This window comes from Aegilops tauschii, chromosome 6 (assembly GCF_002575655.3).
Source record: "Aegilops tauschii subsp. strangulata cultivar AL8/78 chromosome 6, Aet v6.0, whole genome shotgun sequence".
NCBI classification, from domain to species: Eukaryota; Viridiplantae; Streptophyta; class Magnoliopsida; order Poales; family Poaceae; genus Aegilops; species Aegilops tauschii.
Window position 1 is genome coordinate 452,812,281 of NC_053040.3, and position 72,089 is coordinate 452,884,369.

The window sequence follows — 72,089 nt, forward strand, 5'->3', positions numbered from 1 at the left end:
GAAAATAAGCTTTATACGATCTTGTGATATGGAAGCCATAAAAGCGACGGACTGCATAATGAAGGTCCCTATCACAAGTGGCAATATAAAGTGACGTTCTTTCGCATTAAGATTTTGTGCATCCAACTATAAAAACGCATGACAACCTCTGCTTCCCTCTGCGAAGGGCCTATCTTTTATTCTTGTCTTATACCTTATACAAGAGTCATGGTGATCTTCACCTTTCCTTTTTACATTTTATCCTTTGGCAAGCACATTGTGTTGGAAATATCCTGATATATATATAACCAATTGGATGTAAGTTATCATGAACTATTATTGTTGACATTACCCTTGAGGTAAAAGGTTGGGAGGCAAAACTATAAGCCCCTATCTTTCTCTGTGTCCGATTAAAGCTTTGAACCCAGAAATATCACATGAGTGTTAGCAATTGTGAAAGATTAAATGATAGTTGAGTCTATGGAGTTTGCTGAAGCAAAGCTCTTACATAGACCCTTCCCAAAAATAAGATGAATTGCAGTTGTTCGATGACTAAGAGCACGGTTTGTTAGTTTTCAAGAAAGTTTATGATATATACTTTAACATGTGAATATCTTGTTAGTTGATCATGAGAAGTTTTATGAGTTGAGCTACTGTTATGATATATAATGATGCTATAAAAAGTGTTTGAAACTATCATTGATCAAACTTACGAACTTGCTAGCATTCACACTTCATAAATTATGTCTTTTATCATTTACCTACTCGAGGACGAGCAGGAATTAAGCTTGGGGATGCTAATACGTCTCCAACGTATCGATAATTTATGAAGTATTCATGCCATGTTTACTATTGTTTTATATGATTTTGGTATGATTTGATTAGAACTAACTCGGACTGACGATGTTTTCAGCAGAACTACCGTGGTGCTGTTTTTGTGCAGAAATAAAAGTTCTCGGAATGCGCTGAAAATCAACGGAGATTTTTTCTGGAAAATATAAAAAATACTGGAACAAAAATCTACCGGAGGGGAGTCCCGTGGGCCCCACGAGGGTGAGTGGCGCCCTCCCCCCTGGGCGCGCCCCTGTGCCTCGTGGACTACCTGTGGGGCCCCCTGACTTGTTCTTGACGCCAACATCTCCTATAAATACCCAAACCTCCAGAAATTAACCTAGATCGAAAGTTCCGCCGCCGCAAGCCTCTGTAGCCACGAGAAATCAATCTAGGCCCTCTCCGGCACCCTGCCGGAGGGGGCCATCATCACCGGAGGCCATGGAGGAGGATCTCGGAGGGGCCATCATTGCCATGAAGGCCAAGGACCAGAGAAAGAACCTCTCCCCATCTAGGGGGGAGGCCATGGAGGAGGAAGCACAAGGGGAGAACCTGTCCTCCTCTCTCTCGGTGGCGCCGGAGTGCCATCGGGAGGGGAATCATCGCCTCGGTGATCGTCTCCATCAACATCACCATCATCATCACCATCCTCATCTCTTTTACGTGGTCCACTCTCCCGCACCCCGTTGTAATCCCTACTTGAACATGGTGCTTTATGCCACATATTATGATCCAATGATGTGTTGCCATCCTATGATGTTTTGAGTAGATATCCTTTGTCTTTGGGGTGATTGATGATCTAGATTGGTATGAGTTGTATGTTTTATTTTGGTGCTATTCTATTGTGCCCTCCGTGTCGCGCAAGCGTGAGGGATTCCCGTTGTAGGTTGTTGCAATAAGTTCATGATTCGCTTATAGTGGGTTGCTTGAGTGACAGAAGTATAAACCCGAGTAAGGGGGTTGTTGCGTATGGGATAAAGGGGACTTGATGCTTTAATGCTATGGTTGGGTTTTACCTTAATGATGTTTAGTAGTTGCGGATGCTTGCTAGAGTTCCAATCATAAGTGCATATGATCCAAGAAGAGAAAGTATGTTAGCTTATGCCTCTCCCTCATATGAAATTGCAATGACGACTACCGGTCTTGTTAACAATTGCCTAGGACAATTCCGCACACCGATCCATCATTATTCCACACTCGCTATTTATAATATTTAGTAATATATTCTAACTTTATGATAACAGCACCTACTTTTATGTTTTAGCTCTCCGATATCATGCAAAGTTATCCTCTTCATACCCACAACGTAGTTTTATTTCTCATTTCTAGTTGGAAGCAAACGTTCAGTGTACGTAGAGTCGTATCAGTGGCAGATAGGACTTGAGAGAATATTGATCTTACCTTTAGCTCCTTGTGGGTTCGACACTCCATACTTATCACTTCCACCTTTGGGAATTGCTATGATGATTCCCTGCACTTGGGGATTATCAACAATGTATGGGATAAAGGGTTACTCTCATTAAATGGTGGGAACGGGTGATCAATCGGCTCTTCCTCCTTTTGTTCTTCGCTCCCCTCCTCATCTTTTTCATCCAATGAGCTCACAGTTTCATCAATTTCTTCTTCCATAGACTCCTGCAAAATATTAGTCTCTTCTTGGACAGTGGAGACTCTCTCAATAAAATCATCAATATCGGAATTGAATTCATAATTCTCATAGCAATATTTAAGTATAGCAAAAATTTCAGGTCTGTAAACAGCATCATCAAGATTTTCACACTCTTTAAACAAAGATTCAATTTCATAAGCACCCATAAAAGCAACGATTTCTTCTATTTGTTCCACATCCTAGTAATCATATATACCATTAGCATAACAAGCCAAGGTTTTATCATCATTAAATTTGCATGAAAAGGGAAGGTATGGAGCCTTCATCCTAGAGCAACAAGTATAATCATATCTCAAGCATAGTTCCCGAGCATACCACTTCAATATATGAATTTGTTCCCATAATAGTTTCCCTTTTTGAGTCAAGCGATAATCCCTAAAGTATTCACGTTGATCGAACGTACTCCCATTATAAAGTTGAATGGGGTTTTCTCAGGATTATCAAAGTAGTACATAATATCTTTCACATAATGAGCATCAAGGGTTTTCGGAGGTTCCCCATCTCCATGAGTAGCAAGTAAACCTTTTTTTTGGTATTTCGTGTTCCATATCCATAACTAAAGATAGATAACAACTTAGAACAGCAAATAAAAATGACTTAGTGGTAAAGCAAACAAGCACACATGAGAATATTCACCCCACGCTATAACTCCCCGGCAACGGCGCCAGAAAAAGGTCTTGATAACCCACAAGTATAGGGGATCAATTGTAGCCTCTTTAGATAAGTAAGAGTGTCTAACCCAACGAGGAGCTAAAAGTAGAACAAATATTCCCTCAAGTTCTATCGACCACCGATACAACTCTACGCACGCTTAACGTTCGCTTTACGTAAAACAAGTATGAAACTAGAAGTACTTTGTTGGTGTTGTTGGATAGGTTTGCAAGAATATAAAGAGCATGTAAATAAAAACTAGGGGCTGTTTAGGTAAAGAAGCAATAAAGTTAGTATAGCGAGTGTGGAAAAGTGGTGGTAGGAGTTGCGAAATTGTCCCTAAGCAATTGACTACTTTACTAGACCGATAGCAAGTTTTATGTGGGAGAGGCCACTGCTAGCATGCCATCCCTGACTTGGAATTCTATGCACTTATGATTGGAACTATTAGCAAGCATCCGCAACTACTAACGTTCATTAAGGTAAAACCCAACCATAGCATTAAGATATATTGGTCCCCCTTCAATCCCGTATGCATAAATTTCTATGCTAGGTTGAAGCTTCTGTCACTCTTGCCCTCTAATACATAGTCCTATCAACATACAACTAACCCTATGGTGTGATCCACGCGCGCGCTCATATGATGGGCACCAAGGACAACAACATAACCACAAGAAAATTAAACCAAGCATAGCAATTCACCAATTACCGATAGGACAACGAAAATCTACTCAGACGTCATAGGATGGCAACACATCATTGGATAATAATATGAAGCATAAAGCACCATGTTCAAGTAGAGGGTACAGCGGGTTGCGGGAGAGTGGACCGCTGTAGATAGATGGGGGGAGGTGATGGAGATGTTGGTGAAGATGACGGAGGTGTTGGTGTAGATTGCGGTGACGATGATGGCCCCGGCGGCGTTCCGGCGCCACCGGAAGAGAGGGGGAGAGGGCCCCCCTTCTTATTCTTCTTCATTGACCTTCTTCCTAGATGGGAGAAGGGTTTCCCCTCTGTTCCTTGGCTTCCATGGCATGGGAGGGGCGAGAGCCCCTCCGAGATTGGATCTGTCTCTCGGTCTCTCTCTGTTTCTGCCTCCCTTATTCTGCCCTTTCACCATTTCTTAAATTCCCGGAGATCCGTAACTCCGATTGGGCTGAAATTTGGACAGGATTTTTATCCGAATATTGGCTTTCTTGCGGCGAAAGAAGGGCACCAACTGCTTTACGGGGTGGCCACGAGGGTCAGGGGTGTGCCTACCCCCTGGGGCGCGCCCTCCTGCCTCGTGGTCCCCTCGGGCATCGTCTCGCGTTGATTCTTCTTCCAAGAAATCACATATATTCCATGGAAGCCGTGAGGCACGTTGTGTTGACAAAGAACTATGCTGAACTAATAGATGAAGCGTGCAAGAGTGATGAGACAGCGAGGGTGGCAGAAAAACACAGGAAGGCCCTGAAAAGAGAGCTTGATGAGATCAAAAAGAGGAAAGCTGAAGAAGCCTTACACAGGTTCCCCCGCACCTCAAGTGTGCCTTTGTCCATGGGGCCATCATCTGAAAACTCGGAGGTAGGGTCTGGAACAGCAAGCACACAAACCCAGGTCAGGAACCCGCCCCGTTCCATCACAAAAGGGCGTCCAAAAGAGGTGAGATACAAATCGGGGTTGGAGATTCAAGAAAAACACAAGAAAACAAAGAAAGGGACGGGCAATCCGTAAGCAACATTGGAGCACTATAACTTGGTTATTGGTGACATTTTTTGTAAGGTAGATGTTCTAAATTTTAAAAAATGGGAGAATGACTTTTGATGGGCATCAGAATTTGAAAGAAAATGCCATGAATGAATGACTATAGTTGCCCCGTGTGTGGTACTGAATTTGCCATGTTATTTCCACTGAATCTGCCATGTTATTTCCACTGAATCTGCCATGCCTTTTCTACTGAATCTGCCATGTTATTTCTACTGAATCTGCCATGTTATTTGTACTGAATCTGCCATGTTATTTGTACTGAATATGCCATGTTATTTCTACTGAATCTGCCATAGCGTAGATTTCTGTTATCAGTCAACGCATTTTATTCCACACATATTGTATTGTGTGCATACTATGAAAAACAATTTGAAACGATCGCGTGCAAAAAACGCAAGGTTACGGCTGCTTATGAACTACCATGCTCACCGATACAGTTAGCAATACAAAAAACCCAAAAGCCAAACGAAAAGAACGATAACTTTCACTAACCGTGTCTGATCAACTACATTTGCCATGTTTTCAGGCATCATAGACGCATTCAAAACACCCAACTGGTACTACCAAACACGAACACATAATAATACTGAAAAACATAAACGTAGCTGCTGTCACACCTAAGTAGGTTCACATCCACAAATATATTACAAATATTCAATGTCACTCACACGCCACCACTATATACTAGGCTACGGGGAGATGCAGTCATAACATAGTACACGGACATAGTTTTGAAAGAACAAGGTAATACCTTACATTCCTCGGCAACAGAATGTAAGGTAGGCGTGCGGTATGGAGCACCACGTGATCACTTGTACTTCTTGTTGGCTTTCTTGACAGCTTCCTCTATGAACTCTCGCGCGTTGGCCCGCGTGTTGAAGTCTTCATTCATCAACCAGTTCCATGTGTATATTTTGCGGAGCTCGACGACCATTGCAGCTGTGACGACAGGGACCCGTCGACCTTCCCACTTTGCAAGGTATTCCAACGTGTGAAAGCCATAGGCGTGCCTATAAAAGAAAAGAATCAGGTGAACTCAAGAGAACAGTAAAGATCGTAAACTTCAATGCAGAGGTGTCAAAAGGTTTACGATTGGTGTAGAGGACACATGAAAAAAAGATACTAATTACCGGTTTCCTTGCTTCGTAGACGCGACGTACTTGATTGGAAAATGTCTGATCTGGACCTTTGAGTTTTCGTAGTGACGGTTCCATGTCTCTTTGAGGTGGATGATGAAGTATTCAGCATGCGTAGTAAGGTCTTCATTAGCTTCTGAGCGCATTGAATCAAGCACCTCAAATATTTGGTTCTTCAGGTCAAGGCAAATCGTGTAGTGGTGACCACACTTGTCATCTGGGTTGTCTGGTGCAAGCTCCTGGAACATGGGGAACAGGACCTACAAGTAAAATAAAGGAAAGAAAAAGAAGAGTTCACATCAAAAACAGAAATGGTGTAGTTGGAAAAATGATGTGTAAAGATATCGCCGGTTGCACTAAGAGGTACATGAATGACAAAAGGCAGCAAGTGTCCAAAAGTACACCCACATAGAATGTTTAGTTGCCATGTGTAATTAAAATAAGTTGCCATCCATGTATGAACAAAGTTGTCCAGTATTTTAGTTCAAGTTGCCACATAAGTTGCATTAAGAAGCAATCAAACTCATTTTACATGACAGATGTTGCCACATGAAACAGCTGTCACAAAATAGTGTGTAGCCCACATGTGAAGCATAGCTACTGGCAAAACATAGCATGGGAGGAAAATGTGCAAAAAAGAAGGAATACTCACACATTTCTTCATTGTGAGCTTGAATTCACCATGCCCAGCAAAATGCTTCCTCAGGATTTTATGGTGGAACTCACCATCCCATATTTTGCACGTCACACTGTACTGCATGATTGTTTTGTCGGGACAAATATCCATATGCCTGTTGATGAAGTCAATCCCACATGCAACTACATTCTTTGACATTTTACCGAGTGGCCTCACAGACTCAGCAAGATCACCCAGGTCAACGTACGTCGCATCACATTGTATGATCTTGGTTCTGTCCAAACATGAGTTGTATGAAAATGATATAACATGAAAGAATCATGTCTACTAAGTAAAAAATAGAAATAAAACGTAAACAGAGCATCTCTAGAATAGCAAAAGGAAAAAAAATAAAGTGGAAAGCAAGTGAGGGGTTATGTGGTGTGGTCATTACGCTTTCAGCTCCTTCATGTGCTTGTTGTTGGACCTCGCATTTCCAAAACGCTTGACAATATCGTACAGCTGGTTCTGGTCCTTTGTAGCCTTCACTTCGGGCTCATAGTCATCTGTGGGTGGTGTGTGAACTACCCTATGCTGCCTCACAGAACCAGGGGTGGAACTTCTAACGGTATCCTCAGATACCGACTCAACAGGCACGTTAGAACTTGATTGCCCCTGACCTCGTGAGGACCTCCTCTGCAATGCTGCCTCCTCAATCCTGCGGTAAGCTTCATCAAGTGACGGCGTAATCTCCTCAGGGGTGGCTGCAAGGATCTGTAGGAGATATGCCCTAGAGGCAATAATAAATGTTACTGATTATCTCCCTGTTCATAATTATGTTTATGTTCCATGCTATAACTGTTGTGGTTCCCGAGCCCGTATATCCATAAAGGCTCTAGGGAGAACCCATGTGCACGTGTGGAATAATAAACGGTAAAATGTATTCCTAGTCGTGCCTCTAAGACTAGCTCAAGTGTTGCATGATGATTATGTTTTCCCAATCATGGGCATGTCTATGCCAAGCAACTTTGAGGGCACAATGTCAGGAAGGACATTTGTGTTGAATCGACCCGAATTGATGTTATGCTATGAGATACATTCGTCACAAGTTAATGGTTTATAACACAGAGATAGTTAATGTTTGCATAATTCCTTAGACCATGAGAGTATCGAGTTTCTTCATGCTTGCTTCATGAACTTTGGGGTTTGTTAAACGTCATCCGTAACTGGATGGCTATTACGGCGGCTTACGGGTTCATGGGAAAGTATGTTAAGTAACTTGATAGCTCGAGATTGGGATTTGCTCCTCCGATGATGGAGAGATATACTCGGGCCCTCTCGGTGTTACGGTGTCCATCATCATCTGGCCAGACACTTTGTGATTTGATCACGGGGATGCCGGAACACGAAACGAGAAAAGAGAACAAAACCGGTAACGAGGTAACTAGCATAGTGGACAAGTTGTTGATCCACGGGAATGCCAACATGTCTCACCTCGGGTATTTGTAACATATCGCGAAGCAACAGGAATAGCACACGGCAACTGGAGGTTCACTCGAATATTCATTCGTGTGGGTATAGGGGTCAATATGGGTGTCCACGGCTCCGATGTTGATCATTGATCGGAAGGGCTTCCGGGTCATGTCTATACTTCACCGAACCTATAGGGTCACACGCTTAAGGGTCATCTATCTGCTGAATACTAGATAGGGAGTCTGAGAGAAAATCACCGAAAAAGTTTCGGACACCGAAAAGTTTCGGACAGCGGAAAAGTTCCGCAGAGAGAGGTCACCGGATGAGTTTCGGTGAAACCGAAAAAGTTGTTTCGGGGTATGCCATTAAGTCAAAATGGTTTCGGCACATGCCTGATAATTCTTGGAGGGTGCCAGAATCATTCTGGAAACTTTTTGAAATTTTCAGAAATAAAAACCGAAAATGTTTCGGAGCTGCCGGTACCGCTTTGGCTGTTTTTCGCAGATGAAATTCACTAATCTGAAATTGTTTCAGAATGAATCCAAAATCATTTTAGTGGGTACTGGAATTATTCTAAGACCCACAGAAATATTTTCGGATTTAGTGGACGCGAAAAATTGTCTTCATGAATAGTGAAAACGCATTCTTGTCTGCTTTTCGCAGATGAAAATCACTAAACCGAAATTGTTTCGGAACGCGTTGAAAATTATTTTAGTGGGTACTGGAAATGTTCTGAGCCCACATAAATATTTTCAGTTCGAACGGACGCTGAAAAATGTCGTCATGAATAGTGAAAGTGCTTTTTGCTTGGCTTCTTGGAGAAGCCACCTTGAGGGCCTTTTTGGTATTTCCCCCCTTGGCTTCTTGGAGAAGCCACCCTTGGGCTTGGCCTATAAATAGGGGTGGAGGGGGCTGCCTAAAGATCATCCCTTCTCACATACAAGTGGCATGCATGATCTGGCTTCTCTCTCCCTCCCAGCGAAATAGTTTCGTAGAGCCGAAAGGCTGTCTGGGTTCCGGTGGGAACTAGTTCTGGATGGCGAAGACCTGCCGGATAGATGACACCGTATGTGTGCAACTCTGTAGAGAGATCGTAGTTTCGGTCTTAGTTCGTGAGTGCCTCCCGAAGGGCTGTCCGTGTGACCGTCCGAGTTTCGAAGGTCCTCCCGAAGGGCTGTCCGAGTGACCGTTCGATTTTCGAAGGTCCTCCAGAAGGGCTGTCCGCGACACCGTCCGGGGGGCTGTTCGACCGCCTCCCGGAGGGCTGTCTGAGGAGCAGATGAGGGTATACATCCTCGCGGTTGGGAGGTTGTAAATCCTAGCTGCGGGGATCTGCACCGCCGATCGTCATCGACTCTACTTCCCGCTGCGCTACGAGTCGGTAACGAAAAAGATCAAACCATGTATGCAGTCTCCATAGTGGTCCTGGGCTGGTGCGTAGGTCGGAAAATTTTTGTTTTCTGCTGCGTTACCCTACAAAACAGTGGGTTAGGGTACCTAGAAAACAAAACAAGTTTAGTGTGAAAGAAAGGGTGCAGAATATGAAATGTAGGTGCAAAAAATAGGGAGTTGCCATGTGAAGGTAACTCCAGTTGCCAGGTGTAGTGCAATGTAGTTGCCGTGTGGCAACAACTACAGTTGCCAAGGTCATTGAACTGAAGTTGCCATGTTGCATCGACTCCAGTTACCATGTGCTTGGCGAGTGGAATTGTAACATGGCAACAAACTGTAGGTGACATTGTGCAGCAACTCCAGTTGCCATGTGCATCAGATAAGATTTGCCATCACCAGTGATAAACCAAAAAAAGCTTGGGACAAAAGTCAGACTAAAAAATGTATACAACAAAATGATAAACACAGAACAAATGTACCTTGCACTATCGGCTTTGCAAACTTCACAGCCTTCCTGCCATCAGCCATTGGCTGCGCCATCATTGGGGTCATGCCTGCCGGGAAAGCAAAGGCAACTGGCATAGGATCTTGCACCACTGGTTCATCTTGACTGTGATCGATGCCAAGGCTAAAGCTCGGTGGGGTGAAAGCCATTGGGTGCCTCTCCTGCCTACTAGCCGGACCGCGAACAACTTGCTTGGTAGAATCCAGGGGTGACAGATCAACAAACAATTATGCCTCGTCTGCTGCAGAATCATCAGGCTTATTAGTAGGGCGGGGCGTGTTGTCAGCGGTATCAATCGCAACTTTCTTGCCAATCTTCTTGTTTGGGCTGTAGGGGACACCAATGTTGACTGGGAGCTTAGAAGTGCGCAGATTTAAGCTGGGGTTCTCCACGGCGGGTAAAGACACAGTCTGCTCCGGACGTTCACCTCCGTCAGTCATGCCCGGCTTGCCACCTGGGTCAGTTGTACTCTGGACTTCCGTTTTCTCCATAACATTGCTTTTGGCAGGTGGTGGGAACAGTGTGGATGCAGGCACATAACCAGAGTCATCTCTGCTGCTCCTAACTACAGCTGGTGCGTTGGGTATGTCTGTAGATTGCTTGCAGGGACTACGACGCCTAGGTGGAAGACCAGCTCGCGAAACGGTCGCCGTAGCAACCTCTGGACCACCAGAAGCTGGGGTTGTTGTGCCAAGAGTCTCACCTGTGGATGGCATCTCATTCTGAATTGTCGCCGCAGCCCCTTCTTTTGTGGACGCAGAAGTGCCACCACCCACGCGCTTGGAATCCGTATCAGATGAGCGGGAATCTTCCTTGCTTAGGTTGATATCGGGAGCGTCCACTTCAACACTTGCTGATCGGGTGGCATGGGTCACAACAGCATCCTTCATTGCCAGCAGAGTGGGCAATATCTCAGTAGTCCTGGCAGGTACTCACTCATCACTCCCAAATGTATGGATGCCTGTTGTTGTAGCCTGCACATCTGCAACCTGTGGAGATGGTTGGCCGCTTGCATCAGAGCTAGTGGGAACAGTGGATGGTGCAGCAGCAGTTTTGTCGACTGGCGCCTCATGAACATCTGAGTTGCCACCTGTCGACAGCTTTGAATGAATGCGTTCGAGTGGGTCTCTAGTGTTCGGCTTGGTCACGCGTGTAGTAGTCTTCTTCACCTTGCAAGAAAAGCACATGAAAAGGTATAAAAAATTGAAAAAAAATTGTTCCCATGGTAGCCATCTTAAAAATGAAAAAATGTGTGATGTGCCAGAGCTGCCATTTGAGAACTAGGTATGGATGAGCACACAAGACAATGTAGGGGGTTGGTAGCCAGTGGAAAGCTGGTAGTTGCCATATAAGTGGAATAAGAATTGCCATGTGGCCTAGTTAGCAGTTGCCATGCAGAACAAGGAGTTGCCATGCAGCAAAAAAATAGATCATGAGAAAATAGCAGTTGCCATGTGGGACTGATGGCAGTAGCCCATGTGGAAAGCTGGACAGCTGCATTGAAGAAGCAAACGGGTAGTTGCCGCATAAATGTATAAACTAGAAAGGTTGTGTATGATCTACAATGCATCAAGCAAAAATGTAGCACTATGACAAATGAAAAATCAGGGATAACCTACTTCTTGACTGTCTTCCTCAAGTCTACCAACACGACAGGATCCTCGGTGTTGGACATCGACGTACGAGGAGACGACCTAGTGGAAGGGGTGTCACCAGCAATGGGGGCACCCTTGTTCAATCGGGCAGAAACACGGGTTGGCGTTGGTGCTTGTTTCTTCATAACTGCTCGTCCACCAGCTGTCGCCTCACTACACGTAAAAAAATGGCAAAAAAAAGGTACCAAGCGTGAGACACAAAAATCATGCCACGCTTAGCAAACAATGAAAAAAAGGGTCGGTCTGTTAAAAAGGAGAGACAAACAAAACACTAAATAGATGTCGAACCTCCTCCTTGCAGCTAAGGGATCGGTCCTAGACCTCTTGCCAACAGAGCCCTGCCCAACATCCTCTGGAGCCCTGCCCCTCTTTAAGGGCAACACCCCCTTGTCTCTCGCAACTGTCTGTTCAATGACTTTCTCCGGTGGGGGGACATCTGGTGCAGCCTTGTCCTTCTTACCACCTGCACGAACTTCAACATGTTCATCATCGTCGGTTTCATGTTGCACATTCTCCATGTCATCATCATCCTTGTCGAGACCACCATCTCCATCTAGTTCATCTTGCGTGTCAGGAAGCTCCTGGGAGCTGTTGTAGTCGTACCGGCCACGGCAACCAGTTGGCCGATGTGTCCGTTCTGCAACAAATGGTGTGAACTGCCTCGCAACCGCATCGCTGTCTGAGCCATTAAGTGCCGTCCAACCCTCAACCAACTTCCCGAGCAAGCTGGTCATGCCAGAAGCAAACTGCCCAACTAGATGCTCAATAGGTGCCCCCGCCTGTGCACGAAACAAAAGGCAACAGTAACCAACCATATTATAGTCACGTGCGCAAGAACAAAAAAACCAAAACAACCATAGATATATATCAAAAAAAGAGAAAAACAATTTCAAAAAACAAAATAAACATCCTTCATTACCTCGGCAGGACAAGACGGAGCTGAGTGCACGCCCAACCACTTGCCAAAGTTTTGAGGCCCGCCAAACACGCTATAGTCTATGGCATGCTTGGCCATCAGCTGGAAATCATCAAAAACAACTAGGATGTAAGAGACAAAATAAGGAACAGTGACTAACAATTCATCTATTGTAAAAAAAAGGAGAAAAATAGAAGTTTCAACACGGATGGCGGAGTTGCCGTGTGGCATCAGACATGGGTGCCATGCGCAAACAACCATGGCTGACAAGGTATTCATCTCTTGTTAGCCACAGATGGTTGCCATATGGGGATTTTTCATATGTTATACAACATCGAAATTGAAGATTGCCGTGCAAGAAAGGAGGCAAAACTAACCTGCAGTTTCCCATATTTCGTATCAGTTACCCGGTCTGCGGCAAGCACAGCCTTGACAGCATCGTACGTCCACGCAGAGACAGCAAACTTATGTGGAGGCGGCGGGCCTCCTATCCCAGTAAAGTCGATGGTGGACAGATCAAGACGATCAACGTACATGAGCTGGTATACACAATTTAAAAGAAAATATGTCAGTTGCCATCATGCTATGTTGAAAAAAGAAGCTAATGTAGAGTCCTTCAGTCATCAAGTTGAAGGGGAATGAAAGGGAAAAGATTTGCCATCTATCTGTGTTAGTTGCCATCATGCTGTGCTGGCAGTTGCCATCTTGTTATGATGATAGTTGCCACAAGCTCAACATCATGGTTGCCATGCATATTGTATAAACAGAGAGTGGATGTATGAAATCAACATTTTTTTGTGTTGTTGAAAAATGCTATTGCCTTGTAGGTAGCAACCACAGATGCCATGGATCAAATAGAAGTCACTTTCACATGTAAACAAATTCACATAAACAATGAAAACAAAAGGGTTGCCATGCATGATCTTGAACGGTTCACACTTATCAACAGCTGACATGTTGATTTGGGAAAACATTCAACCGTGGTAAGAGTTTTTGCAAAAGAGTAGGGAAAAAATACCATTAAGTGCAGTCGACAGCCCTTCTGGTACTTCTTGTTTGCGAATGCATCATGCAGGAAGTCCGCGATGAATTTACACCAATTCATGTTCTTCACATCTTTCAACTTCGCATGCACGACACAAATTTCAAGACAAAAAGTTGCCGCATCAGCACTCAAATGAAAGCATCAAAATAACTGGCAGTGACTAGCTTACAGATGACATCAGAATCAAAAGATTGAAGGAAGAAAGGAGTAGAGATAGAGCATTCACCAGGATGGGGAAGCACTTGTTTCTTGGGCGAAGAGATGTGGTAGGCGCAAAAACAGCTGAGATCGGGTACATGAGGAGCTTCATCTTAAAAACTCGCCATGGGTTTTCATGCCCTCCAGCGAAGTTGCCAGCACAGTCGTATTCGGCATGGATGTCGTCCCAGGAAACAAACGGGCGAAAAAGGCTTCCTCAATCTTATTATTCACCTCGTACGGGACTTTGATTTCTCCACGAGGCACACCCAAAGTGCAGAACACGGATTCCTCGTCCAAAGGCAGTCTTCCACGTCCCGAAATCACAAATTCCCTGGAGGCAGGATCATAAATCTCACCGAGCCAGTCGCATGCAGGGTTCACTAGGTTCTTGCACCGAACATCCATCAGAGCCTGCATCCCCATCTCATCAGCAGCTCCCTTCTGCTCGTCAGTAAATCCCTCAGTCAATATAGTCAGGCGTTCTTGTGAAGCCCTATTGCGATAACGTTTCTTCTTCTGCATAACAGACAAATGATCATTTGTTGCCATGTTTGAGTGTCGTGAAAATTTGGTTTCTAACAGAAGATTACAAATTCAATGTGATATTAAAACATATGGGGGTGGAAAGTGACCTCATCGCCATCTTTTGTACGACCAGTTGCGCGATTCTGTTGCGGTAACTCCATGAAGTCATCATCATCGTCTTGATGGTCGCCGCGAGCCATTGTGCTGAGGTAAGAACAAAACACATGTCAGGGTGAAATGAAAACACAGCCGACAGATACAAAAAGAACTGCATAAAGTAAGTATTCACTTGATATCATCGATGAACGGAAAAAATAAAACTCTAATGATTGCCCCAAAGTTTAAGCATCTGAAAGAGGACAGTAATTGCCATGTGCTGAACATGCACAAAAATGTAGAAAAAATAAATCAAAAATGGAAAAGCAAATTGCAGAAGCATGGCAAACTGGACGTGTATGAGCTTATGAAGGAAGCAGTTGCCAGCTAGCAGAATCTACTTGCCATATAGGCTCATTTGAAAGTGGCAAAATGAGGCAATATCATAGGAACACCCCCCCCCCCCTAGGATTGTCAACAAGAAATGTGGCAACTACACACATTGGCTTCATAAAGAATATGTGTCAGATCGTAAGGCACTTTAAAAATGTTCAAGTTGCCATGTTAGGACAAGGCACTACAAAATAAGGCACACATCTTCCACTGCACAAAACATATAATGTGGCAACTCACACCCTGGCCTCATATGAAAATGAGTTGTCATGTGTTCACAAGCAAATGTACTAGGTTCAAGTTGTCATGTTAAATGCAAGGCACTTCAAAAAAGGGCAGACAACTTCCACTACACAGCATGTAATGTGGCAATTCACACCCTGGCCTCATATAAAAAATGAGTTGCCATGTAATACAGCCAAATATGTTCAGAAATCACAAGTTAGCATGGCAAAACGCAAACTGAATCTATAGTATAGTGAAATTGCCCATTATCCTGCCTACAGAATGGCAACAGCCATAGTGTGTTCACAAATTTAGTTGCCACATGGAAAGCATATTTGTGGCAACTGACACGGTTGATCAGGAAATTAGTTGCCATCCAGTGAAGATAGTTGCTGAAAATGCCATGGCTGCCATTATACTACACTTTGAAATGCACATACCTAGATCTAGGGTTCATTCGCAACTATCATATCCTCAAAATTAACAACAAAAAAAACCCTACACTGATGGCCTTAGCATTCTGAAGCAATACATAACTAACATCTAGAAAAATCGCCGGCTCAATCGCAAGGCAGAACCCGGATGTGGCTGTGGACAGGCCGATCCACATCGGCATGGCTGCCACCGCGGCGGCGACGAAACTGCGCAATGCCGCCCTAAACGGCAAGCACCAGACTCCACCGCCGACGGGGACGCCGGAGCACCGTGAAACCACCGGAATCTCGAGGAATCTAGAGCGGAAATTAACCACATATGGGAGGGGGGAATGCAGGCAGGAATGTGAGTGTGGGATGGAGCATTACCTTCAATCTGCGGCACTCCGGCGAAGACGCTCCGGTCCGGCGAGCCCCACCAACGGTCGCGAATGTCGTCGACTCTTCCGCCTCACTACAAGAAACTTGTTAATACATGACAATGCGTGCCCACCCATGACGTATCCGAAATCCGCATGTATATCGCGTCATAATTTGATATCATACTTCCCATGACGGTTCTTGGCCGTCATGGATCTGCCCCAGGCCCGCCAAGCCCAAACTAGGCTGTGACGGAACAGACCGTCACCGATTTACATGACGTGGCTGCAACATGGCATCTACCTGGATCTGACGTGGAGGATAACATGGCCCATGTTGTAACCAGCCCAGTTAGAGATTTGGCCCAATTTAGTGGACAGTCCAACCAAATAATGTTTATCTTTCACCTGCCATTAGCGTGCCTATTTTTTAGTCCTACTTAATAGCCCTTTTTTGTCCTGCCTGTTTTCTCAATGCAACAGAATTTACAATAGGACAACCAAATTATATTCATTCAAAAATATCAATTGTTCACATGACAATACAGTGTTCAAACATGACTTCAAAACATCACAAGCATATCTAGAAAGCGCTTTAAGCATTTTTGTTAAAGAAAAGAGTAACATGGCTTCAAAGAAAATGCACTACTAGCAGATTTTTAGTCTCCAACACTTCAGCACCGCTTCAGGGCAGCTTCCGAACCCAAATAATTCTCGCTGAAAAAGTTCAATCTCCAGGAACACAGATTAACTGCCAAACCTGCATAAAATCAAAACACTCAAAGGCAAGACCATTTTAAGCAAAATGATGATCCACAATTCAATATGAGATGTGATACAAAATTGAGACAGAGTAGATGTTGAATAATACCAAGAATTAGAGAATATGCTAGTAATAACACTAGCAATTTGAGACTGAACAAATGCACTATGTAGCCGATCTAACACTCCTAAATCTGAAGCAAAAACAATATACCATTTACTATTAGTAATCTTAAATAAAAGCGCGCAATCTTCACTTCCATCGCTCCTTCAGATTGTAATTCTGTGTACACGCATTTCCAGAAATACAGTTGTACAAAATCCATCACCTCTGCTGTAATAAGCGAAGAAACTCAACATCAATTAAACTGTTAGCTTGCAAACCAGAAGAAGGGAAAACAGAAGGATTATTTATACAACCATATTAAGAAGTCAGGTAATCATTGAATTAGACATCAAGGCAGTAATGAAAGTCAAATGACAAAGTAACAAAACACAAAAAAATGTGTCAAATAAAATTCAAATGATAAAATAACAAAACACACATCACATAACTAAGTACTATAGCAGCAGTAGTTGAGGCCATACAAACCTGTCAACTAAACTTTGTAGAATCATTTCGTACCATAAGTGCAAACCTAACCACTACTAATGATGTCTCAACTACTGCTGCTACGGAGAAGACCATATACCTGGTATAGTTAAGAGTTAGCTTTGGTCAGGTTTATAAGATTACCAAATGTTGGGCACCATCTGTAATTAAGAGGACAAATCTTCAAGCTCTACACATATCTAACTCTGCACCAATTTCTAATATAAATAAATAAAACAGAGTAAAGGGCAGGAAAAAAATATTTTTACAACTTGTTTAGATGGAGGTATTTAGTACATAACATCCTGAACATGGTGGCATGTACTAAGAACAAGAAATTCATCATCAAATTGTGATATATATTAAATTGAGCAAAGATCATGTGGCATAAATTCATCAACTTATTGTGTGGAAATCGATATGATGGCAATTTTCACCACATAACACAGAGGTAGTTTGCACATAATATATAACAGAGAAGCAGTGTAATAGCAGGCCTAGTTAACAAACAATCTACTCTTGGTAGATGGATTCAGTGAGATTAATGAATTACTTTCTCTCCATAAAGAAGAAAAATCGAAGGTACCAACAGGAGCATCTCATGGGCATTTACTTATTAAACTAGTAGTTGCTTAACTAACTAGCAGATCTCACAAATTCTACACTGCTAGTGCTCGCACAGTGAGAAAAGAAAAATAGCCAGCAGTAAGAAGTGTTGTGCTCATGAAGTAACTAAACCAAAAAAAGTAAAAGAGCTGGATTCCAAATTATCTTCTTCAGTGACACAGGGACATAAGCATGGACTGAATTTTTTGTTAGAAGAACAAGCATGAATTACGTGTATTTTCAGTCAAGTTTACTTCCAGCAATCATAATTCACAAATGTAAATTGAGCGAGTGCCATAGCAGAACATAAGGGCAAATAGATGTTTGAGTAAAGTGTATGCATAACATAAAGAGCATGTGCAGGAAAAGGCAGTGTAGATATAATCACCAAGTAAAAAATGTTCCTGGTCCATGTGAGATGTGCAAATTATGTAGGCAAGGGCAGTGCAGATATCACTAAGTAAAAAATGTTTTTAGTTGTACAAAGACCATTAGATGCCCTGACTCATATGGGATCCATCACCATTATGTGCATGCAGAAGATTGGACACTATGCAGTAAAATGAACCTGGCACTGAAAAACCTGAATATTCAGTGCACTATCCAAACTTCATAGATATTCAAGAATGGCGTTCTTGGCAAGCTCGCCAGGGATGATGAGGCGGACGGAGGACGTGGGACGTGGCAGGCATGGCACTTTTTCTCAACAAAATACATGCAATAAAACTGCAGATAAGAAATAGCATGTACCTACAGAATCTGCAGATGTCAGTTTTTCTTCATTTAGGTATAAAATGGTACGAGTTTCTCAATTGTAAAAGCTGGCAAATAAATGCTGTGGGCAATTACTCTTCAAAAAATCAGACAACATACATCAGACTTCTGAATTAGCAGTGTACAACTACAAAGCAATGCCTGAACTGCAACAAGAACATAAATTTACCTAATACTTTTTGTTTCCAGTACAAAAGATGAATGTGCGGCACAATGTAATTAGGAAGGAAGCAGAACAGCCTACATCTACAAAGCACAAATAATCAGTAATTAACAAGCAGCCCAGGAAGTGGTGCTCGTGCCTTCTGCTATTCGTTTTAATGACGGACATGGCAGATGCCCAGATTTTTTGCCTGTACCGATTCAGCCTGGCCAACGAAGCCTGCAGCCGTCCTCTACCAAGAACGGCTACATCCATCCATGGAGATGAACAGAGGGGGGCGGGAGGGTAAGGGACGATGCGGATGTACATACTTGGTCTTTCCGGCCGGAGAAAGTGAATAGCGGCGAGTGGAGGCTACTCACCACGGATGGAGAAGACATCCGCAACGACGAGGGGACCGACGGCGGCGTGGCTGACGGATAACTGGACCCAGCCACAAGGGCTGTACTTTGGATCTGTGGCGGTGTCGCCACATCATGTACCTCACCTCGGCACGCCACCACCATGGATCTCGCATCTTCGCGGACGCCGCCGTGATGACGGATCTCGCATCTTCGCGGACGCCGCCGTCGTTGCCGTCTGGTCGACACTACCACGGATCTCAGGAGCCCCACCCACGCGCGCCTCCGCGTCGTAGGAGGTGACCTTCGGAGCTCGCCGTGCTTGTTCACCGGACACGGAGAAGGAAGAGGACAGATGATGGATGGAGGCGGGCACGGAGTGGTGGATCGGGAGAGGTAAGGGTGGTTCTGTGCTGTCTCCGGTGCTGGTGTGGAGCGGCAGAGAAGGATAGGAGTGGCGGCGGCCGAGGGAATGGGAGAGAATGGGAATTAGGGTTAGGTGGGAGTGGACCATGGAGTTAAATGGGCTGGCTCAAAAATATTGCCACCCGCGCGTCGGCGACTTAAAATTTTGCACCTCCGCGCGCTCTTGGACTTTGCCTTTTTTTTTGGCTGGCTGGTCAACTTCATCTCCCCGCGCGCGCCCTTCTCTTTTTTATTTTCTCGACAGCATTTGACTGACATGTGGGCCAAACAAGGGGGCACGCATTAACACATCAACAGGAGCTGTCCGTGATGGTCCGGATGGTGCATAAAGAAAAAAAAGCTAGGCCCTGCTAGGCCTATCTGGTCGATCCATGACGGTTTACGTGACGGTCCCTCGATGTCCGTCATAAAGGGGCTACCCTTTTGAGGCCCATTTGCATCTTGTTAATCAGTGACGGTTTCCGTGACGGATCAGAGAGCCGTCACCAGAAATCCGTCATGGATTAATAGGTTTCTTGTAGTGCCTCCACCGCCGCCTTCTCCTCTCGGCTTCTCCTCCAATCGACTGAACTAGTATGGATGGTGGGTTGGGGGAGTAATGAAGTGGAGGGGAGTAATGGAACTGCGAGGGGAGGGGGGCGAAGTGGCGAGACGTGGTAGACGGCAACCACAGTCGGGCGTGGCGTGCGGGCGTCACGGCAGTTCCACCGCACGCCCCGACTGGCAACCGTTGACCGCGGAGAGGAAACCGACGTGCGGGCGAACTCCCTCACACGCCACACACACGAGTTGTCCTACGTGGCATACAAAATCAGCCATTTCGTGCTAAGATTCGTGCAAACTAGACGGCGATCGAGGCGTGTGGGTGAGTTGGCTAACGCCCACACATGTGGGCGTTAGTGTTTTCGTAAAAGTATGAAAGCAACCATGGTGCTTGAGAAATTCGAAAGCTAGGGCGTACAATCTGCTTGAGGCGGCAGAGACTCACCTTTGTTTGCACTGCAGCTCTGTATAGTTCTAGCCCTCTCAAGATCCCATGGCAGCGGCCTTGTCATTCCTCGGTGTCACAACAACGATGGTAGAGCATGAATCATGGTCCTTAGAGTGGATTGGGAAGGGAGAGGGCTCACCGGAGGATTTAAGATGAGGGAGCCAAAGGGGAGGAAGAGCAACAGATGTACGGGGAGTGGAGAAGCCAATCTTTGTTTAGTGGATTTTCTTATACGAGGTGGCAGATTTGCTGAGGTGGATGATGCATGTTGAATGATGATGTGGATAGGCTGCATATCAAGATAAATAGGTTAGTGGGGATCGAATATCCATTACTGAGCTCGGGCTCACCCGGTGAACAGTAAATTAAAAAATACTACATTTTTTATAAAAAACTAAATTTTATATCTTTTGCATGGAAGATGCTTTGGCGTGTGAGATCCCGTCCAAATTTCAACTCATTTTGACATCTGTGTAGCTCCCAGCAAGAAAGACAAATTGGGTCAGGACCATACATGAACAGTAAATTGTTTGATAGACCCCAAATTTTTCTGCTGGGAGCTAGTCAGATGTTCAAATGAGCTAAAATTTGGAACGGTCCTCACGCACCAAAGCATCTTTCGTGCAAAATAAATTTGCATTTTTTGAATTTCTTTAGTTTTTTATTTACTGTTCATGGCGGCAGCAGATGAGCTCAGGAGCCAAATAGCCGCACGTTATAAATTAATCGACCCCTTCCCCATTTCATCATCTCTCCATCATCTGCATGCACGTTATAAATTCAAATCTTGGTTGTATGGAAGGCACAGGAGGAAGAAGAAGTAAGGAGGGAAGATATCGTGTCAATTAGCCAGCAATGGCGTCGTTGCCATTTTCCTCTTGTTGGTACTGCTGCTGGCCATAATGCTGCTGGTGGTCATGGATCAGGTGGCCATGGCGTACCTGTACGTTTTGCTTTGTTTTTCTTCTTTTAGTTCCTATTGAGGTTACATAATTTACATAATCATTTTAAAAAAACACATGATTTTTTTAAAAACACCTGACCATTTTTTAAATCACGCCAGCATTAAAAAAAGTACCTGAACTTAGTTTAAAGGCTTGAAGATTTAAAAATACCTGAATATTTTTTTTCATGCCTTTGTTTTAATGTTCGTGTAATTTTAAAAATAATCGCACAGTTTTAAAAATCTTCATATAATTTCAACATGTGTCCACGTATTTTTATAAAAAAAGATTAATGTGACTTTAAAAAATGTTCATGCGATTTCTAAAAGTGGTCACACATTCCTTAAAATTATGTTGACTATTTTTCAAAAATATTTATATTTTTTAGAAAAGAATAAAAATAGAGCAAAATTGAGAAAATTGACTTGGAAATACCCCAGAAGAAACCACCGAAAAATCGTCTTGCGTTGTGCCCATAACTAGGATGGCCCGCAGCTAGGGCGCCGATAGGCAAAGCACCCGCAACATTCGAAGTACTGGTTACTTTTTTGCGGGCCTAATGCACCATATGTGTGATGTATTTTTTTAATCTAATAGATGTAGCACGAAGGGTTTCAAAGGGAACGACTCTATGCACATCCAATTTACCCTATCTATCACAGTCTATCTAGTGCAATATATGAGTTGAGAAAGCGAATTCCCTCCCTCTCCTCGAGTTGCGGCCTTGATCAAACATCCCCCGCGCGAGCGTTGGCAATGCGGAGAGCCCACCAAGCGGGGGGCATCACATTTTTGCGCAGGGAGGGCACTGCACGCAGTGCGGAGGGGCCCTACCAACGGCATTCTTTTCCATTTTCATCTCATTTTTTCGTTCTTTCCTTTTGTGGATTTTGAAAGCTTGAAAGTTCAGATTTTATTTCAAAAAGTTAAAGGTTCAAAATTCTAAAAGTTAATTTTTGAAAGTTAAAACGTGAAAGCATGAAATTTCAAAAGTTTCAAATTTAGAAAGCCGAAGTAAAGATTTTTCTAAAAGCCCATACTAGAAGCTTCAATAATTCTAACGAAAAAGTTTCTTGACATGTTAGAAAATGAGCACCGACTAGGTGATGATGTGGTATAGAATAAAGAATGAAGGAAAGCAATGTGTACCTACATGAACTCTAACGTGGAACGAGAGAGCAAACTTATACATTTTCTCAACTTCTATTGGACAAACTAAATACACTATGTTAGAGTTGTTATATGCTAAGTTGTTGGTTGATGATATGGTCATTTTTTGTTAGAACCTAACATACAAGCTATTGGAGATGCTCTTATAACCTCAAAGTACCCTAAAATCCCTTAGAAAGAAAAAAGAGTTTAATTTGCTTATGATGTATAGTCACTGTTGGAAAAGGCCACGCTAAGAAGCTGCTTAGGCATGCTTAGGCGCTAGACATCGATCAAACTCCTCGTCTATGGTATAAACGGAACTCTATGCACGACAAGAAACAAATTGCTCACTCAAGCGATAAATCCTGTCATATTGCACATACAAGCCAAATGGGTCATATTCTCATGGCAGTAGCTAATAGCTTACACACTTATATGCTCTCAATCAATACCGATACACATATAATATCTCAAATAGACTCCGATAGCCAAAATTGTACGTACACCTACACTGCGCCTAGGGCTCTTAAGCATCACCTAGGCTCTAGGCGAAGGTCAACTGATTCGTTTTCATTACAGTTCCTCCTGAAATACTCCAACCACCTAAACGAGGCATGAAGGGAATTACAAACGTACCTTATCTCCACATTGGATCCAGAACAGGATCGGAGGGATCAAAAACTGCTAAAGTTGTATAAAGACATTGAACTAGCCCAACCAGAAACTAGAGTTGTCTGCATTATATGCACCGCAAGCAATCGACTTGGATCATTCAATACGATAGTATGAAAACGATAACAAGGGGGAAATATCATGTGCTCCCATCCTTGGGGTGCTCCACACGCTTCAACTTAACAAAAATCAATTTTAGATGTTTCAAAAAATTCTAGAAAAGATGTGAATGTTCAAAAGGAATGTGACTACAACTCCTAAAAATTTCAGGTCCAAACTTTAAATGAACATTGAGAAAACAAATGTAAAATCTAGCTTGAATACTGTCATAAAAAGACAAAAGCAAGATTTGACACTATTCACATCTGAATTTGTCTTTTTTATTTCTCAATGTACATTTTAAGTTTGGACCTGAAATTTTTACACGTTGTAGTAACATTCCTTGTGAGCATTCATATTTTCTCTAGATTTTGAAACATTTGAAATTAATGTTTTTAAGTTGGAGCATGGGAGCACCTGATATTTCCCCGTTGCCAAGGCAAGCCATGAAAATTTCCCTGATATTTCACATCTGAATTTGTCTTTTTTGTTTCTCAAGGCATTTTGTGGGCTCATTAACAGAAAAAGGTGAGGCGGGACAATCAGAGGACAGAAGGGCATACATTACACATCCACACTTTTGTTTTGAACCTGCCAACTTGTAGTTGGACGGAAATATGAATGAAGCTCAATTGATTTTCATCCAACTGTTTCTCCGGTTTCTTTTCCTGATGTATGGCATGTATACACTCGAAAGCTATTAGAGCATTATTTGTAATGAGTCTCCCAGGGACAAAGGCACTCTCAAACGGGGATATGGTCTCTTCCAACATAGGCTGGAGGCGATTAACAAGACATTGCATAGACTGATTGGACGAAAATCTGTGACTCTTATTGGTTCATCTCTTTTGAGTATAAGCACAATAATAGCTTCATTCACACCATTAGGCATAATTTTTACAGCGAGGGAAAGAATTTACAATGAAGCTAAATAATGTTTTCTATACTCTGTATTGCTAATGTAGCGGGGAGCCAGAGAATGTTGTCAGATAGTAGCAACGAACTGGAGAATGATGTCAGATAGTAGCAGCGAACGACTTGATATGCGAGTAATAGCCAAAAGATTATCACTGCGCATAACACAGGCAGCAAGGGCACTTGTCCTTTGCTGCTCTCTTCCTGCGTTACTCAGCTTGTTTCGTTTCCTCGTCGGGGCACCACCAGTGATTGGCAAGATGATACAGGCATCGCAGTAATTTCTTTGTCGCTTTGTAGAAAAATTACATCGCTTATATATCATATAGAAACTAACATGTTCGAAGTTAGATTAATTGGTGCATATATAGATGTACATACATTCCTATGTAGACTGCGAGGAAGACAAAGACGCAGATGATGACTGGGCCAAGGAGATTTAAGAAGGCGTTGCTTGGGTAATTCGGGTTCCTGCCATAAATGAAGGCGCAGACGAGACATGCGAAGTTGACGAGGGTGATGAGTATCAACGATGTCATCTTGGCATGCGTTCCGTAGAAACACTCACTGCAGACAAGCCCCATTATTAATAATGAAGTGAGGAAGGCATAACTATTTAGGTACTTGTAGCCCATCACCGGGTCTCCCGCGTCCAAGGCCGGCCCTAGGCCATGGCAAGTGGCGGCCTAGGGCCCATCTTAAATTTGAATAAAATGATTTACTAAACAAAAACCAACATGGATGGGGGCATATGCCCCCCTCACTAGTAGAAAAGAGGGCTTTGGTTCAGGCCGGGTCAGCCCATTAGTCCCGGTTCAGTCCAGAACCGGGACCAATGGGGGCACTGGTCCCGGTTCGTGAGGCCAGGGGCCTGCCGGGCCTCGTGGGGGCATTGGTCCCGGTTCGTCTGGCCCCTTTGGTCCCGGTTGGTGGGATGAACCGGGACCAATGGGCCTTGCTCCTGGCCCACCACCATTGGTCCCGGTTGGTGGCTTGAACCGGGACCACAGGCTGCCCTTTAGTCCCGGTTCATGGCACGAACCGGGACCAATGAGGTGCCTATATATACCCCTCGCCCGCGAGCAGAGCACTCCAGTGCTATGTTTTTCTCTGGCCGGCGAGGGGAGGGCTTTGTGGTGCTCTAGCTCACCTCCTATGCACATGAGGTGTTCGATGAAATGCCCGAGCCACACTAGTTAAGCTTTCTCCTCTCGAAGCTCGACCTCAAAGCTCCATTTTCCTCGAGATTTGTCTAGGTTTAGCGGCCCATCACGTCCCATTCCCGTCTTCACCGCCGTCGATCGCCCGCGCCGATCTCGTCGCCGGCACCACCGTGGTGAGCCTCTTGTTCTTATCTTCTTTCTGAAAGAAAAAAATTCTTACTTTAGATCGGTACTTGTCTAATTTTCTTACTATTTTATTGCTTGTTATTATATAGTGCGATGGTTTTGGTATCCGCCCCCGTCGGCCCTCGTCCTGTCTATGATTCGGATGTGGTATATATTATCTTTATAACTATTGGTTCATTTATTGTTTATGAAAATTATGCCAACCAACATGACATAGATTTTATTTATCTAGGAGGTATGTGAACCGGAAATTCCAACCGACCCTATTGTCGAGAGGTTAAATTTAGTTGAAGAAAAAAACAATTTCTTGAAGAAAAAAATAAAAAAAATTGAGGAGGAGAAGATGATATTGAAGTTGCATGTTGCGGATGTCGTCGATGATCACAAGATCAAGATGGATGCAATGCGCTTGAAGATTAGAAAGATTAGAAAATATGCCATTCATACCGAGGCTTGGTATCATTATGCCGTTGGATCAATTGTTACCTTGGTTGCGATTATGATCGCATTTGTTTTCGCATTGAAATGTTTTACATAGTTTCAATGTATGGTTTAATTAATTAGATGCTCTGGAGAGCTATATGTTGTTAGATGAGTACTATGTATGTACTTTGGTTTTAATGTGATGATGAACTTCTATTAATTTGGTCACTTAATTATCTATTCATGATGTTCCGTAATGGTTTTTGACACACTTAATTATATATAATGCACGCAGATGAACCGACAATGGATGTACGGTGACAGACACACCTCCGAGTACATTAAGGGCGTGCATGATTTTCTCGAAGTGGCTGAGGCAAACAAGCAGAATGGTTTTATGTGTTGTCCATGCCCTAAATGTGGGAATACGAAGTCTTACTCTGACCGGAAAATCCTTCACACCCACCTGCTTTACAAGGGTTTCATGCCACACTATAATGTTTGGACGAGGCACGGAGAAATAGGGGTTATGATGGAAGACGGCGAAGAAGAAGAGGATGATGACAACTATGTGCCCCCTGAATACGGTGATGCTGCAATGGGGGAAGCTGCTGAAGATCAAGAGGAACCAGACGATGTGCCCAATGATGCTGCAAGGGGGAAGCTCCTGAAGATCAAGAGGAACCAGTGCCCGATGATGATGATCTCCGCCGGGTCATTGTCGATGCAAGGACGCAATGCGAAAGTCAAAAGGAGAAGCTGAAATTGGATCGCATGTTAGAGGATCACAAAAAAGGGTTGTACCCCAATTGCGAAGATGGCAACACAAAGCTCGGTACCGTACTGGAATTGCTGCAGTGGAAGGCTGGTTTTCCGGACGCAGGTGGTTACAAATGCCAGGAGAGGAGGAAAAAAGTGGAGCAGACCCAAATTCAGAAGCTGCACGAAAGGGTTCAAGCGCTAGAGGAACGAGACGTAGCTCGCAGCAATCGACCTGCCGAAACTACCCCCGAAGCTACCCCGCCATCTCAGCGGAGAAGCAGCGTGGCTTCCACCGAGCTGCTTCAGCCGGAGCATGTCTTGACGGCTCTTGCTAGCTACCCCGTGGATGCTATCACGGAGTCTCAACATTGCCACCTTATGACGCGATGGGAGAACTTCAAAGTCAAGGCGGCTGTCGGCTCTGTTCGACCTCCTGAACCCAGCGCAACTTTTCACTGTCGTCCGATTCCAGAAGGATATGCTAGGGTGACGGTGGACGAAATAACGGAGGGATTTAAGGACCTCCAGCTTGACCACCCTACCGGTGAAGGGGAGACTCGGCTGGGTTCTGCTCTGAAGACTCCATGCCTATGGCGGAAGGAGCTCATCAACCTTCCGAACTGGACGCCTCCGGCGAGTAAGGGCACTCCGCCTCCTCCTCCGGCGAGTGATCAGGGCACTCAGCCTCCTTCTCCGGCGCGTGGCGGCACTCCGCCTCCTCCTCCGGCGAGTGATCAGGGCACCCAGCCTCCTTCTCCGGCACGTGGCGGCACTCCGCCTCCTTCTCCGCCTGCGCCGGCGCGCCCGAGCAGCCAGCCACCTCCTTCTCCGCCTCGTCAGCAAGGGCGGAAGAGACCCGCCGCCGCTCCGGCTGCTCCGGCGCGTCGTAGTCCTTCTCCTCCGCCTCGTAAGCAAGGAAAGAAGACAGCCGCAGCCGCTCCGTCTGCTCTGCCGGCGTCTAGCAGTACAGCCAGAGGCGGGAGGCAATATAGATTTGGTCCTTCTCTGAAGACTCCAGAGAAGTTACCATACGAGAGGACCGAGGAGGAAACCACGAAGATCGTGCGAGCCGAAGTGACGAACTTCTTTGAAGGGGTGAAAGCAAAGAAACATCCACCTCCGGAGGAGAAGGTAGATCCGGTGAAAGGGAAGCGCACTCTGGCTGCCCTGACAAAACCACCAAAGTCTCCGCCGAAAGGCAACTATGAGCGCATTATTGCAAAGACATTTGTCGAAGCGGAGCGGTCGGGAAGTACTGTCAGTGATCAAAGATTAAAAGAACGACGAGCTGGGAAAAAATTGCCCAGCTCGGCGAACAAGCGAACCAATCGTGCCCCCCGCTCAAGGTGTCTAGCGACATCGTCGCTAATGATCCGAGGATGGTGGCCGGTTATAGCAATCTTGGAGATTACCTGCCCGATGATGTACATTATGATTTCTTGGAGGTGGACGAACACAAATACCATTACGGGAAGCCTCTCGTCAAAGATGAAAGATCTCTAACAACGATGATGCGAAGATTACATGATTGGTACATGAAAACCTGCAGAGAGTCTGGGGGAGGGATACTTTGATGCTGAGAGTTAAAGAGGAGCATGACCTCGTTGGAATTGAACTGTTGAATGTTCCATTTGAGGAGTTCTTTTTCAATCAAAAGGCCCTCGATAAATCAACAGTCACTTGCTACTGTCTGTAAGTAGTACTACTTCTGTCATTAAGTCTCTTTATATAGGTCAGCTCTTTCATTGCATGTATTTATAATTATCCTCACTATATTATGCAGATTGAAGATCGCCGAATTGAAGAAAAGACAAATCGGTGATATTGGATTCATTAACACAAATCTCATAAATGCAACTGAGGTTAAATATCATGCCGAAAATACCGAGGCCAACTTGCTACGATCGTTGGTAATAAATGAAAACAAAGATATAATACTCTTTCCTTACAACTTCAAGTGAGTGTTACTATCTTGTGCATATTCGGTTTCCCTTATTAGTCCAGGTTATAGTAATGTAATTGATGACTTATGCATGCGTGCGCAGCTTCACTATATTCTCCTAGAGATTAAGCTTGAGCAGGGAGTAGTAACTGTCTTAGACTCGAGACGAAAAGATCCTCAGGACTATGCGGACATTACTCAAATGCTCGAGAAGTAAGTTAAATCGATCATTATCCATCATATCAACAACTTTGTTCATTTCTTGATATCAAGTAATTGTTTTCTTTGTCTGGCAGGGTTTGGAGAAAATTCACCAAAAAAGCTCCGGGACTGCCGAAGAAGCTGCAATTTAGACACCCGAAAGTAAGTACTATAGTAGCATGTTCCGCGCATCTCCTAGTGATTCAAGCGCTAGTTTCATCAATACCATTTAGCATGCTTGCTTATCAGTTTGATTGACCTCTATTTCTTGTAAAGTGGTTGTGGCAGGAACAATGGAATGATTTCTGTGGATACTACGTTTGCGAGTCCATCCGCCACACGACCTGTGAGCGGGGCTACTTTGACGAACAATATGAAGTGCGTAAGCAATAATATTCACAATTTTATTTTATTACCATCATTTGTGTTGAGTTTCATTTATTCATATATATATGTATTGACCCCCTTCTTCAAATTAGATCTTTCAGATGCGGGATGAACTCCTAGCACCAGATCGTATGCGAGCAATTCAAGAGGAATTGGCGGCATTCTTCCTTGACCACGTGATCGCTGAAGACGGAGGATACCATGTGGACCTTGACTTCGTATATAATTAGGAGATTATATCGTAAGAGATAATTATTGTATATATGTAGCCAGTACTGTCGGATAGATATACGAGAACTTGTTGTTCGACCAATCTCTCGGAGAAGGAGAGGTGGTCGATATCACTTCTCTCTGTATGCATATGTTCATGACGATCTTCTGTTTTCTTTATTTTCTTACTAGCTAGCGTGTCTAGTCCTCTCTATACGTATATAGTACGTAGCGTCGACCAAGCACGGAGATAAGAGAGGACACTTCTCTCTATTAATTAGCTAGCTAACACAATATATGAAACACCTAAATTAACCCCCCAAAACCCCCAACCCCCCCCCCCCCTCAAAAAAAAAGCCCCAGCCCCTGAAATGCTGACACGTGGATGCCTATTAGTTCCGGTTAGTGACACCAACCGGGACCAAAGGCCCTCCTGCCTGGGCTCGCCGCACCGGCCACGTGGAGGCCCATCTGTCCCGGTTCGTGTAAGAACCGGGACTAAAGGGCTAGGGCATTAGTAACGACCCTTTAGTCCCATATGGCGAATCCTTGTCATCTTGCCAGAACCCGCCCGGGAGAGTCATCACTGGTTGGTACGCCAGCGTCGACGCCGGCAACATAAGCCACCCACGCATATCCTTTATCCACTTATTTTGCTTGTCCAGCAGCTGGCCGTCCTTGTCATCCTCATGGAGGATGAGCATGGTACTGTCTGAGAGAGGCGCTGGCGCTGGAGCCGGCCGACCCGCCCCCTTGCTCGATGTTGATGTCAATGACAATGTCTTCTGGAGCACCTCCCTCTGTCTGGTGATGTGACGACACAGTCTGCCTGCATAGCGCGATCGAGTAGCACACCGTACTCTAACCTATAAGGTGGCTGGGCGACCCTCCCTCCCGAGCGTCCCTCGATTTCGCGCCATTGCTTGCCGTTCGATCGGGCCTGGTCGGGTCAACACTGCTACACTGCCGTTTGGTTTTGACTGAACGTTGCGTCGTGCTGGGCGATGGAAAGAAAAATAAGAGCGCATTTTTAGTTGACCAGGCAACCTCCCCGCTCGTGCATCTGTGCATGGGCAGCATGGCGCATTGGAAGGTAGGTTGTGCAGGTGGCATGCAGGTAGGTTAGGTAGGTAGCGAGGCCAGCGGGAGGCCATGGAAATAATCAAGCTCCGTGGTAGTATGAACGAGGCCGTGTTATTATCCAATAACAAGCCCCAAATAAGGCAAATTGAGCGAGCCAGCCCAACATTCCATGGATCCTAACATGCGATGCCCCTGGCAGAAACATTCTCAAGAACGTGGCATGTTCCTCCAACTAATCGACCCCTTCCCCGTTTCATCATCTCTCCATCTTCCGCATGCGCGTTATAAATTCAAATCTTGATCGTATGGAGGGCACAGGAGGAGGAAGAAGAAGAAGGAAGGAAGGGAGAGATCGTGTCAATTAGCTAGCCATGGCGTCGTCGTTGCCGTCTTCTTCTTGTTGGCATTCCGTGCTGCTGGTGGCCATGTTGCTGGTGGTGGTCATGGATCAGATGGCCATGGCGTACATGTACGATGACATCGAGATCGTGTGGGGCGACGACCACAGCTTCTTCTACATGGACGACGCCGGCGACGACGAGATCCTCGCGCTCTGCCTCGACCAGACCCACGGCTCGGGGTTCCACTCCAAGGAGGCGTTCCTCTACGCCCGCTTCGACGTCGACCTCATGCTCGTCCCCGACAACTCCGCCGGCACGGTCACCACGCTCTACGTAAGTCCGTCGATCGATCTCCGACCGCCGCCACGCCGATACGCCATGTCAGGGCGCGGTCACCGTGCCCCGCGTTTACACGTCGGTGGCGAATTATTAAGAATGCGATCGGTGCGTGCAGCTGATGCCGGAGGACGTGCCGTGGGACTACCACGACGAGGTGGACCTGGAGTTCCTGGGCAACGTGACCGGCGAGCCCTACACGCTCCACACCAACATCTTCGCCAACGGCGTGGGCAACCGCGAGGAGCAGTTCCGCCTCTGGTTCGACCCCGCCGCCGACTTCCACACCTACTCCATCGACTGGAACCCCAAGCGCATCACGATCCTGGTGGACGGCGTGCCGATCCGGAGCTTCAGGAACAAGGAGGAGCACGGGGTGGCGTTCCCGACGTGGCAGAAGATGCGGCTGCACGGGAGCCTCTGGAACGCCGACGACTGGGCGACGCAGGGCGGCCGCGTCAAGACGGACTGGTCGGAGGCGCCCTTCTTCGCGCACTACCGCAACCTCCGCGTGTCCTGGTGCCGGCCGTCGCCGGGGGTGGCGTGGTGCGGCGACGAGCCGCCGGGGTCGACGTGGTTCGACCGGGGCCTGGACGCGGCGGCGCTGCGGCGGGCGCGCGACGCGCACATGATCTACGACTACTGCAAGGACGTCCAGCGGTACAGGTGGTCGGGGCTCCCCAAGGAATGCACCGTGGAGTAGTTGCATGATTTTTCTTGTAGGTTTATGCCTCTGCTCTGTAGTCTGTACATTACTTTGTTTGTTTGCTCTGGTCTAGATTAAGAACTAGCTGGACATGTTTTTTAATCTTTATTTACAAGTTTCATTGCAGAATATATTTATCTATAGAAATGAGAAATACATAAGTGTCACAAAGGTTGGCCTTCTGAGTTGGTCTTGAGGTAGTGACAGCAAGTAACCCAGACGATCAGCAATTTTACTGATCCCTCTTAAGCTGGTTGCTAAGTGAAAACAAATGAATGATCCTGGTGTAAATATGAGTACTGCTTGTTGTGAACAAGGTCTTGTACAATTAACTTAAAAAAGATCAATGTAGTGAAATTGGATTTTCTCTGAATCACAGAAGTTGTATCCGATGACCCGCGGTAAGAGAAAACCTATATTAAGCTCATTCCAAAGATAATACGCACTTAGTAAGTTAGTAGTTTTGATGTGATTTGACATGAAAGAGAACATATATATCCAATAGAACACTAAGCACTAAACTTCAAAAAAAAAAATCCCCAAAGGAATTATTACCTAATGAAGGGTATTTCTACCTAACTGCAACAGGTACCACTAAACTTCCAAAACTATCAGATGCATTTGATACCAACCAGCATCCTCCCTGAGAAGCAAATACAGTTCGGACAAACAACTTTATTTCTGTATAAACTCATCGTTCAACTGCAACTAATGGCAAACTCAGATAGTAGAAACAAAAATGGATCAGCCCTATAACTGCAGTCCACTCGATCACAGCTCAAGACTAAATACAAATATAAATGGGAAAAAAAAAATGAGTACCATGAGGTATGGGCACGATGAGGATAAAATAGGTTCATGGCATCAGAAATGCGAAGAGTCTAGTCTCTTGTCAAGCTACAAAAAACTATCAGATGCATTTGATACCAACCAGCATCCTCCCTGAGAAGCAAATGCCGTTCGGACAAACAACTTTATTTCTGCATAAACTCATCGTTCAACTGCAACTAATGGCAAACTGCAAATAACAAGATTCCATGATCTGCCGACAGTTTACGCACAACCTGGTTTCTGAAGGCCAAATAACTTCCATAAAGCTAAAATGTACCACCACTTATAAACACAATTCTAGGTACCAACACTAGAAATGTAAGGCATATCAATGTACAAATCTGAGAAACTATTCAAAGCAGAGCCAACTGTTCATGCCAATGCTGAAGAAATCAAGCTCTTACCGAGCTAATGCCAGCGACAACCAAGGATCAGTGGAATGTTGTTGATCAACCAAGGGATTTTCTTTTGGAAATTTTGTTGCATATGCACGAGCAAATGCCGTTCGCAGAGCACACTGTTTAGCCCAAATAGGAAGCATCTGAGGTTTCTGTAGAGCCTGCCTGGGCCAAATGGAATTGATGAGCCTGAACTGAAAATTCAGTTCCAGCCAGTCTTGTGAAACCATTTGAGCCAGTCCTTTGCCCTTGATTCAGCTTCATCTTCCTTCTCAACTTCATGTCTTCTTCTCTTTGGCATTTCCAACAGCTCAAACAAAGTTTGTTTGCAGCAGAGGCCGCAACGAAAACGGAAAACCAACAGTGCCACACATATAGATACAGGGACGGAGAGGGTAACAGTGAGTGAGGGCAACATGATTGAATTAGTAATAGTCAGTCCACAAGAGCACAAATCCAGCATTTACAGCTCAAGACAGCAAGCAATACATGAGAGCCCGCTGAGGACTGCTACTCGGCACCAGTTTCTCAGATGTTCATTTGTATGTGTCCAGCAACAGCTATAGAAAAAAGGAAAGAGAACGCTTCCAGATCTCTATCAACATTCGGGTCCATTTGACCTCGCCAAAAAGCATCATCGCCCGCGCACCGCAAGCATCAGGGCACCGTTCGTCGCCCACTGGATTCCGCAGTCTAAAATGGACGCCAGTGGCTGGAGGAGGAGGACTGACAGAGCGACGCCCAGGTGGCCCGGTGCCTTCACTAGTTCTTCCGGCGCTTGTCCCTGGGGGAGACCATGGCGGTCGACTCCGATACGTCCTGCAGCTCAAGCATCGACTGAGATCTTGTGTGGGCTGGGAACAGCAGCTCCGGTGGACGAGGAGCAGGTGGGGAAGCATAGGCGCCCATGGCGTTGCCAGGCTTCCTGTGCGAGCGCCGGGAAGGCAGCTTCTGAGCTTCATCATCGCTGCCGCTGTTGCTCCCTGAGCTGCTTGTGGCGGCCGGAGACAATGTCATCCTCCTGCAAGTCGTGGGGCTGTCCACTACATCATCTTCAGGGTACACCTCTTTGCTCTGTGCTTTGCCCCACTTGAAACTGAATGGGAGAAGACCTTTGCGCTTCCTGGGGGATGGGGTTTCTGGCTTCGGAAGGCCCTTCACCGGTGGGGGAGATGGGATCACAGCAACTGGGGGCTTCGTAAAAGATCCGGACTTGCCATTGTAGAACTTGGATACTCCTTTCCTGCCATACAGAAGAAGGTTGCTCAGCAAAGTGGAAGATCTGTAAATATCATGACGCATAAAGTCTCTCGACTAAGATATTATCTGATAAGTGCAAGAATTTATAGACAAGAACAATCTCCAGGCTGCTCACGGGTAACCAAAAGACAAAATTAAGTTGCCAGATCAACAACATAGACAAATCACTGAGTATTTTAATGACACAGTTCCACAAATACTTAACATATACAATGAGCTACCTGACAAAAGCATGTGAAAGAAGATCGTGCTATATGTTTAATGATCGCGTTCCTGTGTTAAGATACATCGAATTGCGCCCTGTTTGCACATGACTTGATCACCACCTTGATCCTACAGCATCTACGCACATTTGCTGATGGCAAGAGCCAACGAGTACCATTAAACTAGTAAATAAGCGTACCAAGATCATAGTACTGTAGAAAATTAAAGAGAAACTAAGGCTGATCCCTAGATTACATGCGAAAAGTTAGCGTGCCCATTTTTTGCCCTCAAGAGACTTAATAAGAGTAAAAATATGATAAGCATCCTGATAAGATAAATGAATGCATTCAGGTTTATGTATACACAAACAGAGGAATGAATCATATTCAGATGGTTAATTGAAAGTATAGCAACCAACGACATCACTGTATCAGAGAGCTGTGCCTACCATTTGTAAGTATCAATAAGTAATGCTGCGGGGTTACCGAAAACCAATATTATAGACCTTTTAATCTAATTGATCACAGCGAACATGCAGAATGGATTGTGCATTACTTTTGGCAAAGTTGAATCTATGTACAGGATTGTCTTACTAACAGAACAAATTTCATTACTAAAATGAGCATCCATTTTGACGACACAAAACAATCAAAATTCTGCAAGAGCACGATATGTACGATGCGACGTCACATAAGCATAATTACCACAGCTTTCCAGCAAACTACTAATGGGCCTGAACGTAACACTAGGCAGGGCACAGTAAGCAGGCCGATACTACACAGACACCTGATACACTATTCAGGTTCAGCAGTACTGCCCCTTATATGCTATATATAATTAAATACACAATGAACAGCCATGAACTATGAAGAACTGGAGATTCAATCTTTCTGTAGAGTGTAGAGTCTGGACAAACACATATGACTGGCATTCTAAGATTAAAAGGAAGACACCAAGAACTTAATAATTAGATAAAAGCAGTGTCAGCTTTCCTAAGACAAGTAACCAAAGCATACACAAAAGGTATCCAAAGCAATAAGCACCAAAACATTACTACACACAAAATATCCAGTCTATTCACTGAAACCTTTCAATCTCACACTGTCCCAGCTTCACAAGTCAAAGGAAACTCAGCATTCACAAATTAGTTCAATTAAAGGCATCAATGCCGGTGAAACTATGTACTAGTCCAAGGACCAAAGAGCACACATGGTGCGGTGCGGTGCCGTTGGTCGTAATGAACACCACCTACAATATCAGAGCCTAATCCCCCCAACCACATTGGTCGCAAAGGGCCAAGGCACCAGCAAGAACCACCCAGAACGCTAAACGAGCTCAGATTATCCAAGACCGACAAGGAAATCCCCAAATTCGCTAACAGAAGCACGGGCCCGAGGATCGGGAACTAAATTACCTCGCTGAAATCACTTCAAGACAACCCAAGAAGAGACGGGGAACTAATAAGAACCTAACGCGCATTCCCCGGCTTTATAAAACCGATCAAGAACCGTCGCGCCGGTCCGGACGGCCGAGGGAACCCCCAGCATTTCCGCACGGGGAACACGCGGGGCGGGACCAAGAACGGCCGCGGCCGCCCACATTACCCACGAATCGCTCGACGGAGCGGCCAAGAAACGCCGGCCGCCGACCGAGACCCAAGATCCGCGCTCCTTGGCGGGCCTGGGGGGAGGGGGGAAGTGAGGAAGCGGGGGAGGGGGCGCTCACCTGAAGGGCAGGGCCTCGTTGAGCGCGTCCATGGTGTCGAAGGGCCCCTTGTAGTTGCTCTGCACCTCGCCGTCGCCGCCCTCGACCTCCTCGCCGTCCCACTCCCACTGCGCCGCCGCCGCCGGGCTGTCGCTGTCCCGGCCCCCCGACGAGCCGCCGCGCCCGCCCGAGGCCGGCGGCGAGGCGTAGGCGCCGCAGCGCGCGGCGCGGCCGAACCGGCCGCCGCCGGCCAGCCCGGGCCCGCTCTTCAGCGCGATCGACATGGCCCCGCGCCGCGCTCCGCTGCTCTGCTCTTCCGCCCCTCCGCTCCGCTCCGCTCACATGCAACGGAAGGCGCCTCCTTTTTTTTCTCTCTCTCTCTCGCTCGCACGCGCACGCCGCACGCTGCAGGCTGCACGCCCACCGAAAAAGGGTACTGTAGTGAGGACCTGGGAGGGGAGGGGGTTGGTTCCTCTTTTTTTATGGGGTGGAGGAGGTTGGGAGTATTTATTTAGCACCCAAAAAGAGGCTTTTTCTTCTTCTTCTTTTTTCCATATTTTTTTTTGTTTCCACATGAGTTCTTTTTTTTATGTGGAATAAGGTTTCTACATGAGCTTGCAGCTCCCCACACACAAATAATGCTGAATTGAAATCTCGGTCGACTTAGACTTGGCTGCAAGAGAAAGAGGAAAAACCTTAGTCGGCTCAAAATTATTTATGGAAATATATGACGTGTAGTATTTATTTATGGAAATAGTAGGGGCAAGATTGTAATAATGCATTCCATTTTGCTTCATAGTCGATTAGTACACGTATTATACATCGTATAATTTACCGCGGATAGAGTATTGCCGCAAAATTCTACGAACCCACGCATAATGCTGAAGTGGTTGCTCAATTTTCGACTGTCTTGTTCTCATAACATCTTTTTTTAAACACAAACTCTCATATAAATGCACATACACTTATCTCATGAATGATTGACGAAGCCACCACAGGCGTCTCCTAGTCGATGGGAATGTTTCCTCCCACTAAATACACATTGCAGGAAAGCTATGATGAACTGATTCCACCGCAAGGAACATAACCAGCTAAGCCATGCTCAGTTCGCTTCTCATAACATCTGCAATGGGTGGAGATGAGGATCTAGATCCTTTTTGCAACAATGTAACCACAAGAGGTGGTTATGACGACCTTTAGTTTGGCTACTCAATCCGATAAAAAGATATAAGATCTGGAGAGGTGTACCATTGTTGTTCATAGATATTGTCGAGAGATTGGCATGCCTACATATATGTGCAACCATCAAGCCTCGCCTCGACAGCCTCTAGACATGTTCTTATATACTATCGACCAAAGCATTCTCCTTCTTTGCCGCGATGTCAATGTTTGTTCATATCTCATCTCCTCTACCCCCAAACTAAATAGCATTACATCGACCATGCTCGAGCCTCCACCAACAAATTGATCGGCGATGCCACATATCCATTTTTATCCATTTCTCTGATAAGTAATTCCGGACGGAGGAAGTACATTGTAGCGAGGCATGAACTAAGAAACCTGGCTAGAAAAAAGTATAAGAGGGGGACAAGAACGTTTGGTCCATGGGTGTATATACACCCTGTATAGGAAAAATAGTAATTAAATAAAAATTCAGAAAAAAATTGAAATAAACCTGACCTCCCATTGTACTAGTAAAAAAATCCATAAAAAGAAAAAACCCATTGACTTCTTTTTAGAAAAATACAAAAATTTCGGCCAAAAGCCAAAATAGCGTGAATGGTGACCTGTAATAGCAATAATTTTTGTTTTCTTACCTAAAGTCAACCCTGGTTTTTTATTCTTGAAAAGATATATATACTACTCCCTCTGTCTCATAATGTAAGACGAGGGACAGAGGAAGTAGTGCAAAAGAAAGTCATGTTTATTCTAAAAAAGCTTCTAAATTCTGTTTTACTTTTTTAAAAATTTCTCATATTAGATGTATATACACCAAGGAATCAAAGGGCATTTCCCATAAGCGGGGTGCTATTTGGCCGTGGTACCCTTGTTTCACAACTGAGATGTGAGGGGGTGTTTAATTTTTTTTGAACACAGTACAGACGCAAGCGCTCATATACACGCGCATACACACACCCCTATGAACGCACACACGCATAACCTATCCCTATGAGCACCTTCGAAAGACTGAGTCGGCATATCATCTTGAAATTTATGAAGTAACCGTAGGCACCTCGTCGTCGACGGGAACGTCTCCTCTCATTGAATGTGCATCACCGAAAATCCTGAAATAAATCCAGGAATAAATGCGAGCACCAGGATTTGAACCCTGGTGGGCTGGGAATACCACAGTCCCTCTAATCCAACCACAGGTTGGTTCGCGTGTTCAATTTTATTGATTGAAGAAGATGGTACCGTGTCCAATATTTTGTACAAAAGACCCCCTACATGAGTTAAAATTTCATCGAAGTACATGCATCCATTCCACATGAATAAGCAATCCATGTCGTGTGAACAAACCCCGCGCAAGTAACCTTTTGAGTGGTGTGTAGGTAGAGCAAAACACCAGATTAGAACAATATAATGGATCAGTACGAACCACCTGAAAATGTGAAGGGAAAAGCGGTGCGTGCTTTCTAAAAGAGGAGGAGTTGGTTCAAAGACAACTGGACACGGCCCCATCTTCTCTAATGCAGCTAGGATTTTGCCAAAATGGATGGTGTAGTGTATCTGCTCGCTGCTTCACATTTATTGAGCGCCCATTATCTTGGAAGGGGACAACCATGCAATAATGTCATGTTGCATATATGCACACTACGTGTACCGTGTGCACTAAACGTTTGGCTATGTTCCCATCCAAGAAAATAAGTTTGGATACGTGCTACGGTGACGCCGCATGCGCCTTTTTTTAATACGGGAAATGTTGATGAGACCTGGAGCCTTATGGATAATAGCACAACACACACAACACGAATAAACGCAACAAATGGCAGGCACAACTGCCTGGAGACGAAACATCGATGGACATCGAGTTGACCTCGCGCGGGACGACAAGCACAAATGCCTAACCTCGCAAAGCAAAACCTTAGATATCGTCGTCTCCTTCGACATTGACCACAGTGTGGGATGCAAGCTGTCAAACGAGATCGTCAAAGAAGACGTGGCGCGAGATAGGACATCCACGCCGCTTAACATAGTCAGAGCTCGCATAATCATGCTCACATCACCGCCACCATGTCGATGTCGATGTCGATGTCGGGGAGGGGGACTCCATCCCCTCTCACCAAGCTGGAGGGGACATGGATTGCCACGAAGATGCATCACCATTGTAGAACACACCAACCGCCATCAGCTGCCCGTCACCCGGACCATAGCCTTGATCGCCATCCCACCGGAGCGGTGAAAAAGCTCGCCGCCGCCACCTTCCTTGGACCAGACGAGCTTGCCCAACGACCACCTTTTCAGTGAAGAAGTATAATTGTCCGAGTTGCTTCAGACGACCACGGTGAGCCCACCAAGCTGCACTGACTTTTTTTTTGCGGGTGAACACAAAAATAATGTATAGTGTGCGAAAGGACCAGCAATGTCTTAAGATAAAAACGAGACAGGAGCCCACATGATCTCCATCTTCTCCATCGTCCACTACTTAACCTCCGACAAGGTCGCTTGCTTTGGCCGTCTTCGGCTCGATCAGCTTCCTGTTCCGCTGGTGAGGGCGCAGCTTTGTCCAGCTCGTATGTCGCCGGACAGGAAGAAGAAGCTCATAAAGATGTTGAGCCATGTTATAGCAGAGTGAAAAACGGGGACTGAGATCCAGTGCCTTTATCAAGTGAAGTCACGCTGCAACTTTACCCTGCTAATCTCCATCCAATTCACATCCCACGGTCTAGATCACACAAGGGGAAAGGCTCTCAACACTTAGCAGTTTTCAGGATAGCAGCAAACATCAATAAACTGCAAACAACGATGCAGTGGCACTTGAACTCAGTTTTATTTGAACAGATTGAAACCCAAAAAATAAAGAACTGCAGATACTCATGAGCAGACTATAAAACAAAATTTGGTTTGGTTATACAGTAGTGCATTATGCAATCAAAGTGGAATAAATCAATTGCAGTTGACACTAAATCCAGTAGAACTTGATATTAAAAGGCTGCAGCGCATAATGTCCGAATGCTACAGCAATAAGTGTCAATGTTGAGTAATCATCTACACAAAAGCTATGCTGAAAACTGCTAAGTGTTGAGAACCTTTCCCCTTGTGTGATCTGGACCGTAGGATGTAGATTAGATGGAGATTAAAAAGGTAAAATTGCAGCGTGACTTCACTTGATAAAGGCACTGGATCTCAGTCCGAAAAACGGACCGGGCTTCAAGGCTTTTGCAGACAACCGCGCTCTAGCAATAGTCTTTCAGATGTTTGGACACGAAATAATGGCAAACGCGTTAGATGGTACATTGCCTTCACGATTTTAATAAGAGATCGATCCGAGGTAGCAGTACCCAGTAATCAAAAAATCCTTGGATCGTGTACCACTCACACGAGAGATGCGTATGCACATACGCGATCGCATCACTTGGAAAAATCGTCTGCGTTATTGATCATCGGACCAGATCGACCCAATTAAGAGCAACCCTAGCGGATTTTCTATATTATTTCGATCGCTATAATAACCATAATACAGTCATTCTTTTTTAAAATCACATTCTAGCATAGGGGTAGTCTTTATATGGCTTTTGAGCATCATAATTTGTGGAGCTCGCTTTATAAATGACATTGCAACCTTCGTATTCGGAGACTAGGGGGGTTGCAAGTGCGGGAGGAAATTTTTAGCTTCTTTCTCCTCGTGCCACGGACGACTTTAAAGCAGCATGTTGCATGTAGACGCATCTCATTTTTTGATCAATCACCAATAAGCGGGGCGACGTGACAGGTAACCACTCGTCCATTAATAGCACGACCACTCACTCAGACTTTCTGAAGTGTTCATTCAGATTGCCGCCATGCAGCATCAATCTGCGGCTATAAACGTTTGGTGACGACGCATCCGCATCACCCAAATCCTGGTTGGCGTCCCCTCAACAATGTTGGTGACAATGTTGCCGTCCACTCCTCCACTCCGCTTGCCGTCCACTCCTCCACTCTCCGCAACAATGTTGCCGCGCAAGAATGCAGCCTATTGGCTGAACTTGGCAGCAGAAAGGAGGAAACAATTGTAAAATAAGAAAACATAGAAAACCATTGTAAAATGAAGAAAACAAAGAAAACCATTTTAAAATGAAGAAAACGAAGAAAACCAGTGAAAAAACATATAGAACCAAAGTAAAAAAATGAAATAGAAAAAAAAACCCGAAGAAAAATAGAGCAGAGCAAACCTACAACGCGCAATGAAGAAAACATACTAATAGGCCGGTCCGCTAGTCGTCGTATGCAAGCGATTTCTATTAGAAATTGGTACAGGCCACATACACCCCTGGAGATCCGATTTTGCCGCCTGCACGCGGTAAACAACAGACGACCCAACGCCTACTGGCAAGGCGGGTTGGGCCGACCCAGTTCGGCTTTTTTCTCCTTTTTTTGTTTGCAGATTTTTCTGTTGCCTTTTCTTCTTTTTATTTTCCCTTTTTCTCCTTTTCTTTTCTTACTCTTTTCTTATTATTTTTAAATAATTCACATTTTTAAAGCCATAAAGATGGTGAATTGCACAAAAAGTTCATCGTGTATTACAAAAATGTTCACCATATATTAAGAAAATGTTTACCATATATTACACAATAAGTTCACCGTGTATTAGAAGAATGTTCATCGTATATTAAAAATATGTTAAAACTATAAAACAAAAATATTCAATGTATATTTACAAATGTTCTGTTTTTATTACAAAAAGTTCATGCTATTTAAAAAATTGTTTAGTTTCTATTTAAAAATGCTAATAATATATTGTGAAATTATTCTCCATATGCTAAAAGTCTAAAAGAATGTTCAATGTGTATTTAAAAATTGTTTGCCATATATAATCAAAATTATAGTATAGAAACTATAAAAAAAGAGAAAGTGCGAAAAGAAAAAAAAGAAAATCTGGTTTGCTATAGTGGCTCGGCTCGCAAAAGTACCTAGTTTGGTACAACACCGTCTGCTACAATGTGCTGGGCGCCCCTATGTCTCGCATTAACTGAGACAGGAGCGAACCCCTTGCTGAAAGGAGCCGCCAGTTGCGCCAGCCCACGCACGAGGGAAACACCAGCCTGTTCTCTGTTTTGTTCTTTTTCATATTTTTTGTTTTTGTTTTTTGCTTTCTTTTCTTCTTTTGTTTATACTTTAAAATATTATAAACATATATATTACAAAAAACACTCTTCAAAAACATTTAAAAAATGATGAACAAGCCTTTAAAACAAGTTGAACAAGTATTTGAAAAATGTTGAACATGTATTTGAAAAACTGTCAATCATGTATATAAAAATGTTAAACAAGTATTTGGCAAATATTGAAAAAGTATTTGAAAAACTGTTGATCGTGTATTTGAATTTTTTTATTAAGTATATAAAAATGTTGAACAAGTATTTGAAAAAAAAGTTGAACAAGTATTTGGAAAAAAATTGTTGAACAAGTATTTGAAAAAAAGTTGATCATGTATATAAAAATGTTGAATAAGTCTTTGAAAAAAATGTTGAATGGGTTTTTGAAAAATATGGAACAAGTATTTAAAAAAATGTTGGTCATGTATATAAAAATGTTGAACAAGTATTTGGAAAATTGTTGAACAAGTACTTGAAAAATGTTGAACAAGTATATAAGAATGTAGAATGAAAAATAAAAGGAAACACAGAAAAACCAAAAAGATGGAAACCAAAATTAAACAAAATAAATAAAAGGAAAAATAAAATGAATAAAACTGAAGAAACAAATGAAAAAACCCGGGGAAGAAAAAAACAAAAGGAAACGGAAAAAACAAAAAAAAAACCCGACTTGACTTGCTTCAAGTAGGAGAAAAATGGAAATAAAGCAGACCGTGTCGCCTCAAGTACAATGCGCCATAGATTTCATCAAAATGTCGCATACTAGCACAGTGGCTAGCCGCTCTCCTTATTAGCCGGGACACCCGGGATCTAATCCCAGCCCACAAAACTTCTGTCTCGCTTAATGCGATAAAAGAGTCGCTGCGCAATGTGTCGCCTGCTATAGTGAATGACTGGGCCGGCCCATTTTGTACTTGCCCCTGTGTGTCTCCTCGTCTATTTGACGCATGTGGGTGATGAACATGGGCTCTCTATTCTACGTTAATAGGGGAGCTCATTAATGAGCGTTGTGCCACGTGCATAGGCGGAGTCATGAAACGCCGCGTCTATTTCTCGCATTAAGCGAGACGAGAGGCTGCTCTCGCTGAAGGTTTTTCCTCTCCCATTTCGTATTTGGCTGGCCCATTCACGCATGCATATAGCAGGGTTCGATCCTTGGTCTCCAGGGGTGACCGCGGGTGGTGCTACCACTCTGCCGAAGTCACGTTCATGATAAGTTGTAGGTGCGCGTCGTACTTGAGGCAATTCAAGCCGGTCTTTCTTTGAGTTTTTTTCTTTTTTGTTTTGTTTTCTTTTTTTCTTCATTTTTTCATTCTTTTTGCTCTTTGTTTCTTCATTTCCTTTTGTTTATTTTATTTTTATTTCTTTTTTTCTTCTCCGGGGTTTTTCATTTGTTTCTTCAGTTTTTTTATTTCCCTTTTCCTTTGGTTTATTTTGATTATTTTTCAATTTTCTTTTTTTCTTTTTTCTTTGTTTCCTTTTGTTTTTCATTCTACATTCTTATATACTTGTTCAACATTTTTTATATACTTGTTCAAAAAAATTCAAATACTTGTTCAACATGTTTTTCGAATACTTGTTCAAAATTTTTCCAAATACTTGTTCAACATGTTTTTCGAATACTTGTTCAACATTTTTTGAAATACTTTTTCAACATTTTTATATACGTGATCAACATTTTTTCAAATACTTGTTCAACATTTTTTTGAAATGTTTTTTGTAATATGTATATTTAGAATATTTTAAAGTATAAAGAAAAGTAAAAAAATAAAGAAAAAAACAAAAAACAAAAAACGTGAAGAAAAACGAAACGCAAAACAGGCTGGTGCTTCCCGCACGTGTGGGCCGGCCCAACTAGCGGGTCCCTTCAGCGAGTGGTTCGCTCCTGTCTCGCTTAATGCGAGACATAGGGACGCCTGTCAAGAAGTAGCTCGACTCCCCTAAGGGGAGCCAGTAATGGGCCGGCCCATTAGCCTGGTTCATTTGTTCGTAGTGAGGGTGTAAGGCAGGAGTCCACATGCAACACACAATTTTGTTGTCAACTTCATAGCTGAGTTGGATCAACTAGAAGAGCAGCCTGAACCTTCTACGAGGACAATACCAGATCAAGCTCGCCAGAATTTTACTTGGATCCTGCCGGCTGAAGGGTTTATAAAGATCAATGTTGATGTTGGGGCCTCCACTAATTGTAATGTGGGTACAACTGCTGCTATTTGTCGGGACAGGGATGGTGAGTACCTAAGCTCTGCCATGCTGGTTATTCAGGAAATGATTGATCCTTCGATGCTAGAGGCGATATCATGCAAGGAAGGTCTGTCTTTGGCGCAAGACCTGGGAATGGTACACCTCCAAGTTGCTTCTGATTGCAAGCAGATGGTACATCACATACAACACCTAGCTGAAGGGTACTATGATATTATTATTAGAGAGATTTTACAAACGTCTCTTTCGTTTACTTCATGTAATTTTTCTTTTGAACCTCGAGCTGCAAATTATGAAGCTTATAGGCTTGCTAGGTATGGTGTTTCTCTCCCGGTAGGGAGGCATTTGTGGTTGGGTACTCCCCACTGCTCAGTTATAATCCCTGCAAAGATTTTAGCTAATCAATAAAGGCCTAGCAAGCTTTTCTCAAACAAACAAAAAATACGCACATAGGACCCCTCAAGAAAAAACCGATCTCTACTCCTAATGGAACAGTTGGTAGTCTCCGCCGGTCAATTTTCGTCCCATCGGAGATGGTTTTTTTCGTCCTACGTCCTTCCTCCCACCCGTACACAAAAAACCAAACAAAAGCAGGGAGCGATGCCTCCGGCCCCTCGCACGCCTCGCACATGCCTCAACAAAAAACCAGCGAAAAAAGACCTACGAAAAAAACCCACGAAAAAAATTCCACGACTCGCACGCACGAGCGAGTCGGCCCTCCAGATCCCTTCGCCGCCAGCCCCCGACCTCCTCCCCGGCTCCCGGCGCCCGCCGCGCCCCCATCTCCTCCCCTGATCCTGGCTCGCCCCGCCCCCACCTTCTCCCTCACTTCGCTCTTTCTCTTTCGCTCGCCACCGTTAGCCAGCCCTCCGCCCCAAGCGCCGCTCCCGCACGCAACCCTAACCCTAGCCCGCCAGCCTTGCCGCTTGAGCCCGCACTGACGGAGCCAGAGCAGCCGGCGGCCGACCCCCGTGGCAGCAGCCGAGCCGGAGGAGGACGACGAGGAGGAGGAGACGGAGGCGGCGGAGGACGACGAGGACGCGCCACTGGACCATGCGTAGGCCCTGATCTCGCGGGTCGTCGAGCAGAAGGCCAACCCCAACCCGCGCCTCATCCACACCCTCGCCACCATCGCGGAGGACCGGGAGACCAGGTGCAGAACCCTCGTGTTCTTGGACGCGTTCTTGCAAAGTCTTAATACTCCCTCCGTTTCTAAATACTTGTCTTTCCAGCCATTTCAACAAGTGACTACATACGGAGTAAAATGAGTGAATCTACACTCTAAAATATGTCTACATACATCCGTATGTGATAGTCATTTGAAATGCCTAGAAAGACAAGTATTTAGGAACGGAGGGAGTAGTATACATCTGTTCATATGATATTTATGCCGTTTGCTTGCGGGCTAGGAAGCCGATGTAGTGACGAAAGACATAAAAGATGTACTCTACTGGCTATGCAAGTCAAGTCCAGCGAGTGGAGTGGAGTGGTCGATAAAAAATCAAAAAAATACTGTCGCGTGCTTGCCAGTGTGTCATCATGCGTAAAAAGCAGTTGGGGTTGACCAAGTAGACTCTGTATTTTTGTTTGATTTGATCTGATATGATGTCGAGGTTTTCAGAGCCCAGTGCAAGTTTAATCTCTTTGCTTTTTATATAATCCACAGTAAGTATATATGAAGCACATGCTTGATTGAGATTTGTAGGCTTGTAGCACATAGTGTTTGCCGAGTCACATTACTACTGAGACATTCCTTATAAATTCCTTTAGATGGTGCTTTGTTCGTATAACATTGATGAACTTTTTCAGTTAGGTGGTGGTGGGGATTCACTCACAGTCATTTTCAATGCTCATCATGTTATTTCCATAAAAGTAAAATAGTGAGATGAGGTCATCATCATCTAACAAATGAGAAATTAGTCAATGCCACCCACGAAAAAATGAGGTCAACATTGTTCAGGGAAGAATGGAACTCACTGTATTAGGATACCAAATTCTCGCTATACGCTTATCAGTAGTTATCAGTTTAGGTTCATGAAAGTTTTAGTGGCCGTCGCTAGCGTTCCAAAGGTACCACAATGTTCCATGGTTAGAAATAGAAGATAGCGTACACGAGGCCAAATCTTGACATGGTTCAGTCATCCACATATTCTAGAAACTGCAGATCAGATTTAACAACTATCTTAGGAGTAGCAGACACATATATATAATTTAGAAAAGAATGGTCTATAGTAGAGAAAGAAAATGACCAAAACTGAAACTATATAACCGGAGGCATTAAACCAACTACTTTCTCTGTTTTTATGTATTTTGCATTATGTTTCAGCTAATCAGCGATACATGCCCCTGTTTCGGTTTATTTTTCTAAAAAATTGGTAATCCTGGAGAACATACTGGAAGCATACGGAGTTACTGCCATGGCATGTTAATGTCAAGAGCCATTCGTAGGCAAGCTGCTTCCTATAGTGACAAATGGTGGCTCTGCCAGGTTTCTCTGCACTGATAGTGTGCAGTGAGAAGTATGATGAACCAAACAGATACTTGAGTTTCGGCTCGGTATTTATATTCAGATTTGACAGGAATAGAATCTGAACCTATTAAATTGTTATGTTAAGCTAGATGAGTTGTTCATACTTCAGACCTAAGCTAACACCTAGCTTACTTGAGTTTCGGCTCGGTATTATTTAACACCATGCATTCATTTCTGAATTACTGTTTGAACAATTTGAGTATGGGATGTTTAACTTCTACTCCCTTCGTCCCAAAATAAGTGTCTCAACTTTATACTAACTTTAGTGTAAAGTTGTATTAAGGTTAAGACACTTATTTTGGGATAGAGGAAGTATTTTTTATTGTGATTGCAGAAAATGGATCACAACGATGAGTGCACGTAGTGAGTTAAGGCTCATCAGATAAATCGTTTGGACTAACCAAGAGGATGAGGTATGTTGACTGCCATGCTAAGTGATGTGTCAGGTTTTTTTGTTATATAGTTACATGCACTAAAAAAATACACTTTCGTGATGATACGTGTTTGTCACAGTAGGTCGCGTTTTCTGTTATGCATGTACATCCATGACAAATTTATGACAGAATCAAGATAGTCATACCTGTGCTGTCGTAGAAGTGTTCCATGACGTTACCAAAATTATCATCACGGAAGTGTCCACTTTCATGACGATAAATCGCGCGTCATAGAAGTGCTTTCGTCAAGGGTGGCCGACACGTGGCATTCACCGTAACGAAACGCCGTTAAGTTATCATGTCCGGTTTTGGATCCGATAACCCGTTAACAACCCGGACCAATAGGGATTTTCCACGTGTAAAATAATCATTGGCTGTAGGAAACACGTGTCAGCTCCATGTTGGCACAGGTGTCACTCATCCAATGGGCGAGATGCGCCTATGATATGTTAACACGTGGACCGGCCCAAAAGTGGCCCATAAAGTTTAAATGGGCCGGCCCAACTAAAGGCCCATAAGATTTTACGGACCATAATGGGCTGGACCAGGTAAAGGCCCACAAAATCTTGTGGGCCATAATGGGCCAGCCCAGATCAGGTCTGGCCCTTTAAGAGGCTTTGGGCTAAATTATGGCCCATATTAGATTCGGCCCGTCAACTAGACGCTATGCTTTTGGGCCCACTTGCTAAAGGCCCATTTAGTAATTCGGCTTGATATTAGTTTCGGCCTGTTAAGGGCCCGTTTAACATTTCGTCCCTATATTAATTTTAGCCTGTTAAAAGCCCATCATATAGTTGGGCCTAACTACGGCCCGATTTGCATCCGGCCTGCTCGCAGCCGATAATCTGATTGGGCCAAATAAAGACCGAGACAATTTTGGCCTATTATAAGCCCATGATTTGATTGGCACATTCATGGGTCGGGGTCTATTTCGGCCTGCTGCCGGCCCGTGAGCTGTTTGGCACGTTTCAGGCCCAACCTACTTTTCAGCCTCCTAAAGGCCCATTGAGTTTTCTTGGAAAAATAGGGCCGGCGGTTTACTCGGCCTATTAGAGCATGTCCAACACGGGGCGCTAAGGCAAGGCGCCAGGATTGTTATCCTGGCCGATCGTTCAGTTAAGCGCTCAAATCCTGGCGCTCGACGCGGCATCGACGCAAAATAGGGAGTCGAGCGCTTGGCTTTGTTTTGCCGTGCGAGGTAAAGCGTCGAGTGCGGCGGCAGGTTATTTTAGCGCCCGTGATTAGCGTTTAGGGTTGGAGCAGTAGGCGCTAAGGTTAGCTTTTAATTCTAGGATATTTATTTTATTTTCCTAAGCACCTCTACAGGCGCCCTGCATTGAAGATGCCCTTAAAGGCCCGAATCTACTAGTGGGCTAGTTTACATTTAGGCCTGTTAACGGACCAAGATGACGGGCCCATGATGCAGATCATACATGGTGATTTGCATGACGGCTCGATTATGTACCGTAATTGTATGGTTTGGCCGGTTTACTACGAAGACATGATATATATACAGTAAAATAACTGCAGCATCGTGAATAAGAAAAAAACCTAGACTATACAATAAAGAAATTATGGCATATTACATCCACTGGGCATCAAAGACCGCCACCAGTGCAACTAAACACGCCGACAAAATAATATACAAAACCGACAACATTTCAATAGAGTTCAAGAAAGGTTAGCCCTGCTCGAGAGCTGCAGCGCAAGCAGCTGAGCAAGCTGGTGAGACTGCACTTGTTTGAAACTTATATCCTCCTCACTCTAAAAGATAAACAAGCAGACAGATGACAAGTTTTGCACATATAAGTATCAGTGCTGACAATTCATCATATTTCTTACTGACAAATAAAGTGACACAGTTTAAAATAGCATTAACACAATATGGTATTGTTCAGATTAAGACATGACAGGAAATGACATTGTGAAGGAGTTGGCAGCTTCACAACACCACTGGATTACAGATCAAGAACTCATAAGTATCATTAGTTAGTGTGCTATCAATTTATCCCATTTCAGATTGGCAAAATAAGATCACTTGCTCTGTATAGTTTAATTTACATGGTATGAAGAAGGAACTTGGTTGTACAACTGAAAACTTAAATTGAGAAGGACAAACTTTTGTTTATGAACTGGAGTACATAATAAACTTTAAACATGCAATTTGATGCAAACACCAAAAATAAACAGCTGTTGCAGTCATGCCTAACCAAATATACACAACAAAGTTTGAAGGCTTGAGAAGGACAAACTTACATTATTGGTGAAGGCAGGCTCTATAAAGCCTTTGTCCATGCTGATTGGGGGGGGGGGACAATTCAAGAAGTTTACCACAGAATCTTCTTCATAAGCATTGCCTTTATTCTACATTTTGTTAAGAGTAAATATAGATGTGACAATATAAGAAAAAATGGAGAATATTTAAGATAAGATGAAGAGTGATGCTACATAACCAAGTAGCTATAAATGTAAGTACAGCGATACAGGCAAAAGGTACATCCAAGAGCAATGCAGAGCTAAACTTTTTCAGTACCATCGGTGTTATCCAACCTTATGGTAATAGTAGATATAGATCTTATGTGTAGAAAATGGAGGGCAAAAGAAAATAAGCTGGAGAGTGATGATACATGAACAACTACTTGTCAATATAAGTACACTGATAAAGGACAATAGGTACTTACAAGAACAATGGAGAGCTAAAAAATTTCATTGGCATTGGATATATTCTACATTAATGTAACCATTCATACAGATCAGATAATTTAGAGCGAACAATTGATAAGCAAGCTATCATGCATACTGCTGTCACATAATGAATTAGGTATGTATGCAAGTACAGTGATACAGGACAACAGGTACTAACAAGAGCAAAGCAGCGGGCAGCATATTTGCGATATCCTGTCGTTCTTTTCAAACCGGAATTCTTTTTCAAGCAGATTTCCTGCAAAAAAGATCCGTAAGGCACATACGGAAAAGTAGAAGTTCAAATTGTCATGTGATATCATAGACAGTACCTCATCCTCGGGAACGAGACCAGTGCATAATAAGGTTTTTCCATTCAATGTCTTCTAAATTTAGCACAGGAGACTTCATCAGAAATTCGTTTATAGACTTGTCATCAAAGTATGATTTCCCCAGGTAACATCAATACTGCTGCAATGCTTCCTTAAAAAGCGCAAGCAAGCTTTGCTCGTCATGACTATCCAGATTGACCCTCGCCTACTTACAACAATGTAATGTAAATCATTGATGTGTTCAATCAGCAGAAAATAGGAAAATAATCACCATGAATAATAGCACTTACACGTAAGTGGGACAGGAAGATGTGAAAATGGTGTTTGTCTTCACTATAATCTTCCAATGATGAGAATATATGCACGTAGTCCCTAACAACATTGAAAGCATTGTCTTTTAAACTGGGAATAACTGGAATGGGGTTCCAATCTTCAGGAATTGGCCGTCTCTGCAGTTGGGATAGGTCTTCGGCCGGTGGACTTGCTGTATTTTTTGCTGGAGTGGGATTTTTCTGTGGTACGGCTGGTGCTATGGCAACTGAAATCAACATATCTTTTGTTGGAGTGCAGGTCCTGTGTGGTGGGGCTAGTGGTGTGGCCAGTCAAGTATGGGTACAGTCTGCTGGAGTCGGTTCTACGTTTTGTGTCACTGGTTGTACAACCAATATAAGTGGGGTGCTGTCTGATTTCTCCGGCACAACCACGTTTTTCAAGGACTTTGCTGGTGCTCCTTCATGTTCGGCAATCACCCTCTTCCTTTTTGATGTCTGATGTACAAGAACAACATTTGAGTGAAAAAACATGGTATGATGACAGATGGAATATGTATTGATAATGAATGGGCATGACATCTCGACATATATGATGAGTAAACTAAGCAGATGACGGTGCAACAAAGTAGAAGAAATGCAAGACAACATATGCAAGATACACGCAATCAATAAAACCTTCCCAAATTAGAGCAGGCACCTTGATGGGTGAACATGACAGGCCATCTGCCTTTGACTCCTCGAGGTTAGAATAGTCATTAGGATCATATTCTGAACAAGAATCTACAGGTGGGGAGCGTATGAGTTTCATTGCATCTATAATGGCACTCAATGCCTTGGTGCCAATTTTGTAAGTCATTGCAGTGTTCCACAATATTCTTCTGATGCACGGATTCTGATATTCACAGTAATTACGTATAATATCCAAGAACCATGAAAACATAAATAGTCGTGAGATTATCTTTGTAATGCAGAGGATATTCTAATATAGGGGCGCCCCTGTAAACACTTGTGTGCTATCACTGGATTCTGATGAGAGAGCTCATGTGTGCTGTAATATGGTGCGTGCATTATATAATCTGGCACAAGTACACAAAAAAATAGGCTCCAAAAGTAAGGATAGTTGGCAGATGATAGGTTCAAAATATACTGTATAGAGAGTTTATTGCCAAACCATGATAACAAGAGCACACAACAACTAGGCAGATCATAGTATACATAAAAGGGGTACACCATAACCATGATATATACTCCCTCCGTTCCTAAATACTTGTCTTTCTAGGCATTTAAAATGAATATCACATACGGATGTATGTAGACATATTTTAGAGTGTAGATTCACTCCTTTTACTCCGTATGTAGTCACTTGTTGAAATGCCTAGAAAGACAAATATTTAGGAACGGAGGGAGTAAATCGGGAAAGTGGAACTGGCTTGAAAATACGATGTTGTATTGCCGCTAGTAATTGAAAGCCTATCGATCAAGTACATGCCAGCTCTATCAGCTGTTGACTGCAGATGTCCCTGCTCCCGAACATACTGTACGTACTAAATACAGAATAACAAAAGAGAAACATGTTAAAGAACAGAAGAGGAAGCATATTCTTGAGGTTTCGCTTAATTGCATACAATGTTGGTTGCCCACTCATGATGAATCACAGCGCCCAAATAAATGCAATTCCATGCTGTCTCTCTATATGTGGCAATTTTGAACAAGAGTCATTAGGATCATATTCTGAACAAGAGTCAACATGTGGGGAGCGTATGAGTTTCATTGCATCCAGAATGGCACTCAATGCCTTGGTGCCAATTTTGTAAGTCATTGCAGTGTTTAGCTTCAAGAGTGGACTGCTGCTAGTGCGACACAAAGCAGCTACACAGATCATAGTGTAGATATAACGGGAAAACCGTAAGCATCAGAGTAAAATCAGCAAAGTGAAACTTGCTGGAATATATGTGCTAGTATTGCCGGTACGGGTAGAAAGGCTTCAGATACCAGCTCTCTTCAACTGAAGGTGCGGTACTGTTAATATCAGTGTAACTCTCAAAGGCGACACAGCTCCCCGCATTTCCTTGCTATTCTTATAGGATTCAAGTGGGCAGGCCACTACAAATCCTATTCCCATGTTTACAAAATCCTACGAATCAAAGAGCCCCGAAGTGTTCAAAGTGTCCATACCAACCGACCGTATAGACCTCTACACTGCAAATGTCCCTGCTCATCTTCATTACAAGGAACATATTGTACTACTATCATACTCCCTCCGTTCCAAAATATAAGTCTTGGTAGAGATTTCCACTATGGATCACATACAGATGTATCCAGATACATTTTAGAGTGTAGATTCACTCATTTTGCTCCATATGTAGTCCATGGTGGAATCTATACAAAGACTTGTATTTAGGAATGGAGAGAGTACTTATTAAAGAAGAACGGAAGAGGAACATGCTAAAGAAGAGCAAATAAATTTGGATAATAAAATGTTCGTTGCGCAGTGCCCACACATGATGAACCAGAGCGCACTAAGAAAGCAACTCCCTGCTGTCTCTCTATATTTGGTGCACGTGCTTTTTCGAAAGTAAAGTAGGAACATTAGCTGACCAATTAAATGTTATCTGTTTTAGTAATATCAGCATCATATCAAATTCGTACTTGAGCAACAAGTTTGGAATTATGAGAGGCACGTTGTTTAGCTTGATGGATTCAGGAGCAGTGCTAAGCAGGTACGATGATGGTACTGAATATAAAGGCATGTCTGCATGCAAGTCGCATGACTTTTGTCATTTGGGTCAGTCGACCATTTCAGGCGGTTGGATGAAGATCCTACGTCTCCTAACCCTTCTTCTCCCTCGTCTCTGATTCTTCCGCCACCCCCACCCCCCATCCCCGCCCCCACCCGCGTCGAGTTTTCTTTGTTCGGCGAGGCCCCACCACCGCCCCCACAACCAAAGTCCCCACCCGAACCCCTTCGTTCGCACCGGCGAACTCCGGCGAGCTCTGAAAAATCGACTGACCCAATTTTGAAATTTAGTCTACTGTGATTTAACTGGTGTGGAATATAAAAGGGGAGAACCATAAGCATTGGGAGTATAGTGTTGAGCGTGCCATGGCGGATCTGAAGGTGCAAACCGGACAAAGGCAACTTCGCAACCAATGTTTGCTTTCAACTAGCAAGTAACTGATGGACAAGAAATCAGAGTAAAGTAGTGGTGATCTATTTTCTTGCTGCGATAAATAAGTTGAGCAGATACGAAAGAGTACCGCCTCTGGTGCGGCGCCGTGCATGCATCTGCTGAGAATTTGACGGTGCTGCGGTAGCGATGGCTGTCGGCGGCGTGGAAGCAGATCTAGGAGGGTAGACGGTGGTGGCGGGGCGCGGTGGACGAGACGGTCGTAGGAGCGGCGCCGGCAAGGTGGACGACGGTGGGGATGGAGCGAGAGGACGGGATGCAAGGATCCCGGTCCGAAGCCGTGGATGAGAGAGGTCGATCTCTTGTAATGGACGGCGACGTCGGGGTATCAGCGCCGGCATGGTGGAGGAGGATGGCAGTGGATGGGGTGCGGACGGAGGAGGCTGGGGTGGAGAGGGTGTTTTGGCGCACACGAAGTACGAATGGGGAAATGGAGGTGGAGAGGAAGGGGGGAACCATGTCTTCACGGCGCGCTTGTCTCAAATGCGAGGAAATTTACAAACTTAGCCCCCGTTTCAAATTTCCTACATCACAGCAATATTAGTCGGTTGGGGATAGGACGGTAATCTCGCATACACCAAATATTTGCCGATGAGAGTTTGTTTTTGGCGCCCACCGTGTATGAATCGGGGAGGGAGTCGATTTCGGCCGAGGACACACTGTGTTTTGGCGCCCACCGTGTATGAATCCGGGTGAGAGGCGGTTATGTCACGTTTGAGTGAAATTACAAACCTACCCCTATCGAAACCTATAGAAATCGAGCAGATAGGCTTTGCGTGGCAGGGATAGGCAGTAGTAATTTCCATCTCGCAGATTTTGGTTTCGGGCGGTTACTGCGACTTTCCCCGCTTTGTTCAAATTTTGCAGAGTGCACGTTTACCGTGCCAACTCAATTCGAATCCCGTTTGTATTCTATTTTTTTCGGGCGGGGATCCATTTTCGATTGGAATAAAATTCTATATACATCATTTTTTATATATACTTTCAAAAGCACAACACCCTTTATACATAAATATGGTTTACAAATCGCATGATCTCAGATTCATAAGGTTGTATCCATCAATTTGGATTTTCAAATATTTGAAACCACTTTATGTTGAAATCCAATGTATGCATTCCTCGCTAACTGTCTCCAATTAATGTGTGTTTCATGCGTTTTTTTACTTCTCAAACATATATAATGTGTTTTACACACGCAACATATAGTGTAATCCCATTTAGACATTAACTGCATATAAACCATGCATTGTTTCTAAATAAAGAATCTATGGATCACCAATATTGATAAACTATATAACATTACATGTGTCCCCAAATTCAAATGAATATGCATGTTTGATACACCAATTTGCATTATGATATTATCGATGTCGTGATCTCCAGTTTAAATATTTGAATCCCATTTAATCTAGATATTCGTCATATAACTATCACTCATGCTTATATAGGACTATCTCTTTAGACCTATATGCGTTCATCGTCTCTCGGGTATCTCTCGTGTTACCTGTATGTCGACAATGATCTTTTATCTTCGTAACACACTGATGGTACTCTCTCCCTCGACCTTCATCACTCTATCTCTCTCTAAGTATATCTCGCTCCCTGCTATGTGTCTCTAACTATGATTCTCCATGTGGAATCTCTTTCTCTCACACAAACACAAAACTTTGTCTTCCGGGGTCTCATTTCTCTCTATTATTCCCCTGTGTGCCACTCGCACACCCCCTATACAGAGATGTCTTTCGCTCCTTAGGTATGAGAACCTACGACTCTTCCTCTTAAATATCTCTTTCTCACACACAAACACAAACTCTGTCCCCCAGGGTCTCATATTTCTCCACTGTTCTCTTGTATGTCTCTCACACACACTCTCTCTCCCTAGAGATATCTTGCGTTCCCTCATATGTTTCTCTAGCTATCACTCTCGTTTTGAAATATCTTTCTCTCTCGCAGACACAAAACTCCGTCTCTCGGGATCTCATTTCTCTTCGATATTTGTTTGTATGTGAGTCACATGCACCCTTTCTTCATCTCTCTCACACCCACACCCATAACTCAGCCTTCTGATCCACTCGAGTGCTATCTCTAACGCACACTAGCTAGCATCTTTATCTTTCTATTTATCTGTTTCTCCATCAACCTTCTTTCATTTATAGGTTGATCTCTTTTGCACAAGCGTTGTGCCTCACTCCCTCTGCTCGCCATGGATGCATGCTCCAGCCCACGCCACTATCTCTTAAAGAAAAAAACACATGCTCAATTGTCGGGCCTTCTTCCCTGCATTCTCGCATGCATGCATATTGTCATACCGATCCGTCTCTCCCATGTCGTTGATCTTAGCTTATGACTTATGTCTTCTTTCTTTTATCTCGATCATGCGCGCGCGCGCACACACACATCCCACATATACATGTATATCTCTCACACATGCACGTTGAAGGTCTCTATGTCTCCATACGTAGTTAATTACCCTCAACCCTAACGCCATATCGAATCGTTCTCTTTTTGTGTGCACATAACTTCCGCCTGGATGGGTAAAACACACACTCACACTTAACAATCTCCTTGTAGCTACCCCCTCACTCTTCCCCTATATCCCCGAAACCAATAAGACCATCCCTTCGTTTAATTCCCGCCTACATGCACCATCGATATATAGTAGTCTTCCTCGGTGTCTCTCGAACAAACACGTTCTCTCGATGTCGACTACTCTCACGCGCACACACCTTCTTTTCCCTCTCTACAGGCATTTTCTCTCTCGCACCCCATCGTTGGTGGCCTCTGCCATACACATCACCTCTCTATGATGAAGCCATGCACACTTAAATTACATCTGCCAATGAGGACCCCGCGACACACACACACCCACACACACAAACACACACACACGCACACGCACGCACCCACCCACCCACACACACACACAAACACACACACACACACACAGTAAGACTCCATCACACACACGCACACACACACACACACACTAAGACTCCATCTCTCTCTCTCTCTCTCACACACACACACACACACTGAGACTCCATCTCACACACACATGCTCTAGGCGGAGCATTTGTTCCTACCACCCTTCATCCACCCTTACCCGTATGATAAACAATCACCTTAATTTACTTGTATAACATGGACAAATTCCACTTTACTTTAGTAGTTAGCAAACTTATCATCTGTACCCTTATAAAAAACCGAGTTGGCGATGATGTTGTGCCTGCCATCTTGTAATATAGACCGTCTGATCTATATCTGACGGATAGAAAGCAAACTATGATAATTTTACAAAAGATAGCCGCACCTCTCTCCACATCCTTATCTCCCACACCTCATTGCTGAGCAATTAAAAAAGAAAGTCTCCGGAACAATCTAGCATGGTGGCCGCTGCCGCCTGCCGGCGCCGTCCATCCCCATGCCTCCGCCCATTCCGACCACCAGTCACCACCACGCTCCACTCCTCACCTTATCTCTCATCTTTCATTTTTTCGATGACATTCTCGAGATACCAGTTTTCCGATAAAATTCTCGAAATATCATTAGTTTTTACACATGGGATTACTCCTGCATGGGTAAATCACAACATGTGTTTTGTGGAAAAATGCATATTGATGTTCCGTGCAATGCACGAGCATCTTGCTTGTAATTATATAACGCAAATCATGAGCAGGAAGTGACATTTTTTTACACAACCACGTTAACATGGCCACGTAAATCACTAGCTAAAGTAAATACCATTATACTTACATTCTGATGCAAAAGGTTGAGTACATGTCCGAAGAGTAGAGTCGCACACACGCACTCTGTCTCTCAGAATCTCTCACACACACACACACACACCAGTTACGTGACGCCCACTTAAGCTGACACGTATGTTACAATTTGTGCACCCGCGGGTACACGTGATGCTGCGCATTTATTTAAGCCGGACGGCGAACCCAAAAAGTAGCTGCATTCATTCCCCTCCCGCCGCCTCTTCTCTGGCCGCCGTCGCCCGGTAGCCATGGCCCGGCCGAAGGTAACAACATACGCCATACTCCCGCCGGAGCGGCTCTTTAATCTGGAAATTTTAGTGGTCATGCATGCATCTTTTTGTGCTAGCACTCCTATATAAGGGTTGACCGGTCGCTTCCCGCGGACGTGCGCGGGCGGTGGAAGAGGAAGGAGAAGGGAAGCGGGCTGTGGAGTAACGTTTTTTTACCACAATTTCTTAGGAAACTGAGTGCAATAATTGAGTTTTGCAAACTACCAGTACTACACATGAAATGGTTCAAAACCTATACTCCCTTGCCAGCGCGGGCTTCCCGCGTGAAACGGTCAGCGTCGCCCTGGAGCGTCAGTGCCGCATTAATGCCCGGCCAGAGCGGAGGCGACCTCTCACTGGCACCGGCTTTGAAGCGGCGCGACGGCCGAGAGAGGGCCGCTTCCCAGTGCACCGACTGCTCCGCGTCGAGGCTGGCCATAGGCCCTGTTTGGATCCATGTGTTAGAGTTAGTTTGAGCTAGTTGGGGTTCAAATAGCCCTAAAGTATCCAAGCATGAGGGTGCTAACCGAACCCACCAAAAAAATATCCCACCCAAGAGGTGCTAACTGGAGATAGTTCTCATTGGGACCACTGAAAAATCACTTCTCTCTCTCCATCAAGTGCATTTATTGTCAATCTAACCCTGTCACCCAAACACCTCTTTGGCTATAGTTAGTTCAGGGTTAATCATGAGTTAGTCTAACCTCTAGCTAAGTTAGAGTATCCAAACAGGAGCAGTATAGGACATGCAAGTTGCTCAAAGCATACAGTCAAATTCGTACGTGAAATGATTTTTTTCTTTTTGAAAACGGAACGTGAAAGGAAATTTTTTAGAATGCTCTTGGCATGTCGCTAACATGTGATGAGTTAACCGACCTCAATAGACGGCAAAAACGCCAGCCCGCTGTCGGTGTCAAAACCGGCGGATCTCGGGTAGGGGGTCCCGAACTGTGCGTCTAGGATCGATGGTAACAGGAGACGGGGGACACGATGTTTACCCAGGTTCGGGCCCTCTCTATGGAGGTAATACCCTATTTCTTGCTTGATTGATCTTGATGAATATGAGTGTTACAAGAGTTGATCTACCACGAGATCGTAATGGCTAAACCCTAGAAGCCTAGCCTATGTGAATATGGTAATGAATGTGTCCTATCCGGACTATGCTCTCCGGTTTATATAGACACCGGAGAGATCTAGGGTTACATGGAGTCGGTTACATGAGAAGGAATCTTCACAGCTGGTCGCCTAGCTTGCCTTCCATGCCAAGGAAAGTCCAATTCGGACACGAGTATGGTCTTCGGTCTTCATGTCTTCACAGCCCATCAGTCCGGCCCAATGAATAACAGGCCGGATGCCCGAGGACCCCTTAGTCCAGGACTCCCTCAATAGCCCCTGAACCTGGCTTCAATGACGAGGAGTCCGGCACGCAGATTGTCTTCGGCATTGCAAGGCGGGTTCCCCTTTCTCCGAACTCCAAGATAGTCTTCGGATGCGATGATTGTATCCGGACCTGTTACACACACCATACACAACCGCAGAGAGAATATAGTATTTGCACGAATCTAATCTGCTGACAGCTTCTTTACAACACGACATTGCGTCTGTTCGGTCATAATTTCGAACCGTTTTTATCTGCCACCCCACGTTCCGAGACGCGGTTGCTATTGGCACGTCTTGTCGAAGCAGAGATCGTGTCCCCTTATTGCGGGATTCTCATCAATGCGGGCATAGGTAACTCAACCGTGCCGTTTATACAGCCCTTGGGAATAGGCGAGTTTGTAGGACGAGTGGGGAGGCGCTTGATATTCGCGGCCTTTATAAGGGGGTAAGGACACTCTCCCTTTACCCACACCCTTCTTCATCCCTAGTCCTTCCTTCCTCGAGCTCTAGCGCCCAAGCTTTAGCTTTTCCTCGTTTGAGAAGGCACTCCAATCATGTCTGGATCCGGAGCTGGAGGCAAGTGGATGGCCTCCTCCGTTAAGAAGAAGAACATCGCGGGGCTCCGGGAGGCTGGCTATTTAGCCAAGGAGATTGCTCACTGACTCCCGGCAAAAGGGCAAATCGTCCCTACCCCCGAGCCCCAGGAGAGGGTTGTGTTTCTCACACACTTCGTCCGTGGGCTGGGATTCCCCCTTCATCCATTTGTCTGTGGATTGATGTTTTACTATGGGTTGGACTTCCACGATCTGTCCCCCTACTTTATACTCAACATCTCAGCATTTATCATTATGTGCGAGCCTTTCTCTGCATCCCGCCTCACTTCGGCTTATGGTTGAAGACCTTCAACGTGAAACCGAAGGTGGTGAGCGGTCAACAAGCAGAGTGCGGAGGTGCCATGGTGGGCAAAATGCCCAATGTCACCTGGCCCGAAGGCTCCTTCGCGGAGACGGTGAAGGGATGGCAGTCGGGGTGGTTTTACATCACCGAGCCGCGTGACGCCGATTGGGCAGCAGCCCCTGAATTCCGATCCGGAGTTCCGATGCGGCCCACTTCCTGGCAAGAGAAGGGCCTGACCTGGGGATCCTTGGACGAGATAACTGGGCTCCAGACATGCGTCCAGAATATGATAACCAAAAAGATCAAGCTCGTGAATGTGATCCAGGTTATGCTCATCCGCCGGATCCTTCCGTGCCAACGCCGGACTTGCTATTTGTGGGAGTACGACCCCGCCGAGCACCAGACGCTGCGAGGGCTCTTCGGCACAATGCACAAAGGCGTCTGGAAAGCGCTCTTCAAGGCCGGTGAGACGCCCCCGCCCACGACTGAAAATCGCGGGCTTAGCTCAAAGCGCCAGGCCAATTCGGTAAGTCTTTAGTGTTTTCGAGGTACACCCGTCACCGACATATTTTGAGGATGGATACTGAGTTCCTCCACCCACTTTACCAGGCCTGGATCGAGGTGGCGGAGCAGATTAACTTTCCGACTCCGCTTCCTGAGGAGGAAGAATTCCCACTTCTGACGAAGATGTTGTTTCCGGCGCCGTATGACGTGCCAGAGAAGACGGCCAAGAAAGCGGCCAAAGGGGCCAAGAAAGGCCCTTGCCAAAAAGGCGCTCCGGACATGTCGTCCGAGGACGAAACTTCCTCTTCGTCCGATGACGACGACGAAGAGGAAGAATAATAAAACGATTCCCCACCTGAGGTGGGGAGAAAGAGGAGGGCGCCCCCCCGTATCCGGAGGCGAAAGCGCCTAAGAGGGTTAACGGCTCCCAAGCGGATAACTCCGTGTGGGACGTTGATAGCAGTCCGGAGCGACCTCGCCGGACCAAGCCTCGGGCTGCCTCGTAAGTACCAGAATCCGCAACCGTATGGCCTTCCTGGTTTGTAGTATTGACATATTGTAAGCCTTGTTACTGCAGTCCGGCACGCGATGGCTCCCCACAATCCTCAACTGAGGATTCGCCGGACTCGAAGGAGACGGCTAGCATATCTCCGCCACCTGCTCATTCCGTCTCACCCAAGGGTGATGACGAGGTGGTGTCCAAAAAGGCTTTCCCAGGCCGGGGGGAGATTCCGGAGATCATCGAGGTGACGTCCCAAGATGACTTTTCGGCCACCAGACATGCGGGGAAAAAAGTCCCCATGGGTACTAGCGACGGGGCCCGAGTTCCCTTTGGACCTCAGCCGGATACCATTCCGGAGATCTACACGGCTCCAGGGTCCAGCGAGCGGCATTCCCTGCAAGGAGGGAATATGCCTGTTCCACCGGTGACCTCTGTCCAACCAGAGGCGCCGGATAATCCACTGGAGGCGCTACGAGGCGCCTCTATTGTGGATGAACACCGTGTCCTTATGGACACGGTGATAGAGAAGGTTCAGTTCATCAAAGGTGGACTGATAGAAGCCTGCACTAGCCTTCTAACGGGCTTTGAGGTAAGCAATGTGATTGTAGGAAAAATATCACAGTATAGACAGTAGCCCCTGATGCTTTGTTTGGTGTTCGAGAAGAAAAGCCGAACAGAGGATCGAGAATAAATATCGCAGGAGTCTAACATGAGTTGTCTATGTGAATAAGCAGGCATCGCTTAAGGCTGCCACTGCTCATGCTGCAGAGGTCTCCGGACTGAAGCAGAAACTAGAGCGGGCCGAGGAGGAGCTCAGCCTCGTGAAGAAGCAGCTGGAGGATAACCAAGGTATGCAGTAACCTGTAGGTATATTTCGAAAAAAATGAATAGTCCGACTGGACTAAAGTGTCATAAACTTTATTAGGGGCCACGACCGAGGTGGCAACTCTTAAGAAGGCACTAGCCGAGGACAAAGCGGCCAAGGAACGCGCCTCGCGCGAGAAACACGAGGCCCGGGTCGGCGAGGCGCAGCAACAGCTCCAGGGCGCGATAGAGAGATTTGAGTCCCTGGAGCGCGATTGTAAGGCGCAAGAGTCCGAATTGGCGAAGGTCCGCCAGAGCGCACAGGATGCACGAGCCGAAGCCTAGAGCGCCCTCCAGGAAATTCAGGCGGCCAAGATGATTACAGCGGGTAAGTCTTTCACCATGCATAGCAAGTATATAGAAGAAACGTTCCTTGTACTTATCCTGAATTTGGATTTTCCAGGGGCGTTTGCGGATCTGCCGCACAGTGTATCAGATGCTGCCGAGTATTACAGAGCCGAGGAAGGGATGTCTACGGAGAAGCTGTTCTGGTCCCAACATCTGGGATCCGAACATCCGGTACCCTTCAGCGACCAGCTAAAGCAGTTGGTCGAGCTGCACAGGTTGGCAGAGCTAGCCATGAAGGACCTGATAGTCCGGCTGTTGCCTGCCGATCCTATACCTAGCAGCTACTTCGGACTTGTGCAGCGGCTTGTGAGTGCCTGTCCGCGGCTCGAAGCCGTGAAGCGGTTGGTCTGCATTGAAGGTGCGCGCATGGCCTTTGCCCGCGCCAAGACGCATTGGGCGAAGCTGGATGCCAAGAAGCTGATGACCGAGGGACCGCCGGAGGGCAAGGACCATCGTCGACCCGAGCACTATTTTGACGGTGTTCTGGAGGGGTCACGCCTTGTGGCAGAACAATGTTCGAAGGATGTTATATTCCCATGAGAACATGTGTATTACCTTGTTCTGTAATACAGAACAATAATGTTGTGTAGTACAATGTTTATGATTTAAATTTTACCTCCTGTGCAGCCGTTTATTAAATCTGAGGGTTGACCAGTCGTCGGCTTCTGCCCCCACATAGATAGTACGGGGGTGTTCGGGATAAATCTAAACACTCTTTACTCCACATTCTGGTCCTTAAAGGAGGTGTTTAGCACAACGAACAAGGCAATCAGACTATGGCCTTTACTGCCCTCACTTAGCCATAGGAGTTTGACAATTAATAAAGTTGGCGAAGCCCCTAGTGTTCGGAAGGCCGAATTAGGGGCATTATACACGCCTAATCGGAAGAACCGATTCTTCGCAAGAAGCGGAAAAAATCTCCAACGATTTGGAACCTCACGAACAGTTGACCGGCTCTCGCCGCATCATGATAGTAAGTTTTCGGCTTTCTCTACTGAGGTGCTCGTCCGGAAGAACCGGGACACAATCGCAGTAGTTCTCCCTTTACTACCCTACCCGATGTAGCGGAACGTAAGGTAGTAAGCACAGGAGCCGGGCAACCCAACTATTGACCAAAGACATGATTCGGAGCCGATGCATATAATGCTATAAGTTCGGGGTGCCGAACTATACTGTAAAAGTGTTCGGACTTTTATTGCCATGATGCGGGGTGTAATGAAGCCCCTGGCGTAGTAATACGTACCATGGTGTACGTGTGCAATGAGTAATCAATACTGAGGTGAGGAAACGGGAAAATGAAGTAATAAGCTGACGCTACCGTTTATTCACCATTGTGGTGTAACTAGTACGTCGAGGCGTACTTTGTATAAGTAATGCGATAAGCAAGTAAGTCTCTTTAACACGCCGCCACCAAGGGCGAGCTACATGCGAGTATGAAAAGCAATTATGGCCATAGTTTAGTACAGACCACCTGGGGATTCCCTTGTAAGCCAGAGCTCCCTGCCTCCTTGGTGTGTTCTGCTGGCGGGTTGTCCGTGTAGTCCTCGAAAAGAGAAGAAAACCCATAAAAAAAAGAAAAGTAAAAGCATGCGAATCCCAGGGTCGGTCAAGCCGTACTGTGGATTGCGAACGGGGTATGCCTCCGTCAATACCCATGGGGTTTCGAGTGCGTAATTGTGTACGCGTGGTACGAATGCCACTACCTCATTGAGACTGGGACGGAGGCCGAATTGCTAGTCGAGCTCTTGACGAGCCGCGCCGTCCTGTTGCAGCGTAGTCCGGAACCTCTTAATGATGTCTGAGGGCTCGACAGCCGTACTATGGTGCTGCTTGAGAAGGCCGCTCTGTGCTTCTGCTGCTAGGGCGGCGGTGTGCTCCTCTGTTCGAAGGGAGCATTCCGTATTGCCACCGACTGTTATGACGCCGCGTGGACCGGGCATCTTGAGCTTGAGATAAGCATAGTGTGGCACTGCATTGAATCTAGCAAACGCGGTTCGTCCGAGCAGCGCGTGATAGCCGCTGCGGAAGGGGACGATATCGAAGATTAACTCTTTGCTTCGGAAGTTGTTCGGAGAACCGAAGACCACCTCCAGCGTGATTGAGCCCGTACAGCGGGCCTCTACGCCTGGTATGACTCCTTTAAAGGTAGTCTTTGTTGGTTTGATTCGTGAGGGGTCAATGGCCATCTTCCGCATTGTGTCTTGGTAGAGCAGGTTGAGGCTGCTACCACCGTCCATCAGGACTCGTGTTAGGTGAAACCCGTCAATAATTGGGTCGAGGACTAGTGCGGCTGAACCGCCATGGCGGATACTGGTTGGGTGATCTCGACGATCGAAGGTGATCGGGAATGATGACCATGGATTGAATTTTGGGGCGACTGGCGCTACCGCGTAGACGTCCCTAAGTGCTCGCTTATGCTCCCTTTTGGGGATGTGCGTAGCGTATATCATGTTCACCGTTTTGACTTGAGGGGGAAACTTCTTCTGCCCTCCGGTGTTCGGCTGCCGGGGCTCTTCGTCATCATCCTCGCTCTGTGATTCCCCTTCCTTATTTCTGCTGTTTATCTTGCTAGCTTGTTTGAATACCCGGCAATCTCTGTTAGTATGGCTGGCTGGTTTGTCTGGGGTTCCGTGTATCTGGCAAGGACGATCGAGTATGCGGTCCAAGCTGGATGGTCCTCCGCTGCTCCTTTTATAGGGCTTCTTTCGCTGGCCGGACTTGGAGCCACTAAATCCGGCGTGAACTGTAGTGTCATCGGTGTTATCGCCATTGCTTCGGCGTTTGTGTCTCTTGCGCCGGAGCTTGCCGGTGCTGCCTTTGGCCTCGGAGGGGCCTGTTTCGTTGGCTGTGTTTGTACTGCGAGCCAGCCAACTATCCTCTCCCGCGCAGAAGCGGGTCATAAGTGCCGTGAGGGCTGCCATGGACCTCGGCTTTTCTTGGCCGAGGTGGCGGGCGAGCCATTCGTCCCGGATGCTATGCTTAAAGGCCGCTAGGGCTTCGGCATCCGGACAGTCAACGATCTGGTTCTTTTTAGTTAGGAACCTAGTCCAGAATTTTCTGGCTGATTCTCCGGGTTGTTGAAGTATGTGGCTTAAGTCATCGGCATCTGGTGGCCGGACATAAGTTCCTTGGAAGTTATCAAGGAAAGCCTCTTCCAAGTCCTCCCAGCTGCCGATGGAATTCTTAGGCAGGCTATTTAACCAGTGTCGGCTGGTCCTTTGAGTTTTAATGGGAGGTATTTGATGGCGTGGAGGTCATCTCCTCGAGCCATGTGGATGTGGAGAATAAAATCCTCGATCCATACTGCAGGATCGGTTGTGCCGTCGTATGATTCAATGTTGACAGGCTTGAACCCCTCGGGGAATTCGTGATCTAGTGAAGCAGAGAGGGTGTGCGACGCCTCTATATCGGGCCGCGTCGTGGTGTAGCTCTAATGGAGTTTGTCTGCGGTATTCGGCCCGGGCGTGGTTAGGTTTATCACGTCCGAATAGGTAGCCATCGTCGTGCCTCGAGGCACGACCTCGCGATCCGTAGATCGATCTTATATGTCCTGCTCTATCGTCCAGGATCTGCCGGAGGTCATACATGTGACTTCGAACTCTTCCGTCTCTATTTTTACGAGGCGGTGGGGCAGGCTGCTGTTCGGCCTGAGTTGCCGCTTTGTCCCGGCCGCGGAGTGGTCGGTTGGCCGCCCTGTCTCGACCACGTGGTGGTCGTTCCGCATTACGCGAGGGAGATGTATGCTCCGGTGCTTCCTTATCGAATTGAGGTAGCAGTCTGCGTTTCGGGTAGCTCTTGGCTGGGCGCCTGAGGCCGTATTCTTCGGCTGTCAGGACATCAGTCCATCTGTCGACAAGCAGATCTTGTTTAGCTTTAAGTTGCTGCTGTTTCTTTTTCAGGCTCCTTGCAGTTGCTATGAGCTGAAGCTTAAAGCGCTCCTGCTCCAAAGGATCCTCAGGCACGATGAAGTCTTCGTTGCCGAGGCTCGTCTCCTCCTCGAAGGGTGGACGGTAACTATCATTCTCCGAGTCATCTTCTATGGCCTGTTCATCAGGGTTGTCTTGCCTGTTGTCATGTTCCTCCTGTTCGGATGTAGCTCCGACAGGGTCTTCATTGTTTTCGGCGTCGCCTGGAGTACTATTCTCTCTGGTGCCGGTGTTGGCGTCCTTTGAGCGACGAGGCTTAGGACGGCGTTTGGGGCGTCGGCGCTTGGACTGCGTCTCAGAGGTTTTATTCGCCTCTGGCTCTTCTTTGTCGTCGCTAGATCCTTTGGGTGTATCAACCATGTACACATCATACGAAGAGGTAGCCGTCCAACGTCCGGTGAATGGCGGGTCTTGGCCTTGCTCCTTATCGGCATCGTCGTCCATACCGTTGATGTCTTCGGAGCCATAGTCAAGCACGTCGGTTAAGTCATCGACGGTGGCTATGAAGTGGGTGGCGGGTGGGAAGCAAAATTCTTCGTCATCCGTCTCTAGCTCGAACCGGACGTAGTTCGGCTGTGAGTCCTTCTCCAAGGACAAATTCTTTAAAGATTTTAGCACGTCACCCAAAGACGAGTGCTGGAAAACGTCAGCGGCGCTGAACTTGAAGATCGATAACCGATCTAGCTCGGTGTTCGCGGGCGCACATAGTCCGAAACTTATAGCCGGAGACAAGTCCGAAGTTCCGTTAAAGCAAATATTGCAGGGTGTTGAGTCCATGTGCGGCGCCAACGCCGCGAACTCTGCGGCCTCGGATGGCACGATCTGCTTTGGCTCTAAGGCCGTTGCAGCAGCAGGAACCATCTCCTGAGCATGATCTGATGACAGATTTAAGTCACGTTCATCGGGGTGAGGGGGAGCGATTGCCGTGGGCTCAGGTCCCTTGAAGATCAGGTCTCCACGGATATCCACGACGTAGTTCAAGCTTCCGAATCTGACCTGATGGCTAGGGGCGTAGCTGTCGATCTACTCCAGATGGCCAAGCGAGTTGGCCCGCAGTATGAAGCCGCCGAATACGAAGGTCTGTCCGGGGAGGAGGGTTTCTCCCTGGACAACGTTATTACTGACGATCGAAGGGGCCATCGAGCCCTTTGCCGACGGCACGGTGAAACTCTCAATGAAAGCACCAATGTCGATGTCAAAACCGGCGGATCTCGGGTAGGGGGTCCCGAACTGTGCGTCTAGGATCGATGGTAACAGGAGACAGGGGACACGATGCTTACCCAGGTTCGGGCCCTCTCTATGGAGGTAATACCCTACTTCCTGCTTGATTGATCTTGATGAATATGAGTGTTACAAGAGTTGATCTACCACGAGATCGTAATGGCTAAACCCTAGAAGCCTAGCCTATGTGAATATGGTAATGAATGTGTCCTATCCGGACTATGCTCTCCGGTTTATATAGACACCGGAGAGATCTAGGGTTACATGGAGTCGGTTACATGAGAAGGAATCTTCACAGCTGGTCGCCTAGCTTGCCTTCCACTCCAAGGAAAGTCCAATTCGGACACGAGTATGGTCTTCGGTCTTCATGTCTTCACGGCCCATCAGTCCGGCCCAATGAATAACAGGCCGGACGCCCGAGGACCCCTTAGTCCAGGACTCCCTCACCCGCCGCACTTTGAGAGAGACGAGGAGGGAGAAGCGATACAGGCTGCTGGATTACTAGAGATAGGTGTCGCACGGAAGCCAAGAAATATGGTGATAGCGTGGGTTAGCCATGTACTAGTATGATGTAACTACACTGGGCTGTCGTGTTTCGTACTCTTCCAGTCCACTGTGGAGATGATTGGTTGATTTTATATCGCTGAATAATATAAAATATTATGAGTGCAGACGCTCCACCCCGAGGTTCCTTGCTCCTTCTCGGTCGTCGGGAATCTATGTTCTTTCACTCTATTTTTTTTACGTGAGCTTTGTTCATCCTTTTGCCAACACGTGACACATTTAGCATCAAGGTGCACATGTCATGCAAGGATTGTTCCATCTATATGAAGAACACGTGGGACTGGAACTACGAGATAGACATGTACCCAGGAGTGGACGTGTGAACCTGTGTAACGTAGCGCAGTAAGTGAAGTAGAAAGGCACAAATAGTATGAACATGCGTGGCATATAGGCATTTGTCTCTTACTACCACTAAATGTTGTACGTGCAATGCCCGGTGATGTTATGGAGTACGTGACTAAGTACTCTACTACTACTATATTAATTAGAGGCACATATTAGGTTTTATATTTGTTTACGTGTATGCCCCGAGACCTTCCAACTAGACGTGTCTTTCTCTCCGGGTCACACTTTGTATCGTTCATACCACTAGTACAGTAGTACTACTACGTGTGGTCTCCGACCCAAAAGTGGAGACGCTCTACCACGCTGTTCATGTCCCACTCCTTTCGCTAACGTGTGCGACATCCAGCACGTGCCGTGTGTTTGGCACTCCCTCGTCGTAAGAGTTGAAACGCTAGCATTCATTAGAAATAAAAAATAAATATAAATCACCAGTGATACTATACCACGCGGTTTCCTTGCTCCTCGATATCGGAAAGAATACTTTCGCTCGCCGACATGTGGGACGTCGACCATCCTGGCCCACTTGCCATGCCCGCAGAACTCCAAGGGAGAGTCACCCCGGTCGTCGCGCCACAGTAATTACTAATGAGCCGTCAAACCAAAGGCCCAACCTTACCTACTGTGAAGTTGCTCGGACGAAGGAACCATCATGACTTCGTTGAATTCCGCTTCTTGAAGAAAACTACTATACCAGCAGTAGTGCTAGCTAAAGTAGTTACTCCAGCAGAGGCCTCCTTTGGTTCATAGGATAGGAATTTTATAGGAATATGAAAATCATAGGAAGTGAGATGACATGCATCTCAATTCATATAGAGAAAGAGATGCCATTTGATGCATAGGATAGGAATTTTTCCATTGAGTCTAGGCTAATGTACTGGTTATTTGCTCTAAAAACTACAGTAGTAACTAGTAGTACTGTTACATGCTCATAATTAATTAAACAAACGTACGGGCGACACAGACACACACACACACTAACTACTAGTACTACTACTTATCACATGCCGGCCAGACGCCGTCGTTCTCCTTCCCGGCTTTGTCGGCAACACCCCACCGTGCTTGGATCTCCGCTGACCTCTCCGCAGCAGCGTGTGCGTCCTCTTCTTTCTTGCGGTGGCGGGTCTCTTTTTTCTTGAGTGCTTTCTGACTTTTCCGCTCCCTCAGTGTGGCTTTGGCCGCCTCTTGCTCTAACGCCCATTCGGCCTTGGCAGCTTCAAATTCTGCCCACATAGGTGTGAGGTCGCGAGCAGCGGTGAACTCCGCACGGCGGGATGCCACCGCTTGCCTACCATTCTGTGTGCGATCGTGGGCGGCGAGGAACTCGGCGCGGCGGGATGCCATCGCTTCCTTACCGGTTAGTGTGCGGCGCGGTGGCATGAACGACGCTTGGTGACAGCTCTGGGGTGGAGTGGCCGGACAACCGTAAAGTGCATTGGTTTGTCAAGAGCTCAAGGACAGAAGACGAAGGAAATTTGGATTCCCCTTCAATCCTGGTCATTTATTACCGAGTAAAATGCATTGGCGGTCATTGAACTTGTCTTGATAGCTCACTTTGATCATCGTATACGAGATATGGTGATTATACGGTCACTGGCTCAGCGTATAGCTCTGTATTTGTCTGGTTGACCAGTCAAACAGTCCGCATGCGCCTCATCAGCTCGTGTTCTTTATCTATCTATCTATGCGGGCCTACCTGTCAGTGGAGAAAGAAATAAAAACCAAAATTATGCTTATGTGACATTACTGTTTAGACGTTTGCTGGAGGCCTCTGCGAACACCGAGCATGTATTCACCTGGCTCAACACCAACGGTCATACTCGTGACTCGGCGCCTTGCTCATGTATATCGTCTATCACAACGACAATCTATAAAACAGCCTAGCTAGAGAGGGTACTATGGTGCGGAGTATGTACTATCGTGAGCAACCGATCATAGTGCCACTGCACACGAGTGTGTGTCTGATCGATTCGTCCATTATTCGTAAGTTATGTATGGTTGTGTGGTGTCTAATGGTGGTCGTCGAATGCTAGCTGGCGACAAGAGCGGTTGCATGGATGCCTGGTTGTCAATACGTGCCGCATACGCTTCAAAGGCTCGTCATCCGACGCGACCTCTCACTGGCGCCGACATTGCAGCAGTGCGACGGCCGAGAGAGCGCCACCCGCGCGGCATCCCGGTGCAAGCGACTGCTCCGCGTTAATGACACCACGGCTGCCGACGAACCTACTCCGGTGCTAGCCGTCCATCCGTCTGCCGCGGCTCATTGCCATTCGCCCGCTATATTAACTTGAGCCCCAGCTCCCAGCCATAGCCAAAGACCCACACTCATTCTCCTCCGGTCCCTTCCTTCTGTTGGCACCACTCCAACCATGGCCTCCGGGCACTCCAAAGCTCTCTTGGACGTACTGTCGCAGGAGCAGACGAAGGACATCGGTGGCTCCGCTCCGGGCGCGCTCCAAAGCTCTCTTGGACGTACTCTCGCAGGAGCAGACGAAGGAGATCGCCGGCTCCCCCCTCCCCCGGCCGCCCTCCGCCGCCACGACCACGAAGCCGGCGCGCGTGCGTGGGTGCAGCCGTCAGCGAGGAAGAGTAGTACACGGTAGGTCGCCACCGCTCTGGTCCCAGGAAGGCCACCGCTCCTCCACTCAGTCGACGCCAAGCTTGGTGGGATAAAAATCGGCGGCCGATTAGCCACTTGACGGCGACGTGGAGGCGGAAATCTTCATAACCTTGTGCTCTGGAGGAGGAGGTTATCGAGGCGGATAAGGAGGAGGCAGAGGCAATGGCCGGCTTTCTCGGGTTCATGGCCGGACATGGTGGTCGGGGCCCGGTGATCGTTTAGATTAGGTTTACAGTAGGTTTTAGTACGGTTTGTGCGAAATATGTAATGAATTTCGTCCAGTTTATAGGAAAAGTTCTCAAAATGTAATGAATTTCATCCGGTCAATTTGAAATTTGCTTTGTTTGCACGAATTTCGTCCGGTTAGTTCATATAGTTGTCGAAAGGTATGCGGGCAGCATTGGATGGCATCCATCAGTGTCCTTGGACAGATGCCGGTGTAAATTTGAGGGCCAGCGCTAGAGATGCCCTAACTATCATGCTATAATCGCTAACAGTGCTCCATTATTTCGCAGGGAACAGTTA

General features: G+C 45.7%; 2 protein-coding genes and 2 long non-coding RNA genes across 5 annotated transcripts; 2 read left to right on the forward strand and 2 right to left on the reverse strand.

The window, feature by feature from the left end:
* Window positions 1–16,335: 16,335 nt before the first annotated feature.
* Window positions 16,336–19,605, reverse strand: LOC120966610 (uncharacterized). The gene is made up of 2 exons (XR_005760707.3): window positions 19,110–19,605; window positions 16,336–16,946 (listed from the first exon to the last, which is right to left on the reverse strand). It is a non-coding gene; the product is annotated as an uncharacterized lncRNA (long non-coding RNA).
* An 11,129-nt stretch (window positions 19,606–30,734) lies between these two features.
* On the forward strand, window positions 30,735–32,554 carry LOC109751358 (xyloglucan endotransglucosylase/hydrolase protein 24-like). Its single transcript, XM_020310254.4, has 2 exons — window positions 30,735–31,318; window positions 31,440–32,554. The coding sequence occupies exons 1-2, from the start codon at window positions 31,016–31,018 to the stop codon at window positions 32,022–32,024; spliced, it is 888 nt and encodes a 295-aa protein (XP_020165843.1). The 5' UTR covers window positions 30,735–31,015; the 3' UTR covers window positions 32,025–32,554.
* A 1,108-nt stretch (window positions 32,555–33,662) lies between these two features.
* Window positions 33,663–36,881, reverse strand: LOC109751370 (uncharacterized). Its single transcript, XM_020310266.4, has 2 exons — window positions 36,446–36,881; window positions 33,663–34,499 (listed from the first exon to the last, which is right to left on the reverse strand). The coding sequence occupies exons 1-2, from the start codon at window positions 36,706–36,708 to the stop codon at window positions 34,019–34,021; spliced, it is 744 nt and encodes a 247-aa protein (XP_020165855.1). The 5' UTR covers window positions 36,709–36,881; the 3' UTR covers window positions 33,663–34,018.
* An 8,763-nt stretch (window positions 36,882–45,644) lies between these two features.
* Window positions 45,645–51,763, forward strand: LOC141026287 (uncharacterized). Of its 2 annotated transcripts, XR_012188143.1 has the most exons (3): window positions 45,645–46,078; window positions 47,697–47,868; window positions 51,474–51,763. It is a non-coding gene; the product is annotated as an uncharacterized lncRNA (long non-coding RNA). The 2 variants fall into 2 exon arrangements; XR_012188142.1 differs by lacking the exon at window positions 45,645–46,078 and having other exon boundaries at window positions 46,085–47,868.
* The last annotated feature ends 20,326 nt before the right edge of the window (window positions 51,764–72,089 follow it).

What these genes read in the sequence shown, in the direction of transcription:
- LOC109751358 (XM_020310254.4), top strand. Translation starts at nt 31,016, where the DNA reads ATGGCGTCGTCGTTGCCGTCTTCTTCTTGTTGGCATTCCGTGCTGCTG. An exon ending in GCACGGTCACCACGCTCTAC is followed by an intron (nt 31,319 to 31,439) that starts GTAAGTCCGTCG and finishes CGGTGCGTGCAG; the next exon opens with CTGATGCCGGAGGACGTGCC.
- LOC109751370 (XM_020310266.4), bottom strand. Translation starts at nt 36,708, where the DNA reads ATGTCGATCGCGCTGAAGAGCGGGCCCGGGCTGGCCGGCGGCGGCCGG. An exon ending in AACGAGGCCCTGCCCTTCAG is followed by an intron (nt 34,500 to 36,445) that starts GTGAGCGCCCCC and finishes TCTGTATGGCAG; the next exon opens with GAAAGGAGTATCCAAGTTCT.